At 36.7% G+C, this 72,089-nt stretch overlaps 1 protein-coding gene across 1 annotated transcript; it reads left to right on the forward strand.

Moving 5' to 3' along the window:
• The first annotated feature begins 34,012 nt into the window (after window positions 1-34,012).
• On the forward strand, window positions 34,013-38,292 carry LOC149255802 ((R)-linalool synthase 1, chloroplastic-like). Its single transcript, XM_089457310.1, has 10 exons — window positions 34,013-34,234; window positions 34,332-34,534; window positions 35,762-35,874; window positions 35,990-36,198; window positions 36,293-36,387; window positions 36,765-36,863; window positions 36,969-37,184; window positions 37,292-37,430; window positions 37,530-37,778; window positions 37,901-38,292. Exons 1-10 carry the CDS (start codon window positions 34,013-34,015, stop codon window positions 38,198-38,200), a joined length of 1,845 nt encoding a protein of 614 aa, XP_089313436.1. The 3' UTR covers window positions 38,201-38,292.
• Window positions 38,293-72,089: the final 33,797 nt, after the last annotated feature.

Here is a 72,089-nt window from a genome sequence, read left to right on the forward strand (position 1 = left end):
GCTCACATAGAATTCCCATTAAACACATGCAAATTTCATTGATTCACCCACTTCTTAGCATGATAGATGGCTACACAAATGTAAAACAACAAGGAAATTCTACAAAAAATCCATATGAAATTTACTCATTTAACAATGGATTTCATGCTAGATCATGCCTACATTCAAATCCATGAGGAATAATATTCAATTTTCTACACATAATTCAAAGAGTCGCTAATTTTTCTAATAGAATTTGTCCAAAAACTGACTGCATGGAATGGGAATGGTTCAAAGCCCACCCATAGATATCTAACATGGATATCAACCCAAGCCAAACTAATAAACCAAAAGGACTAAGATAGACCTACAAGGATGAGGTTGTTACAATATTATACAAATGAATTATTATATTTTATGTCTTAAAAGTTAATAGTTTCCATTATCATTGTTAAATATTTTTTGTGAAATTCCATTTTGCCTCAAAATTCAATTTTTGATATATGTTCTTTCAATGTTGACTCAACAATTATTTTGCAAAGTACAATTCTATTTTCTATTAATAAGTGAATTTATATGAATCATATCTCAATGCTTGGAAACTATTGATGCAGTTTTGCAGATCAATTTGAAGTTTACTTTTGGAATATTCAATGAGATGTCAAAAGATAATCATGGGAAGAAACCATCAAGGCAAATCGATGTATTATTATACTTTCAAAAGGTTCCATCCAAAAATACATATTCTCTTCATGATTCAATCTCCTTTGAACAATATGTTACTGAGAGAGAGGTTAACTCTTGTGGCAATGCATTTTATATCCATATGATGGATGAAATAATAGGTTCCTCAAGTGATCAGGGTGAGATAAATGCAGTTTCAATAGAAATTGATGATGAAAATGTTAAATATTTTTCCTTGGAAGGTGACACAATCCATTTGCGGAAAAGGAAAAGAGGCCAGTGGACCATAGGGAGACAATTCCAAGAAAATTGGGTCTGTAACCAGTGGTTGGGAATGGGCAAGATATCTAGCTCAAGTAGAAAAGGATGATTTGAAAGAGAAGATTGCAAATGCTAGGTTGTTGGCATTGTCTTTGGATGAGGTTACGACTATAAATAATACTTCATGGGTTTGCATGAGCATTTACATGGTTAATGACCATATTAGGCATTCATATCTACTTGGGATTAAAAATATGAGAGAGACTTCTACAACTGAAAATATTTATGAACTTGTTCTTAATGGTTTGAAGGAAAGTGGTATGGATCATTTAATGATTGCAAAAAAGTTGGTATGTGTTGGAGTAGATGGAGCATCGGTAATGCAAGGATAAAGGAATGGCCTTTGTGTTAGGCTACAACTATCAACTTCACCATATATGCTTAATATTCATTGTATGGCTCACAGGATGAATCTTGAATTTGAAATAGTAAGCAAGTTTCCACTAGTTTCAAAAGTTGAAGATCTTGTACGTGAGACTCATGCATACTTTTCTCATAATCCCAAATGATATTTAGAGTTTAAAAAATTTGCAGATGGTGTTACAGATGGAAAAAAAATACTGAAAGATGTTGATACAAGATGGATCTCATTAAATGGACCAGCTCAAAGACTATTTAGTGAGTTCAAATCTTTGGTAGGGTTGATGTATGAAAATCACTACAATGTAGACAAAGCTCAAGATCTTATTTTTCGACTAACTAATATAGAGACATTATTGACATTGGCTAGAATTCTTCATATGATACATGAAATGAATGTCCTCGTGAAAATGTCTCAAAATTTCACAATGTATATTGCGGAATACACAAATGCGAGAAAGTCAGCATGTCTTGCATTGGATAATTTGTATATGATGCCATACTCTTTTACTGGTTCAAAGTTTAAAAGTTGGACTAAGATCATCAATATAGAAAATACTGAAAAAATTTTGACGTTTGTTGAAAAAGGGATACTATGTATCGCAGTGCGTGGGTATATGGTTCTCTTTCATTATATTAGTAATATGGGACGAATCACCAAAGATTTCCCTGTTTCAAGAGGCCAATTTGATAATATTGTGATTTCAGTGAGACAAAATTTGATAGAAATTGCAAGATCACTATCATTAGAGATAAGAGAACGATTTTCTCGAGATGAATTCTTGGAAGCCATGTGTGTGGTATACCCTCAATATTGGAACAATTGTCAATGTCCAAGAACTTTAAAAGTTGATTTTCAAAAAATATTAAAATGTTTAGTAGACCATTTTTGCAAGAAAGTCTCGATACATGGAGAACAAATTGAAGGTATTTTAGATTCATCAAAATTGTATCAACAAGGTGGACGCTTTGCTGAAACAATGTGGAAGCAATATCCTTTTTTGGAGAATCCTAATAAAAATGGTGTTATAACAAGATTATGGACTACTTTAAGTGCTAGCCAATACCTGCAAGAAAACATATCATAATATTTCAAATTAGCGGATTTGTGTCAAACCATGATTTTGGGATCAGTGGAGGATGAGAGAATGTTTAGTGCATTATCATTCTTGAAATCGAAGTTGAGGAACAACCTTGATAAACATGTGGATACATGTTTAAGATTATATGTAACAAAGTATGACATTGACAATTTTCCATATGAAACAGCGCTAACTCTTTGGCGATCAGATTATGATAGAAGGGGAGAAAACAATATAACAAATCTCTCTAATGAACTTGATATAGAACATAATGTTTTGGAGGCTCATAATGACAATTCATTTAGAGAAGATCATGCTCACAATTTCGAAAATGAGGACCAAGATGAGAACTGGGAAATTGAAATATCCTAGGACTCTTATTTTGGTATACATGTTTCATTGATCATGCATGATTACTATATGTCAAATTCAGGTAAAAATAGGTTCTATATTTGTATTTTTCATTGTAACATTACAACGAGGTTATTTTGATGCGTGTTATTTTAAGATTGATGTTTCATATTTAATCAATACATTGTTTGTTTCTTACCTATGACAGAAAATAAAGCTGGATTTTATGAGGTTGGGACATATTTCTTTTCACATAGATAGTGTCCAATTATTATTAAATGATAAATAACTAATTTAACAAGACTTTCAAGTCATTTGTCAGCCATTTCTTGTTAGTCATTTGTCATCCATGCTTTCAAGTCTTTCAGGTACTAAGTTGTTCAGGTCCCCACATGTCCTTAGGACCATTAACAGATGAGATAACATGAATCAATCCAACTCATGCCCCGAATTTACTTTTTACCTATTGATGTAAGTGTTTTATTACCACTTATCACTAACAAAATTCTACCATAACATAATCCAACTTGAAGACAACACTTCTCATCTTCATTTTACATAAATTCTCTATGAATCTCCCTACTAGACTTTCCTGATACCAATGTCCCTTCTTGGTAGGTCTCTCCACCATACCACTAATCGCACAATAGACACACACTAGTAACTACCACATTCTATAAATCTCTCTAGTCTCAGTTATTGGTGTCCCTGTCACACTCAACCAATACAATCTTGCAGGTCTATTTTTATCATATCTTTATTTTTTGTTATTTTGTGTATTTAACTTTAGCACCATACTAGAGTAATGAGTTAGTGTCCTTTGGATTTGATCTTTGATTGGAAATGAAGTCGGATTTGATGAAGTTGGGACCTATTTTTTTTCACATAGATAGTGTCCTAGTATTAAATGATAAATAACTAATTTAAGAAGTCTAACGCTAAGAAAAAATGGCCTTATTCAAGTACATGAAATTGTGTTGATGTCTAGCTCTGATATATTAGAAAATTTTAGCAGTTTGTTTGCTACTTGTTTAGAGGATTTTGTCAAGTTTGAAATTTTTGGTTTGTTTTGGTCAGATTTTTTAGTCGCTTGACTCATTTCATGCATAGATCGATAGATCTAGTTTTATTTTTATAATTATTATTGTTTTCTTTATATATTTGGTGGTTTGAGGAAAGATATTTGATTGTGGCATGATTTCAGCATCTTCACCTTTTAGAATATAGTAAAAAATTATTCTTATTTTATATTTTCTTGGAAAAGAATTATTGATATTTGGAAAGGGAAATAAGCCTTGGGTAGCTAACCGAAGAGAAAAATGGTCTATGTACTAGGTTCCTGTGCATTCATCGTAGGATACCTATTGGCATGAGACGACATTCCTTTTATGCAATTACACTTTGTCAAGGCGGAGCTGAGTTCGCTGACCTGAGAAGAATAGTGACAACTGATCATAATGCTAAGGATATTATAATGTTGGTTTCAAAAGTAGGATTGTAAAAATTGTTTTCACTAGTTCTTATTTTGGTCATATTTACTACCAAATTTGTGTCTTGCTAATTTTTTACATTTGTAATGACCTTGTGCAGAGTAGGTTTGAAGAGCCTGATGTTAGAGCGAGAAGACTATGTACAAACCACAAGGACTACATTGTCTTGGATGACCAATGCTTGGAGGGAACTCGATGTTCTTGGTGTTGCCGAGTCTCTTCACTCGAAGCGTCAACGGATATAATGGTATGGTCATAACATCACTTAATTTGATCCTCTTTACTAATCTTCTAATATCATTTCAATACATCAAATTGTTATGTTTTCATGGAATTCAGAGATACATCAGTAATGTTATTTTGTCTTGGAAATACTTAATTATTTTGTTCTGAGATCATTGATTTTTGTTCATTGTAGCCACCACTTGATCCTTTAACAAGCATTTGAAATTCAAAGCGTAATAAATTTATTTTAGTTACTTTCCAGAAGAAGAAAGTGACAAGCCAATGAATATTACTGCGATTAAACTAGATGTTGCACTTGGTACCATAGGCCTTGTAATAGGGTTGTACTCCATTTCAGTCTATGGCAGTAGATTAATTTCTAACTGCTCCATGTACCCACATATGATATAATATATTACCCACATAACTGTAACACTTTTAAATTAGTTCTATATTCTTTATTTCGTTAGGTGAACGAAAATTACAATTAGTCTTTTTCATTTTTGGCTCGTTGAATATACAAAGAGAAAATTGCTTAACAACATTGCTTAATTTGACAACAGTTTTACTTTTATCTGATACAAGAGTGGAGGTAGTCTTAGATTTTACCTATTTCTCAGTAGTTTTTCTCCTTCGAAAACAACATCATCCTTCAACAAATACATTCCAGCTTGTAGAGAGCAAAGTTAATGTTTAGTAGAGGGCCCATAAGAGATCCTCTAATGGAGGTGCAGTAGTTTAGTAAGACCACTGGATGAGGCACATGTAGGAATGTATTGTCTTCAATTAGGAAGGCACAGTTACCCATCCAGGGGAGGGCATGCATGAATGTATATTCTGTGAATGGTGCAGTTTTCTAAGTATGTCGGGTAGATGAGTTCATGCATTCAATCTACCCTATTAGGTCTTGTATTTGAAGCAGTGTTATCCACACGTGATGGTGATATCCATTAGGTGCATTAGGGTTAGGGTTAGGGTTAAGGATATCTGATGAAGATAGATTCAATTGTTCAAGTCCTATAAAAGCTAGCTTGAATAATTACAAAGAAATGATTGGACACACATCTCACTCAAAAACGATGACTCAAAATCCCTATGGAACCTTGCGATATGTTGCTATGGATAGTGTTTACCTGTGACTTTATACCTTTACAACTTCAGCTGAGTTCTATAGGGGGGATTATAATTTTCCCTAGAGCTAATTCCCCCTACTACTTGACCTCATGGAAGATCTGCTCAGATAGTGGAGCACGAGCCTTGAGGTGAGGTGAGGTTCTTTTTATGCACACATGTGAACCCTTAAAAATTTCATTCCTAGGCTAGGGTGGAATATTGTATCTAGAATAGGTTTCTTGCTAGTTTTACACACTTACCTCATGTTTTTCTCAGCCCGAGATGCCATTCTAATTCAAACAAGAATCTCCCACATATATTTCATTGCATGTATATCCTAATATTGGAGGTTTCCGTTAAGTATATTGCATGTATCATAATATTGGAGTTTTCCCTCCTACTCAAGTAAAATCAACATGAGTGCAACCTGTCTTCCCATGATATTTTGTTGTTTATCTTATGCATCTATTCACTTTATTAAAAATGTAAATGATTGACATCCATGGAGGACTAGTGCTCTACCATCTAATAAAGATGTTTATCAACAGATTTCTCTGGCTATTAAAGGAAAACAACAATTATGAGGGAGGGATGTGCTTTAGAAGAGCCTACTTTCAGCCTATGGTTGTAATTATTATTGGAAATCAGTGTAGGTAATTGCCAACATGTTTGTGATCATAACTAGAAAGAAGCCGATACTTTAGAAAGGTTGCGCTCTAATAGAGGTTGTTTCAGTTTACTACCAATTGGTTTAGCTATTGCATAGAATTGTACTGTCATTGTAAAATCGACTTGGACCATGGTTAACACATGCAAGATAAAAACAACAATGTGAGAAGAGGTGCACTCCACATGAGGTATTTTGAGCAGATTTCATACTTCTAGCATGAAATTAAGTTTGTTTATCTTGGAGAAAGGAAGAGTATCAAGGGGGTGAGGGAGGTGACGGGTGAGTTACAATCATGCAGAAAGGTAGTTAGTTCTCCATGTAGAGAAGATTCTACTTCAGTTTGATCCCTTTCTCTCTCACACACAAACGCCCAGGACACATTGCTCTCTCTTGTATTCTACAAAGAAGTGGAGACAAAAGTGCATGAGGTGAGATTCATTCTTACATTTTAGTGACGCTTCACCTTCACCATAGTCTTACATCCTTCTAGACTTGATGGCACTTCCATTATTTCTTGTTGGATATTGACATGACATCTGGTTTATTGTATCTTTGATTAATTTCTTCCTCTATATTAATATATCAGATGGATTCAACATGATTTTTCATAGTTCTTTGAATTTCGTCTTGCTTCTCAAGGAACTCGTGCAGCAGGGCTTGTGTTGTCATTTTTATGCACTTTTTTTTAATCCCTCTTTCACTCAACCCACATATCATCTCTCGTCCTTTTCCATTTTGTTGTTGTAACTTAATTAGAGAAACTAGTCCCACTCTCTACAATTTTATTTACAAGTTTTTCCATGTCCTTAGGTTCTTTCTGGGTGCTTGAGGGAAGCTTAGTGTCCTGATTCATTTCGAGTTTAAAGGCAGATCCACACATAAGAAAAACTGCATACATACGTTTTAGGGACATCCCCCTATGGATGGAAAAGCACCAACCCGAACGAAGAGGCATCTATCAATGACATGGTTAGACAGTCTATGGTTATCTCGCTGATCTGTTCATTCTTTTTAATGCATATTTTGCGATGTTAAGTACTGATCTGCAGACAAAATACATAGCAGGTAGAAATTAATCAACAAAAAAGAAACACACATTTATATAAGAAAACATAGGTATCAAGAAATTCATTACAACAATCCTCCCTGCAGTCACAAAGAATAGAGCAGCTCTCAAGGAACAACCCATCTCATTCGATATCACATGGAATGGAACCCATCTTCCTTCCTTTGACACACTCTCTAACTGATTTAACAGGTCAAGCCCATGCAATAATAGCACTATTACAACACCAATTTTGGTCCATTACAAGAAAGTTTCGGTGTCATTATCAAACACTTTCCATATTCCAATAGGTTTAATGATATTTCTATTCATAACAACAGTTGCACAAAAGTTCATAAACACAAAAAACAAGAAGCACAATTTTTATCGATACGAGGGTGCTAGAAGCAAAGCATTACCAAAGATTTGATAGCAATGCACACACGATCTTCTAATCCCTATATTTCCCTGCCTAATTTTATATTCACTGACACATATGTAGACTCGGTATCCTAGAAAAAAAAGGTAAGACAGTATATTTATGCATATTTTCTTGCTTTCTAACCAAGCATTTCAAAAAACAATACCAAAATTAAAAAATATGTAGGAATTATTCTAGAGGTAAATTATAAAAATTGTTGCACATGATGTGCTTTTATTCTTAAGCTCAACATGTCAGAAAAATTTCTCTGGGTCTATCAGAATATCACACATAGTGAAATGGCTATTAAAAATGCACATTGACATTGACAATAGGAATATCTGCACAATAACTTGTTTTTGGTCTGTATAATATATCAAGTTGGGATGGGAAATTCACATATCATTACTACCCTGGCCTTCATGAAACTGAGTGATCTTGCAGATTTTTATTTTGTAGCCAGAAAGCATTATAATGTTTAATGAGCCTGTGCCTGAAGCAATCCATCTCTGATCTGCTCAGCAACATCACGGACTACACCAGGTCCATGAGGGATGAATATTGAAGATGATTTTGAAGATGCCCCTATCTCTTTCATTACGTCAAAATACTGTGTCACCAAGATCATGTCCATCACATATTTTGCAGTTGTCTCGGGCACATTGGCTGAGAAAGAAAGTACACTATCCCTAAGGCTATCCACAATTGCTTGCCGTTGACGAGCAATACCCAAACCAAACAAATATTTTTCTTCTGCTCCAGCTTCTGCTTTTTTAATTTGCAATATTTTCTCTGCCTCAGCTTTGTGTTGTGTTGCCACCCTCCACCTTGCAGCTGAAATTGAGATTCAATAGACAAGTTACAGGAATTAAATGGAAAACACTGTAAAAGAAATGTGAAGAAAATATAAGACAACTAAACCAAAAATATGAAAAACTTGAGCAATAATTGCGAGTTCATGCGCTGTTTTTGCAAGGTTAACTATGAGAAGATACTGGATTTTAAAAGCAAATCTACATTAGGGATGCTATCCACAAAATAGAATTTTATACGAAAGAATCTCTCAATATAAAACAGGGATGTTCTACAAAGGGTACCTACTCCTTTACTTAAAATATCGTAAAGAGCAAGAAATCAGTGTCAGGGTGTAGTTGTGTATACAAAATTCTATTCTAACTTCAATATGCCAGAGAATGCTTGCCTGCGTTTATTTCATTCATTGTCTTCTTCACAGTTTCATCGGGTACTACATCATTGGATTCATTAATTTACTGAAAGTGCATGCTTAATTGTATGAAATCCTTATTACCAACATCTTGTATTCAGAAAATGTCAACTTGAATGTGCAGGACTACAATGCATTATGACAGTTGCAAGAAGTGCACTTTTGGGGGACTTTTTTGTTTATTCTAATCACAATTATTTTCTATGGGTTATGATGGATGATTAAATATGCATTTTTATAGAGGCCTTCGTTTTATGTCTTTGTTATTCTTCAAGCTCTGGCGGATGACAGAGAGGATGGGCTCCTATGGGAGAGATGTCCCATTTGAGTTCACTGGACCATGCAACTTCTTCAACAATTTGTTTCGGTTGGGAATAGATAGTAAGTTTGAACTTCCTTAACATGCCTCAACCTAGCAGTGAGAGGTTCTGTAGGTGAAAATTTTCCAATTCCTGAAACATTGTTTTTTGAAGTTTTTTACAGGAGCAATTCCAAAGAAAATCATAAAGATTATGAAATTTGAGGGACTTTCACTGGAGAATGTTACAAGTCATTTGCAATTATCCATCAGAAAAGAGACTATATTTTCAAAGTTACAAAAATCATATGGTTATTTAAAATTTAAATTTATATTAGCAGGATATCCAAAAAGAATACAAATTTGAGTCAAGGTGATGTAGAATTAGTGTGTTAACCTTTTCAATCTCAAGAACATAAATGAGCATGCTTTCTATCAATCTAATTGTAGAGTCTATTAGATCATGTCTTTCTTGTATTTTACAAAGTTAAGCAAGAATATTTTCCATGTCTCTAAAAGAGAAAATTCCAAGGATGTACTAAATATTGTCTCTATGTTTTTGTGTGTGTAGAAATACATCTAAAGAGAATGTATGGGGCCATCTTGGAACATTATTAGTTTCTCATTCTCGGTTTCATATGGTAGCATCTCTAGAGGGATGATAAAATTACAACAAGGGGAAAATAGTTTTGCTTAGTCATATTGTTCCTTATACTAGGATGCAAATGATAACATACTTGGAGGGATGATGAAATTATAGCAAGGGGAGAAAAGTGTTGCTTCATTATATAGTGAAAAAGGCTTGAATGTGGGAATTGGAGTAAGTTAAATTTTATTCGTTAAGGGACTAGACCCAAGGACTCTCAAATCCCTTCAAAAATACAAGGCTTATCACTACGAAGTATTTTGATTGCATAATTCTATTTAAAATTATATCCCCCAATTAAACTATAAAGTTTTAGGAACTTATCCTAGCAAGTGTTGATGAATAATGAAATATTATTGATGATGATACTAGAGATCCTTATCGATGTAGCAGAAGAACATACATAGAGAATGAGGCAGATGACAAGCTAAGATTGTCTTGTCCATTAACCTCTAAGAAGGCCAATACAAACCACAAATCAGTGATCCACGCAAGGGGACTTGAATTGTTTATATATACACAAGTTGGGCTGGCCTAGAATATTAAAATCTGAACACAATTTTAATTATTCTGATTGGGGATGTCTATGAGTTTCCCTTTGATACCGAGGAAAGAAAAAATCTAACAATATTTATCCTTTAGTGGTCAAAACAAGATGTAGCGTACTAATACATCTAGCAGAACTATCCAGTCTAGTACAATCCCATTCATAATATTATGCCCTTGAAACTGCTTGCAGAGTAACAATGTGAATTGGTAACTAGAGCTCCCTTGTAGCACTCCATGGGGGAAGAAAAAGATGGAATAGGTTTTGATACAGCAATGACTTGCCTTTTTTGGGTTGGTGGATATCTCATGTGTTGCCACTTTAATGAATTCATATCAATTAGTTGTTATAAGCATTTGTTTAGTTGTTTTAAGGAGTATATTTACATTCTCCATTCACCAACTCGATAGCAAGGGACTATAAAAATTTGAAGACATTGAAGTTGAAAATTTGCATGGCTAAAAAGATTGCTTTCCTATCGGAATGTATTCAAAGATCTCTTATGTTCTTGCATAGGTTGCAATTTCAATGTCCTATGCATGGAAAATATATTGATAATAAGAATTCCCTTCCATCTAACAATAGGAATATTAAGGCAAAGTAGTTTCTAAGCAACTTACATATGCATGATTAAAATACAAAGAGAAAATTAGATAACCATTCAAATGAATATGGTGAGAATGTCATATGCACTAAACATGACTCTACTATCATGTTTGATGATTGGAAGCAAAATGATAAATCATCTTTGACATATGCTTACAGTGATGATGTGGACAATGACATAGATAGTTTTGTCAATGTGAATTTTATGGTAGAAAACAAAGGGGATCCTAAGGCTTCATTCTCTGACATAGATGATTCTTTGATAGAGTGTTTGAGAAATGTTCTTGAACCCAACTTGATTATACTCAAATTCATCACAGACGGTATATTTTGAACCTGGAAACCCATATGGGAAAACCAACAAGCTGCAATTTCAGTGTCCTATGCGTGGAAAATATATTGAGAATAAGAATACCCTTCCATCTAATAATAGGAAGATTAATGCAAAGTGACTTCTAAGAAACTCACATATGCATGCTACAAATACAAAGAGAAAATTAGAAAACCATTCAAATGAATTTGGTGAGAATATCATGTGCACTAAACATAACTCTACTGTCATGTTCAACGATTGGAAGCAAAACGATAAATCATCTTTGACATATGCTTACATTGATGATGTGTAAAAGGACACAAATAGTTCTATCAATGTGAATTTCATGATAGAAAACAAAGGGGATCCTAAGGCTTCATTCTGTGACATAGATGATCCTTTGATAGAGGATTTGAGAAATTCTCTTGAAACCAACCTGAATATACTCATGTCAACAATGAAGATGGACATGCAATTACATAAATATATTGAGACCATGAGCCTATACTTTTAATTTATGATTTCAAATGTCTCTAATTGATATCATGTTGCTTCATTTGTTCTTTCGTGTTAAAAACTTGTGTGTTGAATTTTTTTTTTTTACACTAAGAATTCTCCTAAGATTAGTGAAGAAATCAAGATGATGAGATCATATATGTCACATCAGTATCTGGTATGTTATATTTCAACTTGCTTTTGAATGAAGAAAGACTGTTAGTTTAAAATTTTGGATGGTTTATGTATATTTTTTAATTTTCTAAAAATTTGGGGAATGCATGTTTTCGTATCTATAAAGATGTCTTCTTCGACATTTTAACCACCTTGGATTTTTTGTTGTTTCATATTATCTCCAATGTGCCACGGGGACATGCCCCCCATGTATCTCATGATATGCGTGGGACCAAGGGAAACATTTCCCAATGTGGGGGACACATTTCCCCAAAAGGGGTGTATCTAGGCACCCCCTCCCCGTCTCCCCACCAACTCTAGGCGGGGATGCCTAGGTGGCATGTCCCCCATTTTTTTTGTTCAGCAACTCTTTAAGACAAAACAAAAGTATGGGATATAAATTTGAGGAGTTTTTGACCTTGGAAATTAAGGACAATATCAAATTCTTAAAATAAAAGTGACATTCTCCAAACAGTCATAAATGAGACATTCTCATTTATTTCTACTTTTCTATCCAAACAGTCTCATTTATGACTGTTTGGAGAATGTCCAAAGAATGTCACTTTTTTAACATTACCATTAATTTTTTCTGGGTGTTTGAGAGTGTTTCCAACCTCATTGGACTTATATGGAGAAAGTGGAATTTCATATCCCATCCAGGATAATTGATTATGAGATTGACTAGGTATCAAGGCTTTCGGAAGAACACCAACAATAATTCCTTATCAGATTTGCATAACAATGGGCACCAAAATTTCAAATTTTTATGTCCATGGCAGACATAATGATCAGGATTGACAGAGATGGAAGCTTTCTTGAGTTCAAATATTATATATTGATAGTTTAAAAAATGCATCAATGATTGTTGCAAGAAAGGACATTAATGAAAGGTCAGTTTAAATTTTCATAAAGTTTCAAGAAAAATTCTGAAATGGACATTAGAGCCATGAGCTTGGAGAACCTCAAAGAGAGCCTATTCCAGAGATAAGTATGTGGAAAGAAATGACTGAGCTCATGTAATAATGAAAGTTTGAAAGGAATCTCCAGTAGTGTAGGCTAGCATGAAGAAACCTGTCCAGCAGGCTTTGATCTTTCGAGTGACAGAAAGATAGAGGAAAAATAGGGTGCCAACAAGAGGTATGAATTTTCCTAAGAGAAGGCATTTAAATTCCACCAGAAGGGAAAACTTCTATCCAAAGTCAAAGAATAACCCATTCTACCCAGCAAAATGTCATTAATATTGTACAAAGTCTGACAAAATCACAAGTATTAGTGACAAAAGTAAGATTTTGCTGACCTTTTTGTTTCACAATAAATCTGCACACTAATGGAGTTTTCAAACTTTCCAACAACTTCTGCATTTAACTGGCTATTGAAATATTATTGTCAAAAGTCAGAAGAAGTATATGAGAAAACTAGGAAGGATTGATGATCACTATGCCATCTACAGTAGATGACCTCATACCGAGTGCCTCAAGTGTAGGACATGGAATATGCATGGTGAAGAAAAAAGTTCACGACTTTTATATGAATATGCAAATAAAACAAGAATACTCATCTCTATAATCAAGCTATATGTGTCACAAATACAAAATAGCAGATCAACGGTGGCCACCTAAAAGGTGTTAAGTATGCCAATGATTAATTGTCTGCAATCAATGAAACAATACAAGAAAAAACAATTACACATCAACTGACTTTAACAATTAGTTCCAGATCTGTATGATTTAGTCACTAGAGTGGCGCGCTTGATGGTAACTAGTCAAGCTCGTCTAATTCACCAACAATGTTGTCAAGTTATTTTACAGTTTCTTCTTGAATACCCTCTTGGTGCCAAGATACTGCAACAACCCTTGTATTTCTTAGCGATTCACCATTTTGTACTAGTGATTCACCGTGATTTTACAAGATAATATAATTTGGTGAGAGATTCACCAAAAAAATTATATTTACATATTATATTATTAATAAAATCGCCTTCCATTTTTCCTATGTATCATGGGGATTCGCCCATTTATTATACATATAAATTTAGCGGGGTTCTTAAAATTTTCCCTGGTAATGAATGTTTGAATAGTGTATTGGTTGTGATCTTCATGAATTTCATGATCACTTGTACGATTATGACTGGTTATCCAAAGTTCACTCAAGTAACTTGTCATCTCATAAGTTATGAGTTAACTTACCTATTTATGAGTTTGTGCAATTCCTTGATATGACCTCATTTGTAGGATATTTTACATAAGTTTAATTTATATACATTTAGGGAAAATTTTAAGGATGGAAATTTATCTTAAAGTTTAAAACCTTGGCGAATTTCACTAGTCTATAATATGAATACTATAAAATGGTTTTTGAAATATTTGTAAAAATATTCAAATTTCTAATGATTTTATATATAGTCTCTATATAATTTTGGCAATTTTCAAGTTAAAATAAATTTATATTGTGAAAATTGGGCGAATCATTTTAAAAAAAAATGGAAATTGGCGAATCTTTTTGTTGAGAAAACCATGGAAAATTAGCCCACCTGCGAATATTAGCCCCTAAAATTTTCTATGTATACATTAGATGGTAAATGAGCACAAATGTTTTTATGAGTTTATACTAGTGTGTCCCATTTCCATCATCGGAAATTTAGGGAAGCGCTTGAGATCGAAGAAAGACCAAACAATCTTAATAGAGAGGATGGTTGGAAGATCAGTGGTTGCTGGACCCCAGCCCTCTCCTCCTAGTTGTGGTCTTCCTGCCTTCCCTCCCCTTTGGTTTGTTTTTTTTCCTGTGGTCTTCTAGGATTTTTTTTTTTTTTTTTTGCCTTTGTTCCTTAAGCCCCTTTTAGCTTGTAATTATTCCTTGAACATTTTAACCTTTTATTTTGAGTTTAAAATTTTATTTATTTATTTATTTTAATTTATTAATTAATTTATTTATTTATTTTATTTGATTATTATTATTTTATTTTTTTGTTTTTAACCCTTAAACAATCCAATTTTTATTTAACTAAACCTTGGAATTAATTTTAATTTTTTTTAATTAATTTTTTTTTAAGATTATAAATGTAATTAATAGTATAACTTACTATTTATGTATTACCCTAATATGTATAGCTTTTATAATTAACTACTCTAAATATTTAGATTTAATAACTTGAATATCTTACTATTTATTTAAATTAATTTAGTTTATATTTTATATATATATTTATAATATCATAATTTGAAATTAACCTATTATTCTTTATTTGGTTAACTTCTTTATTTAACTATTATTAAAATTGATTTAGTTTATAATTATTTTAATATTTATTAATAGATGGAATAGTCCCTTTGACTTATATATCTAGATATTTATGGGTTTTCATATTTAATGATTTTTATAATTAACTATTAGTTACTCTATCTTTTTAGATATATCAACTTTGTTAACTAACTAGTTATGTAAATTATTTTAGGTTATGATTAATTTTGAGATATATTTATAAGTGGTTAAAAAGGGCCCATTTACTTTTAAGAATTCAACTACCCTAGTTAATTTTTATTTAAATATTGGTTATTCCCCTTATCCTGTCAAATCTAGTCATTGTCAATATGGTTGTTACCTGGTCATAGCCGTTGGGGTCTCTGCTCTATCTATTTAACATGCTAAGCCTGATCTGCTCATTCAACTTGTCCTGACGATGAACCATACTTGTTGGTTCGAAACGCGTCGACAAATGAAATATTTTGTGATTTACGCCGAAAAATCTCTCTTAAACTTATATGTTGTTGTGAGTATTGCAATCAATTGTAATATCTTGAAATTCATTGTTTCAATATGGCACATTACCCTTGAGAGCCTATGCTTAGATTGAGAAAATCATTCTAAGGAATTTGGTGATTCTAGAAAGATTCCTTGGTCTTAAGGAATCCTTATAAACTTCCTCAAATGCATCCTTGGTCCTTGGCATTATGGCTTAATTCCTAAGGAGCTAAGGTTTGGCACCCTATAACAATTTTATGTTTAATCAATATTCCCCCAAAGTCTAAATTGGGGTTTGATCCAAAGCTACCAAGCTTCTAGAGCTCGAATATGTTTACGGTCTAGACTATCCTTCCATTGTTAGTGCTCGTATCTGGGATGTAGATGCTTCGGGTATGTTAGCTTTCAATAAGAGCTGATGACGGGATATAATGTAAGATCATTGTAAAGCATGAAGTGAACCTGGTGGGGCCCATGCACCAATGTAACGTGGTAGTGCCACGTAGATACCACATGGTAGTGGTGAGTTAGTGCAGAACCATGTTAATGTTGAGGCAGAAACTTACCATCGCCTACCACTTGTCGTTGTACCATCTATGTGATATAACATGGAATATGCAACGGTAGTAGAGCAATGGTAGTAGCGGTTGTGAAAAGGTATGTCTATTAGACCCATTAATTAATGGGACTGCACACACTGCTGGTTGGTGGTATTTAACCCTTGAATATTTCTTGATGGTGGTAGCAATTTCCTTGAAACGTGGACCATCTCATGGGACGAATCAATGGGCCTTTTCTGGGTTGGTGGAAATATTGCGGAACCTCACACCGGGGAACTACGTAACGTATGGGCCCTGCGTAGGGTGTGTAGGGTGACGTAGAATGACATGAAACTTTTTGTGGGGAATTGGAAGAGTCACATGGATTCCATGTGGGCCCTGTGTAGGGTGTGTAGGGTGACGTAGAATGACATGAAACTTTTTGTGGGGAATTGGAAGAGTCACATGGATTCCATGTGGGCCCTATGTAGGGTGACGTAGAATGACATGAAACTTTTTGTGGGGAATTGGAAGAGTCACATGGATTCCATGTGGGTTATACAGGAATGTCACATGGCATTAGGTGATTGCACCAATTTAAGTTGGATATAAATTTCAATCTAGGAGTTAGATTGAGATGAAAATTATATCAGTGAAAAGATCTCGATGAGCTAGACACAATGGTGACATTGTAATTTATTTTTGCAACCTTTGGAAAAGAAGGATTTTTTGTAAAGCGATCTTCATAACAGACTTTCGAGGTTGGGTTAAGTCATAAGTAACACCTCCCATAGCATGAGACAAAACAAAGTGGTGGGAGGGAGTGTTACACAAACAATCAATTATAGCAGATTTGTCAAATGAGGCAAAATATGTGGCAGGTGCAGAAGCAGAAAAGGAGATTGTGTGGCTAAGGAAAATACTTAAATATTTCAAGGATAAATTGATGAATTGAATATTTAAAGGGGATATTGATGAGTTCGACTCCTCTTATGGTTGACATACTTATACAATTAAGCTGGGAAAGAATCCTAGATTCCATGATCGAACAAAGCACATCAACACAAAGTATTATCTCGTTAGATATCATGTATAGGCCAAGTCTAATTTGAAAGATTGTTTCACAAGTGAATAAATTGCAAACATATTCACCAAACTATTTGGAAGAGAAAATTTTGAAAACTTCAAAAAGATGCTTGGACTTACAAACACCCCTTTCTATCAAGGGTGGAATGATATATACCCAATCCTTGTGATTATGGTAAATTGTAAATATTAAATTACTAGGAATATGAAGTGTTCATAAATAGATTGGAAGAGAAGAGTCATTCACACTTCTTCAAAGATGAAACCTTCTCTTTGTATTAATGTATGGCTCACCTTAATGAAAAATAACACGTGGAGTTATTCCTACCTCAACCTTTTCATAAATAAAAGCTATATATTTGAGAAGTTAACTAGATTTACTACATGTCATCTTTATACACCATATTTATTATATTCTAATAAATTGTGTGTATAGCTTGAATAATTATGTGAATAGGTGTTCCTATTTTGAAATAGGACTTCAACAATTTTAATATAATTATCGATAATTATTAGGTGGATGGGAAGGATTTAACCTCCATAGAATATTCTAAAATATTTCTAGTAGTGGTCACAAATCAAAGGTTGTGATTTATCTAAGGAGTAGTTATGCTCTTTTTGTCTTTTTAATTAAAAAATGTCATATGAGCATGAGTTATGGTTTTTCTGGAATGTGGTATTAGTATGTCATGGTATTGTAACAAAGCCTATTTACAAGTTAAGGGTCTTCATAGTTATGAATCTTGTTAGATGTTTTTTAAATGTCTTGAGAAAGCTAGATGTATCATGAGGTACAAATGTTTTGATCCCTATGAGACTAGCCATTTAATTTATATAACTGTGCTAATTACTGTTAATCAGTAAATTGTTATTTTTTGTCATTTTCATTATTCTTTTTCTTCTTTTTCCACCTTCTATTATAACCAACATATTATAAGAGAAAATCATTAATTATTATTATTAGTAGCAATTTGATTGTTAAGTCTAAGAAGGCATACATACTCTACCCCCTCTGCTTTTGAACCTGTGACCTCTTAGGAGGAAACACATACTCTTAACCATTAGGCTCGCTAAAGTTGTATATATAACTACTACATTTTCATATTGAAATGTTTTTTAAAATAAAGTTGAGATACAATAGTTACTTGGAGTGAATATATTATTATTTTTTGTCATTTTCATTATTTTTTTCCACCTTCTATTACAAGAGAAATATAATAGAAAATCATTAATGTATATAACTACATTTTCTTATTAAAATATTTTTAAAAGTAAAATGAGATATCTTTCTTTCAACTTAGTCATCTCTATTTTCCTTAATTTTATAATTAATAATTTCAACAACTTCTTGATCTCATCTCTAACACTTATTATGCTTTTTCTAGAAGAGTTTTCGGCAGAAATCACATTATAATTCATTTTTCAACGTGTTTCGAACCAACAAGTGTGGTTCATCGTCAGGACAAGTTGAAGAACCAGATCATGGTTGCAGTATAAATAGAGAGAGCAGCTAAGGTTGCACATTTTCATCATCGAATATTTAGGGAAGCCATAGAAATTTAAAAAAGGCCGAGCAATCTCAATAGGGATGACGACTGGAAAATTAGAAGTTGTTGGACCCCTACTGTAAGGCCCACGAGTCATTGTTGCAATAGAGTGAGTCGGGCACTACAACCGATCGCGTTTAACCGACGAGTCAGCGGGAGTCGGCATGGGCGCACAAGGGCGTGATGAGCTGGGTGCGGTTTAGCCAGCGAGTCGAGGGTGTGCCTGGACGGTGCGACGAGCTAACCGAATGAGCCAAGGTGTGACCGCACAAGAGTCATTGCGAAAATGGCTAAGTGTTAGAGAGTTGGCGAGTTTATATGGAGGGCGGCCCGACACATGGGCACCCACACCATGGGCTGACGTTGGAGATGGGCGAGTTAGACCAAACAGTGGGTCGGCTTGGTAAGTCGAAGCCCCAACCGAAGGGTCGAATGCCATATAAACAAAAGGAGAAATGGTGGAGCAAATTGTAATGCAATCTTCAAGTGTTCATGTGATTAAGAGGTGCGAGCAAGCTTGAGGAATCTGAATGAAGGACGAAGTGCAGACAGCGTATTGGGTCGAAGCACGAAACCGAGGAAGGTCAAAGTGTTTTGGGTGAAGCCGCAGGGCGAGTCGACGAGTTAAGGCCATAGGTTGGGCAGCAGGCGAGACTGCAGGTCAGGCAGACGGGCGAGTCTGCAGGTCAGGTCGCGGGTCGGATCGCCGGCGGGCGCACACAAAGTGCAACGGGTTAAACCGCAGGCGGGTGCACTTGGTAACTCAATGAGGTGGGCGAGTTCGGGTGAGGGTGCCCAGGTTGGTTGAACGGGCAAGACCGCGAGCCAGGGTGGTTGGCGTGACGAGCTGGGCAACGACGAGTCAGAGTTGGCATGGTGTAACGACGAGCAGGTGGGCATGCCCAAGGGACGAGCTGGGCGACCCACGAGTTGGTCGACCTGCAAGTTGGGCGACCCGCGAGTCGGGTGACACGATGGTGGGCACGACGATCCAGTGAATGAGTTGTTATAGACATATTTGGGCACTGCAACCCCAATCACATATGTCCATAAACCAAGGGCTTCTAAACCCCTAAAAGTGTTGTTTCATACCTTAAAGAAACAAGGTCAGCTGATTACATCATCTCCCAGAAGTTCTCCATGAAAAAATACTCAGAACTAGTCAAAACAGGACCATACAAACTGCTCCATGCATAGGGTGCGATGCATCTCACCTATTACACACGGGGGGTGCGATGCATACTGGAAATCCCTTCTGTAGGGTGCGATTAGCGAGAGCAGACAAATGGCAGTAGCAGTTTGCTAGGTGGAAACCCAGAGAATCTTCTAGAAACTGCTCATATGACACTTGCCTCTCTGAATTTGCCCAGGGATGAGTAAGAGATATGAAATCTCCAAGTGGAACCAAGAACTATCAGTGAAATGACACTAATCAAAATCCCAAAAGTTGACTCACATTCCTGAAAACACCTATATATGGATCCCTCATCCAAGAGATCCAGAGGCTGGAATTTTGTAATTTGCAAGGAAGTGCTGTTGGTTTCTCTTTGAGGACATTGTTGGGTGATCTTGCTTTGTATGAGGTGAAGAGGGCTTTCATACTGGGAGGATGATGCTGGATCAAACAGCCTGGTTGTAATCCTCTCTTCTACTACTTCTATCAATAAAGCTATTCAAGTTTTCCTCCATATGCTTGTATATCTCTGAGTCTTGTTTGTATATGCATCTATATGGTTAATGTACATCTGATCCTACATTATTTATGGTTATAGTTCTCTATGCTTTGATGGTATTTTGCTGCCTTGACTCTACAGGTGTTCTTTGAAGCGGGACAAGTGAGAAAGGAGTGGCGAAAGCTCTATCAAAGGAGAGAGGAAACAAGCAAGGAGACTAGCGAAAGACTAAGGTTGGTGCTCTTTTCTTCTCTCTCATATATCTCTCATAAAGGAAAACATAAGTAACTTTAATCTGTTTGTTTCTAAGATAGCTACCCGTCTTAGTGGGACTAGCAGCTCTGAATGGACACTAGTTTTCCCGATAACAAAATGGCGACTCCACTGGGGAGCGAATAGTTTGTTTGTTTTGTTACTGTTGTTTGCTTTATAAACCATAGACGGAGCCTGAAGTCAAGCCAGCTAGCCTTCGAACTGCTTTTGCTATGCAACTGCAAAGTAGATCAACGCTGCTTCAGTCAATCTCCGGGTTGGTTTATGAACTGAACATCTAGCTTGAAAACATCCTAAGTGCCCTGGTGGTAGCTCAAATAACCTCATTAGATCAGCCCCTATACTTTGTGTTTACTGACAATCATTAGCTTAGTTTAAATCCATGAACTTAGCTGCAAACTGTGAGCAAAAAACCAAGCTCAGTCTCGTCCCTGGACCATCACACTGTTTCTTCTTGGTAGTCTGGATGCATCGCACCTCCCGTGTGCTGTAGGTGAGATGCATCCCTATTTCCCTATGTTACAGGTGCGATGATCAGATGAGACTGTTTCTGCCTCCAAATTTTGGTTTTTTCTTCATTGTCTTCAGCTTTATTTAATAGTTTTGTTGTCTGTGATCAGTATATCTCTTTTGAAACCATCTTCCTCTGCATTATTCAGCCTCCATCAGAAGGAATTGTGAATGTTTTTTATGTATTTTTCATCATTTACAGTTCTCCTTTGCAAATACTAGCTTAATTGAACTGTCGTATTTTGATTTGAAAGTGTCGCAAGTGTCATTTTCAGTCAAGGAAAAGAGTATTACAAAGCATTCCTCTTTTAGATAGTCGATTACACTCTTGCCATTGTATTTGATTTGAATCATTAGTATTTCAAATGTCGAAAACAGTTTAAATTCAAAATCACAAAGTGTCGTCTTGACCCTACCTTCGTTTTTTGAAAAGAAAATTGTTAGTACTGTCACTTTGAAAGAGAATAGTTCAGATCTATACTTTGTTTTATTTTTGTCATTCATACATTAAGAAAGCGGAAAACAATACATGCATGTGCATTTGCATTAAGACTGCATGCTGAAATTGATTTAGGAAAAGTGCATCTAATGTGTGCTCTCTGCTCTATGTTGAAAGAATTTCATCTCTCTTTCCTTAGTAGCTAGGATTTTCATTGCAAAAAGAAAGTAAACGACTATATATCATCTTAGATTGCATATTTAGGAATTTTATATCTACATCACGCGGTGAACCTTAAAGGCAAACTTCTTAAGAAAGATCAACTGTAAAATGAACTTCAATGAACATAAAAATGCTTTGGAACCTAACGCACAACATTTAGAAGTCTAGGCTAGAGACATAGTTCGGCGTCGTAAAGCCTAGTAACTATCGCTTTCATCGTAGGCTGGGTGATTCCTCCTCTTTGAGACAAAAAGTGCCAGTACAAACTTGTGCTCCCACGTACCATCGAGTATATATTGGGAGACCACAATAGGCTACATCCTTTATCCTTCGGAAGCCATGTCTACCGCCCTATCGATCGCAATGCACTGAACACAGCATTCGGGAAGATTGACTGCCGTACCGTAAAAAATATTCTGCAGTTTTACGATTGGTTTGGTAATCCCTCTATCTAAATTTCCAGAGCAGTGACTTTCGTTCCTTTTCAGACTCCTTAAAATAAAAGGTCCATCTGAGCACTTGTCACTTCAAGCTCATTAAAAATCGAAGGCGACTAGAGTCATCTTTAGCTTTTTCTCGACTCTTAAAAATTGAAAAAGCGAGTTGTGTCAAATCGTCATAAAATTTATTTTAATCGGAATAACATCACTGTTCCCCCCGTTGGTCTTTAGGTTGAGAAATGGAGTCTACCAATCAAGGATTTCCCCTTGAGGGAAATCCTAGTCCCTTCTCCTCTTGGGGGGATGTTGGTGCTCCACACATGGCCACATTATCCCTTCCAGGACTCACAATTGGCCTGCCAGTATGGCTTTTCTCGACCTCTGTCATTCAAAACACTGCAATTCCTCAACAATCCAATCAGCAACCAGATGAATTTGCTCCCCAACCTTCTACTTCGTTTGTTTATCCCTCTCCTTCTTCCTCTTCGCTTGGTGAAGCTAGCAACGCTAAAAACCAAGTAACTGAGAAGAAGAAGAAAGGGAAGGAGAAGAAGAAGAATAACCCAACAACAAAAGGGGGCAACCGTACATCATCTGGAAAAAATCCACACACTGCACCTTCCAAACCTAAATCTCCATGTGTCATTTGCAAGGGAGATCACTATCATCGAGATTGTCCCTGCATCCCACGGATCTTGAGGGACTAGTCTCCCCGCTTGCACAATCCGGTGTCTTCAACCACTGACGATCATGTTGAAAGCACACCGTCAACTAGTGAAAACGAAGTCAATGGACAAAAAGGAAGATCCAAATTTCCTTGTAGACTGTGTGAAGGTGATCATGCCCTCCACCATTGTCCCTTCTTAGATGAAGCTAAAAGAGTCTTGGATAACCGTCCTGCATCACTGCAACGACTTCCTCCTAGATACAAGAAACTCTTGCCGAGTCCATCGCTAGTTGAAAATCTGACTGACACACCATTGTTGTTGGTCGAAGCACCTATCATTGAAGATAGACCCTCTGAGTCCACACTAGACCAAAGTCAACAGGTCGAGATGGCAGTCGACCCAATCTTGTCTTCAGAGGGTCCACCTTCAGATGATACTGTCACCAAAGAGAATGAGAACAACACCGTTCAAATTCTTTTCGTAAACACAGACTCCGATGAACATGGGGGCAATCTACCCATTCCTTTACCGCAGGAAGGAAGTTCGTCAGAGTTTTATTCGGCCGTTTATTCGGTCCCACCTCCAAGCAATCTAGTCGTTTCCTTTGATTGGAATCTACTAGGCAGACCCCGCCTACCATCTAATGTACCATTCCGAATCATAGTACAAGCTTACAGAATGATCATGGTTGGTACTATCATAGATGAAGGGGCTTTTGTGAGTATCCTTTCCTCAACTTCTTGGAAAGCACTTGGTTCGCCATCGCTTCTGCCTGAGATTCGAAATCTGACAGGCTTCAACAAAGGAACCAGTCGACCGTTAGGGATCCTTCCAAATTTGCCTATAACTTTGAGAAGGAAAATCGTTCATCTAAACGTGATGGTAGTCCAAGGACCTCTAGATTACAATCTACTCCTTGGACGTGACTACATTTATAGCATGGGAGCTATCGTTTCCTCACTCTTTCGAGTGATGTGTTTTCCACATGAAGGCAGAGTGGTCCAGCTCGTTGACCAACTTTCATTCCCAGGTTCAAACACAACTATTAGTCAAATGCCATCCCTAACTGGTCTTTTCGCACAAGGAATGTCTAATCAATCTCCAGTCCATCCACCTGATGATCGCGAGTGATTCGGTGATTGTGACTGAAACCCAGGAGGCATGCGCCCTGGTCTGCTTCGGCAGAAAAACCCCAGATATAAGGTAGGTTTCCGCGTAGGAATATGACTAGTTCGAAAATCCTGTCCGTTTAGGATAATGGATCAGCCTGGAAAAGGATTCCTCCGTCAAAGGCTAGGTGATTGGAGCTAGAATCACCTTCGTCCATTTCGATGGACAGATCCAAGGAAGTGTTTTGTCTACAAATGTGGATGAAACAATCTTGCTAATGCAAGAACTTCCGAATGGTAACCTGGAAACTCTATTTCTTTATACCTGGGGGAATGCAAACCTTTTTGCGTGCAAGTGAAAAGCGACCTTTTATTTTCTTAGTTTGTAGGCTCTTAACCCTTTAAACTCGTAGGTTGGTCGTTCCTAGCTTGCATAACGAAAGGCTCCAGGAGCAAAGTTTCACATGGGGCAAGCTCCCTAAAAAATGAACCTACTGATGACACATCTTTTTTATATGAATGGCACGAGCAGTTTTAAGCAAAGTTCAAGCTCGTTAAAAAATAAACCTCGCCATGAGCATTTTTACGCGAAGTTTAAGCTCGTCAAAAAATAAACCTAGCAATGAGCAAATGTTTCCATAGAGTTCAAGCTCATTAAAAAATGAACCCCACCTCCGGTAAATAACCATTTTGATTGCATGACTATCAGCTTTTGAACCTTGGTCGTGTTCTTACCATCACCTCCACTCTTTTTTAGCCGATCATACACCTCCATTTGATTGTTTACCCTTTTGAGGAATAGCTGCGATGAGTGATTCTATTAGCCACCCTCTTTCCACTACCATGATTGGAATGTTCCAAACCTTACTTGGAACCAGTTGCTATCCAAAACATCACTCGTTCCTCAAAAAACGAGTCTCCTTTAAGCTCTTTTCATCTGACTCGTAAAATATGAAAAGATTGTCGAGCAATTGGCCTCTCTAGCTCGTTAAAGCGACCGGAAGTGCTATCCCTCCTCTAGATTTTAATCTTTTTGGACTTGAGGGATTATTACACAAAAAGATCGAGCGCTTGTCTTGTTCGGCTCGTTAAAACTATCAAAAAGTCATCCCTTTCGTATTATTTTACACTTTTTCGGACTTAAGGGATTACATTACGAAAAAGGACCACTGGAGTTTCCTTTACGTCCCTTTTTAGACTCTCTAAAATTGAAAAGGACCGAGTTATCTTTGTCGTTAAACTCGTTAAAACAATAACGAAAAACTTGTCCATGCAGACAAGAGCGAGTTTCACTGTCGCTAGGCTCGTTAAAATATAGCGACGGGTTTGCCCGAAGGGCAAATTATAGAACAAGCATATGTTATCCTCCTCAAGCTTGACAAAAATAAAGAGGTACTGGTCAGCAATGACTGGGGAAAAAGGGAAGAAAACTTGAATAGCTTCATTGGTAGCAGGTCGCTCTTGAACATGACACTTTCACTCCGTCACCATGATTGAGTCGGGTTGGGTTATTCCGTTCACCGGTCACATCACCATTGGTCCACCGTACCATCCACCTTGGGGTTAACGCTACCAATCCATCTCAGTGTCGCCGATATGTTCAAGAGAAGTCGCTCAAAGAATTCACCAACCTAGCTAATGTCTCATCCGCTGTAATACCTTCACTCTCCATATTTCATGGCCACCACCCTGAACCTTGTATCATCAGATCATTTTCACCTCCACAAAATCATTAGCTCCTTTCCGTGTCGTAGATGTGGGATTCATTAAGGCCCTCCTACGACGGGTCACTTCTTGTCGACACTAGTGCATTATCCAAGAAGTTGATTTAGGAACAACCCTTTCAGTACTTTGAAGCTTGCATGCCTCAATGGCAATTTTCTCACTTCCGGCGATAGGTTTACATCAATGGCCTTTGACCAAAAGATTTTGCATGGTGTTCGAAATCAACTCATGCTTTCACACCACGTAAATTGTATTGTCGTACCTTGAGGGTCATTATCATTATCGGTGATTCCTCTCACGCCTGTTAACAGCTTACATCATTGGCTGGTAATCAGGTGATGTCTTCCCATGTTCGACATCAGAACATATTTTCACATGGATCGACCTGTACTTCGGGCGAAGATTGAACGAGTTTGAAGACCCCGGATCTAGTTTCATCCATCCGGGCTGCGATATATTTAGGAAAATAAAGACATCAAATGTACATCACAACTGCACAGATAATCATCCAAGCTAAAGGATGATGGCTCTACCATAATCATCAGTCTGCCACACAAACGATTGTTTGTCTCATGTACATGAATATGAATTTATAAAGCTGAGCATGGGAATGCCCGCCTCAGCTAGATCATGAAAATATTATGAAGATAATGTATTGTGTTGCATCTTATTACAGGTCACCTTCCAGTTCGAAAAACCTCGGATCCTCGTTATAAAGCATTTCACCTAACATCAAAAGGATTTACGACCTCATGCTTTAGGGGGCAACTGTTATAGACATATTTGGGCACTGCAACCCCAATCACATATGTCCATAAACCAACGGCTTCTAAACCCCTAAAATTTTTGTTTCATACCCTAAAGGAACAAGGTCAGCTGATTACATCATCTCCTAGAAGTTCTCCATGAAAAACTACTCAGAACTGGTCAAAACAGGACCATACAGACTGCTCCATGCATAGGGTGTGATGCATCTCACCTATTACACACGGGGGGTGCGATGCATACTGGAAAGCCCTTCTGTAGGGTGCGATGAGCGAGAGCAGACAAATGGCAACAACAATTTGCTAGGTGGAAACCCAGAGAATCTTCTAGAAATTGCTCATATGACACTTTCCTCTCTGAATTCGCCCAGGGATGAGTAAGAGATCTGAAATCTCCAAGTGGAACCAAGAACTATCAGTGAAATGACACTAATCAAAATCCCAGAAGTTGACTCACTCTCCTGAAAACATCTATATATGGGTCCCTCATCCAAGAGATCTAGAGGCTGGAATTTTGTAATTTGCAAGGAAGTGTTGTTGGTTTCTCTTTGAAGACATTGTTGGGTGATCTTGCTTTGTATGAGGTGAAGAGGGCTTTCATGCTGGGAGGATGATGCTGGATCAGACTGCCTAGTTGTAATCCTCTCTTCTACTACTTCTATCAATAAAGCTATTTAAGTTTTCCTCAATATGATTGTATATCTCTGAGTCTTGTTTGTATATGCATCTATATGGTTAATGTACATCTGATCCTACATTATTTATGGTTACAGTTCTCTATGCTTTGATGGTATTTTGTTGCCTTGACTCTATAGGTGTTCTTTAAAGCGGGACAAGTGAGAAAGGAGTGGCGAAAGCTCTATCAAAGGAGAGAGGAAACAAGCAAGGAGACTAGCGAAAGACTGAGGTTGGTGCTCTTTGCTTCTCTCTCATCTATCTCTCATAAAGGAAAACACAAGTAACTTTAATCTGTTTGTTTCCAAGATAGCTACCTGTCTTAGTGGGACTAGCAGCTCTGAATGGACACTAGTTTTCCCGATAACATGAGTGGAAGCGCCCGGGGCGACGAGACGAGTTGGAGGTTGAGTGCGGTGAGTTGGTGGCACGGTGCGGGTGAACAGTGGAGTGTGTGTCGGGTGGGTGACATGACCGGGCAACGCTGCACGAAGGTAGTCGAACGACGGGCGTAGGCCGAAAGACGATGAAACGAAAGTTTGAACAATGAAATGGTGGAGGTGGCCCGTGGGCACCTCTGCTCGATGAAAGGCAAGGCTACACAGTGGTGCAGGCCGAGCTTGTAAATTTGCATATTTGAGAGTTGGAATCTGGGGGTTCCTCTCTGGTTGTAAGTTTATGTAAAAGTTTGATATTATCATTATTATTGGGCAGACTCATATCACGAGTTGACCCTCATGTTTATTATCCGTTGTGCACTTATGTTAAAATGATAATGATGATGAATGTTGTATGAATGTTTCCGCTATGTTTAAGTAATAAATTAATTAAAACAATAAAACTAATCTATAATTAATGGAATAAAATAGATTAAAACATTATATAAACTTATCTCATTCTTTAATTAGTTATAAGGGATTAATAATTAATTTATTTAACATTTAATTAAAACAAATAATTAAAATTAGAATAATTAATAACCAAAGTAATTAAACTTAAAATAAAATAAATAAAAATTCATATATGTAAGGGTCGGCTTCTATATAAAAATTTCTAGGTTTTTGTATATATACTCTGGTCAGAAGATTCTTCTCTCAAAATAACTATCATTCATATTCTATCAATTTTGGTCCTGATGATGGACCCCCTTTGGGGTTTGAAACGTCGACATAAGAAACATAATACTGTGGATAATCCAGATCATGCTACTCCAAATACTTGGAAAGTTGAAAAATAAACTAAGTATGAAAGTAGGCGTAGTCCACACTTGTGAGTATTGTTAAAAGGAAAATAGGTGGTGGTGCTGCATCGCCCTTTGTGCAGTTGGAAGAGTACCATCAGGGTAGGGGCATGATAGTTGGTATCAGAGGTACTGGTACGTGACGAAGAAGTCTGAATACTTGGCCTTCGTGACAGGTGGTTCAGGTTTGCAGGTGACATCGGTTTATGGTCTATACAAGATCACAAAGAAGGTAGATGGTAGAGATGGAAGAAGAACCTCATGTTGTGACAGGTGAATCTGGCAAAGATGCATGTGAAGCTTTCTTTGATAGGGTATTGGATCGTATGGAGGAATTTGCTTCTGATATGGCTTCGATGAAGGCCGAGAACATACAAGTTCAGGAAGGCTATGCGAAGGTGAAAGGGGAGATTGAGGACCTCAAGGTTCGATACGAGTATACTGAATGGCAGTATGCACAAACAGAAGAAGAAATCAAGAAGATTGGTGAAGCAAGAGATCAAGGTTTGGTAGAAATCTTGAAATTGCAGAAAGATCTTGAGGATGCTCAGAATGAGATCGCGGTTTTAAAGAGGGTTGTGGGGCACAACTTGGGTGGAGGTGTGGCTCATGTGAAAGTCAAAGAGTCAGATTCTTATGACGGGACGAGGAGTGTGAAAACTCTTGGTAACTTTCTATGGGATATGGAACAGTACTTGGAGTGTTTGGGGATGTCCGATGAGGAAACCAAAGTGAAGGTAGCTGCTCAATTCTTGACGAAAGATGCTAAGATGTGGTGGCAAAGAAGAATGGACCAGATTTCCAATGGCAATGCTGCAGACATTACTTCATGGGATGAAATGAAGAAGGATTTGCAAACTCATTTTAGTCCACAAGACGAAACATGGAATGCAAGGATGAAGATAAAATACATAAAGAAAACAGGGAGTCTACAAGCTTATCAGTGAGAGTTCTCAAGTGCAGTTTTGGAACTTCCAGACATGGCAGAAAGGGACAAGGTGTTCAACTTTATCATAGGGCTGAAACCTTGGGTGCGGAATGAAGTGAAGAGGCAAAAGATAAAGACACTTGAAGAAGCATTTGCTGTTGTGGATCGCTTGGTAGAACACTATGATGAAGGTTTTGATGAGAAGAAGAAAAAGAATGACAAACCGAAAGAAAAGTCTACAAAAGAGGAGTCTTCGAGATCGCATGATAAGACGAAGATGAAGAAACTGTTGAAGTGTTGGATTTGTGAGGAACCACATATAGTGAAGAATTGTCCTTCAAAACCAAAAGTGGCTGCCTTGGCACAAGCCAATATGAAGAAGAAAGAAGAAAATTTTGTAGGGGTTATGCAGATTTTGGGAGCTGCAGTGGCTACGGAAGTTGTCTCACGAAGAGACCTGGAAAGAAACAGGTTGGAGTATGTCGAGATGAAATTTGGGAGTGATGTTGTACTCACTATGGTGGATAGTGGGGCAACTCACAACTTTATGAGCGAGGATACTGCGAGAAGGATTGGACTGAAATTTGTACCAGTGCAGGCACAAATGAAGGTAGTGAATTCTCCTCTGGATTCTGTGATCGGTGTAGCTGAGAAGGTGGATGTGACACTTGGTGAGTGGAAAGGGAAATTCGATTTCACTATAGTGCAGATAGATGACTATGAGGTTGTACTGGGAATGGAGTTTATGAAGCAATTTGAAGTTATGGTTATTCCTCATTTGAAGAAACTGTACATTTACGACGAACGAGAGGATGTACCTATCGATGTTCTGATCGTAGGAGTAACTAAGGCCGAGTGTAAACTGACAGCGATGAATATGGATAATGGGAAACGAGATGAATAGGTATATAAGCGGTTGTCTATTGCAGAGACAAAGCTTATGGAGCAGTCATAGGTTATCAAGACATTGTCAGATAGCATCTTGGATCTATCTAGGAGGCTGGAGGCAATGGAGGATGATGATGACGATGAGTATGTGAGGTCGAATGTTTAGACGAAGGATCGGGAGGCATACTTGCAGAGATTAGAAGTGGAGGATCCAGATAGGTGGATTGAGTTGATCAATGAGGGAGAGCCTTCAGGCTCTGCTCCCTCCTTATCTTCCTAGACTATCATGGAGATGAGGCTCATTGTTAGCTACTCATGGCAGTGAGTCTCCAACATTTTGAGTAGGAATCTAGGGGTGAGATGACACAGATTGACATGTAGCATGCAGTGGACAGTCATGATGATGTAGGGGCATGAGTTCTTGTGGAGGCGATGCATGGTTGGATTAGCTACCCAACTAATCACCGACATGAGGGGTACCAGCACATGATTCCTTACAGAGCAGTGGCATATCTATGGCGTGAGGCAGGTCGAGAGGTGGACACATCTGGATTACCCATATACACAGTTTGTGTGGTTTGATGGTCTTGGCGACAGATGGTTGCTGGGATGGAGAATTTTCGAGGACGACAATGACTTGAGGTGAGGGAGGATGTAAGGCCCATGAGTCATTATTGTTATATGGTGAGTCGGGCGCTCCAACCAAGCACATTTAACCGACGAGTCAGTGGGAGTCAGCATGGGCGCACGAGGGCAAGACAAGTTGGGCGCGGTTCAGCTAGCGAGTTGAGGGTGCGCCCGCACGGTGCGACGAGCTGACCGAACAAACCAAGGTGCGACCGCACAAGAGTCATTGCAAAAATGGCTAAGTGTCAGAGAGTTGGCGATTTTATATGGAGGGCGGTCCCACACATGGGCACCCACACCATGGGCCAACGTTGGAGATGGGCGAGTTAGACCAAACAGTGGGTTGGCTTGGTAAGTCGGAGCCCCAACCGAAGGGTCGAACGCCATATAAACAAACGGAGGAATGGTGGAGCAAATCATAATGCAATCTTTAATTGCTCATGTGAGTAAGAGGTGTGAGCAAGCTTGAGGAGTCTGAACGACGGGAGAAGTGCATGTGGATATTGGGCCGAAGCACGGAGCCGAGGAAGGTCGAAGTGTTTCGAGTGAAGCCGCAGGAAACGAGGCCGCAGGGCGAGTCAATGGGTTAAGGCCGCAGGGCGAGTCAACGGGTTAAGGCCGCAGGGCGAGTCAACGGGTTAAGGCCGCAGGTCTGGCAGCGGTCGAGACCGCAGGTCAGGTAGACGGGCGAGACCGCAGGTTGGGTCGAAGGTTAGATCGTCGGCGGGCGCACACGAAGTGCGACGGGTTAAACCGTATGCGGGCGCACTTGGTAACTCGGCGAGCTGGGTGAGTTCAGATGAGGGCGCCCGGGTTGGTTGAACGGGCGAGACCATGAGCCGGGGTGGTTAGTGCAACGAGCTGGGAAACTATGATTCGGAGTTCGCATGGTGTAACGACGAGCGGGTGGGCACACCCGAGGGACGAGCTAGGCGACCCATGAGTTGGGCGACCCGCGAGTTGGTTAACCCGCTAGTCGGGTGACACGGCGGTGGGCACGACGAGCCGGTGAACGAGTGGAAGCGCCCAGGGCGACGAGATGAGTTAGAGGTTGAGTGCGGTGAGTTGGTGGCACGGGGTGGGCAAACGGTGGAGTGCGCGTTGGTTGGGTGACACGACTAGGCAGCGCTGCACGAAGGTAGTCGAACAACGGGCACGGTCCGAACGACGGTGAAATGAAAGTTTGAATGGTGAAACAGTGGAGGTGGCTCGTGGGCACCTCTGCTCGGTGAAAGGCCAGGTTGCACGGTGGTGCAGGCCGAGCTTGTAAATTTGCAGATTTGAGAGTTGGAATCTGGGGGTTCCTCTCTGGTTGTAAGTTTATGTAAAAATCTGATATTATCATTATTATTGGGCAGACTCATATTGCAGGGAGTTGCCCCTCCAGTTTATTATCCATTGTGCACTTATGTTAAAATGATAATGATGATGAATGTTGTATGAATGTTTCTGTTGTGCTAAAGAAAGATAATACTTGGAAATTTGAAAAATAAACTAAGTATGAAAGTAGGTGTAGTCCACACTTGTGAGTATTGTTAAAAAGAAAACGGGTGGTGGTGGCGCACCGCCCTTCGTGCAATTGGAAGAGTACCGCCAAGGTAGGGGCGTGACACCTGCCCTTTCTTCGAAGCCCCCCTTTCGCCCCCCCACGCCTTGTGATGTCCTTTCCCCTTCGTCCTCTGGTTGTTTTTCCTATTTTCCCTTTCTTCTCTTTGGTTTTTTCATTCAGTAATTTATGTATTAAATTTTACCCCTTAATTATTTAGCATATTATATAAATGAATACAAATCTGTTATACCTAAAACATAAATATTAGGATTATAATGATATAAACCAATTAATCCCCTTATACCTTGAGTAAAATAAATATGAATAAATAAAAATATAAATTGAATTAACTAACTAATTGAAAATAGATATATTTTCCCATTGACTTTTATTTATATTCTAATATAAATTGCTACTTTTCTAATATAGTTAAATTTGATTAAATTAAGAATTAAGTCAATGAACGAACTAACTAATTAGGTGTTTTTTAGTTATTACTCATTTATTACTTCTTCTTACTATTTCATATATTAATATTAATATAAGTCATTTTCTAGCCTTTGATGATTTAAATAATAAAAAAGTCTATTAGTTTACTCTGAATTTACTTAAATGCTAGCAATTTACATTTAATTGCAAATAGAAATAAAACCAATTATCTAATGATTTAATTAACTATATGTCCCTCTCCATTTGTCTTGGTCATGTCCAGTTACCAAGTCTAATGTAGTCGTTTCCTGGTCAAATGTAGTCCTTCCTTGTCAAATGGTTAAATGTAGCCGTTCCTTGTCAAATGTAGCCGTTAGATAACTTGCTCTCCCTATTTATACTGCAGCCATGATCTGGGCCTTCAACTCTCTATTTATATTGCAGGGATGATGGTTCTTCAACTTGTCGTGAGGAAGAACCACACTTGTCAGTTCAAATGCGTCGACAAATAAATTATAATATAATTTCCACCAAAAACTCTTCTCAAAAAACTTAATATAGATCACAAAAACCTCAATTCAACTTATTATACTATTTTTCCTTTTTTCATATATATAACTTAATAGGTTTGTTTTCAAAATATATATAACTTAATAACTGATTTACTCCATAGTGATTAATATTTACTCATATATATACCTGCCTAATATTTATCCATATATACCAATAATTGATTCACTTAAACCATGCTTAATATTTGATCATATATACCAATAATTTGCTCACTGTTGGATATTTGCCTATAAATAAGTAACCCAGGTAAGGTGGATCTCGCAGAATTTCAGTTCATTATTTTGAGCTGCCTCACTTTTTGGTATATCATTCATATCGAATAGGAATGGCTCTGCTTTCTGTCACACCACTGGCTCCCAGATGGTGTGTGCACAAATCGTTGGTCAGTTCTAGCGAGGTTAAGGTTGTCCGCAGAACGATCTCAACTTCCATCCCCATGTGTCGGATAACCACTGTATCCGATGAAGGCGTACAGAGACGCATAGCCAATCATCATTCCAACCTCTGGGACCATAATTTCATACAGTCCCTCTCAACGCCTAATGGGGTAATTTTCATCTTTGAAGTTTTTCTTTCGTGTTTTCCTTTTCACTGACCACTGAAATTCCTTTTATTTACATTTCTGGATGTATTATATGGGTCAGGCAACTTCGTACCATGAAAGTGCTCAGAAACTTATTGGAGAAGTAAAAGAGATGATCAATTCAATCTCGGTTAAAGATGGAGAATTAATCACCCCCTGCAATGATCTCCTTATGCGGCTCTCTATAGTCGATAGCATTGAACGTTTGGGAATCGATAGGCATTTCAAAAGTGAAATAAAATCAGCTCTGGATTATGTTTACAGGTAAGTCATCGCAGCGTTATCATCATTATTTATTTATCCTTCAGTCCATAGTGTCTATTAGTCCTTTCTTTGACAGCAAATCAGCATTCTGATTGTATTCCTTTCTGATGTGTTGAATCGAGTACTCACTATGAGAGCTCCATAAAGGCCCAATATTATTGAGTCATCCCTGAAAATGCATTTGAGTGATATTGCTATTCCCCAATATATGTTTAATGATAGTCTTTGAGTCACCAAATATGTGAATACTTGGAATGTCCAAAAAGTAATCCTAACACCTCCATTCTCCCTTCCGATGCCCGCCCACCGCAACTACGATTGTATCCGTTCCCACTCCCCAGCGAGAATGTTATCCAAACCCATCTCATCTTTCCTGCGCCATATGGGGAATATTCCATTCCATGTAGAGATTACTTGATTCCAATAGAATATAAACACTCTTTGTGCAAGATTTGTCGAAATTTTTTACCCAGATTCCAGTCAAAAAAATCATCCTGACAATTCCTCCCTTCAATAAACTTGTCCTATATTTTTTTCTCTCCATCTATTTTCTTTTATATATACCCTTTCCATATCCTCGTTTATTTTTCCAATATTTCCACTTCCCATCTTCATATATTTTCTACAATATTTGCTCTACTGCAATCCTCATACTTATTCTCTTTTTTGTTTTTCAAAATAAAAAACGAACTTCGTTTTCATTAAAAGGAAAGTTTTCATTTACATAGCTTTTCTTCTAATATGTCCATCCCACAAAAATATGTCTCAAAACAACTAGATACACTGCAGATCCTCGGCTAATCAGTAAGAAGACGAATCCTCATATTCATGCTTATTCATATATATAAGATAATAATATCCTCCATCTTAAATTGAACAATTATTTCTGTTAACCGTAAACAAAGATACCATGTCATGTTTTAGTTTCCTTACTTGAGTCCATACAAAAGGCTGCAAATATAAATTTATTTACTGGACCCTTATTTGTTTGTTGTGTTTTGATCACGACCCTTCTGGTTATCTTTTTAACTCCATTCAATACTTCTTGTAAATATATTCTCACATTGTGAAGATTCTTACAAGCACAAATAACTTTGACATGAAGTTGGAAATTCAGTCAGTGCCATGATCTGCATCTTTCCTCAACTGCAGCGAGTTGATTACTAATCTATATGGTAATCTGAAAAGAAATATTGAAATCCTCTTACTGTTGACCATTTTCTATAGTTATTGGAATGAAAAAGGCATTGGGTGTGGAAGAGACAGTGTTGTTGCCGATCTCAACTCAACTGCCTTGGGGCTTCGAACTCTTCGACTACACGGATATCCGGTGTCTTCAGGTATGCATAAAAATCTATTAAATAAGTCCCTCTTTGAAGTTCTTTTATGATAGCTCTGAGCTTCCATCTACTACTTGCAGATATTTATTACTAATACGTTATACGTTAACATCAGATGTCTTAGAACGCTTCAAAGAACAAAATGGGCAGTTTGCATGTTCGGCCATTCAAACAGACGGAGAGATAAGAAGTGTTCTCAACTTATTTCGGGCTTCCCTCATTGCCTTTCCGGGAGAGAAAGTTATGGAAGAGGCAGAAATCTTCTCTACAATATATTTAAAAGAAGCCATACTAAAGCTTCCGGTCTGCAGTCTTTCAGGAGAGGTGAGGAGGTCATACTATTATCATAACATGACATCCCTTCATTTACACATATGTTGCGATCTGTATTTTACAATTTAAATTTTGTTGTTGGCAGATATCGTACGTTCTGGAATATAGTTGGTATATAAATTTGCCAAGATTGGAAGCAAGGAACTACATCGACGTATTTGGACAGGACCCCATTTATTTGTAGGTCCATGATTTCATCGTGTAACAACCCGTTTCTATTTGCAAAGATTGGATCCACTTCTGTGGAGAAAATTCCAAAACCTTATTAGATTTCGATGAAGTTGAATATATAAACGGACACAGTTAGGCCATTTGATGTTGTTTTGCCCATTAAGCCAAGGGACATTGTTGCTTTTCACAAAAAATCTGTCTTAACAATTCATATTTCCTGTCAAATTTTCAATTAATGTTCGTTACATTTTGTCTTTGAGGTTTCTGCGAGTTACATTATTGTTTAGATTCTCTTCCGGATCCATCGCATAAAGATTCTTTTCTATCGATGTTTCGAACCATCAACGATAATTCATCTTCACTTCGTTACATTGATTTGTTTCCCGGATGCCAAATATGAAGACCCAAAAACTTCTAGAACTTGCAAAGTTGGAGTTCAATATGTTTCACTCTTTACAACAGCAAGAGCTAAAACTTCTCTCCAGGTGATGTGATGAATTATGTCATCGGATAATATATGTTTAGCAGACAAACTAGGATTTGAGTGGTCGACTGTAAAATAACGTGAAATCTATGAACTTTGTGTGTAGATGGTGGAAAGATTCTGGTTTCTCTCAAATGAACTTCCCTCGGCATCGTCACGTGGAATATTACACTTTGGCATCTTGCATTGATAGTGAACCTCAACATTCTTCGTTCAGACTTGGATTTGCCAAAATAAGTCATCTTGGCACGGTTCTTGACGATATTTACGACACCTTTGGAACGATGGATGAGCTAGAACTCTTCACAGCGGCAGTTAAGAGGTTGTACTGGCGATGACCAATTCAAAGAATTTTAGAAGAATGTTGTAGGCTTCATCACTCAAACAGTTTAGTAACTACTTGACCAAAATTTGTGGTTATATGATCAGATGGCATCCGTCTGCGACGGAGTGGCTTCCAGAATATATGAAAGGAGTGTATATGGTGCTTTACGAAACCGTTAACGAAATGGCAGGAGAGGCAGAAAAGTCTCAAGGCCGAGACACGCTCAACTATGCCCGAAAGGCTGTATGTACAGTAATAAAACATACATACACAACTATTTCTTTGTGAGAACGTAATGAGATTATTAGTTCATTTGCTTTGCTTGTGCTGTTGCCTGTGCAGTTGGAGGCTTATATTGATGCTTATATGAAAGAAGCGAAGTGGATTTTCAGTGGTTTTTTGCCAACATTTGAGGAGTACCTGGATAACGGGAAAGTTAGTTTCGGTTATCGCATTGGCACATTGCAACCCATTCTGACGTTGGGCATTCCCTTTCCTCATCACATCCTACAAGAAATAGACTTTCCTTCCAGGCTCAATGATGTGGCATGTTCCATTCTCCGACTAAAAGGCGACATTCACACTTACCAGGTATATCCTGTTAATGGAAGGAATTTTTCTTTGGATTGCATGATTGGTTAGTTTTTCTTTGCATTGCATGATTGGTTCTAATTTAGAGTTGGATAAACGATTTACTGGCATGGAAAGTGCAGGCTGAGAGGAGCCGTGGAGAAAAATCTTCGTGTATATCATGTTATATGAAAGAGAATCCCGAGTCAACAGAGGAAGATGCGATCAATCATATCAACTCCATGGTCAACAAATTACTCAAGGAACTAAATTGGGAGTATCTGAGACCTGATAGCAATGTTCCAATCACTTCCAAGAAACATGCATTTGACATTCTGAGAGCTTTCTACCATCTCTACAAATACCGAGATGGCTTCAGCGTTGCGAACTATGAAATAAAGAATTTGGTCATGACAACCGTCATTGAGCCTGTGCCTTTATAACTACAAATTTAATCTACATGTTATGCATGGCAATAAAGCCTCATCAGATGCTTGAAGCTCAAGAATGTAGGGTCGGGGTCCTCATCAGATGATTGAAGCTCAAGAATGTAGGGTAGGGGTAAACTTTTTAGTTATGTTGCTACTTTTGAAATATACATGTAATGATAACTTTTTAGTTATGTTGCTACTTTTGAAATATACATGTAATGATTTTAACATTATGGGATGGAGATAATATAAAATATTAGGTTTTAGAAGGGACTCATGTTATTGTGAATAAAATCATTTGAGCCTTATTTTTGTGAGTTATATAATGATGAGAATAAAAAATTTAGAAAAGTAATTCATATCTCAATTCTAAAAGGAGGATTGAGAAATTTTGAATATAAATGTATGAAGTTAAATGAAATTTGATTTCAGAGGGAATGATTTAACGAATTAATAATAATGGGTTCAATGAATCAGAAATTAAGTGGAGACGAAAGCCCTTCTGTCCTTCCATGGATGGGATTCAATTCTTGAAATTAGTTCTCTTCAAATTCTATTTACAATAAATTAGTAACCATTGAGCTAGGTTTTAGAAGGGACTCATCTTATTGTGAATAAAATTATTTGAGCCTTATTTTTGTGAGTTATATAATGATGAGAATAAAAAATTTAGAAAAGTAATTCATATCTCAATTCTAAAAGGAGGATTGAGAAATTTTGAATATAAATGTATGAAGTTAAATGAAATTTGATTTCAGAGGGAATGATTTAACGAATTAATAATAGTGGGTTCAATGAATCAGAAATTAAGTGGAGACTAAAGCCCTTGTGTCCTTCCATGGATGGGATTCAATTCTTGAAATTAGTTCTCTTCAAATTCTATTTACAATAAATAACCATTTCTATGCTCAAAACAATAACTATAAATTCATAAATAACCTCCTAAACATGTATTCTCTCAACTCTGCATATGGTTCAAAAATAAAATTGAAAACCTTACTAGCGACCGTGGAAAACAACAATGTGAGAGCAATTCGGACATAGTTATCAATCATCATGTGGGAAGCAATCAAGGATGTGGAGGCCTTTATAATTGCTTTGATCGCTTGTCACATACCTTGGGATGAACATGCTATCACTCGTTGAGCTTGCCATAGGGCATTAAATGCTTGTTTAGCTGCATACTCGATAACTCGATAACACACACGCACTAAGCATACTCGATAACTCGATAACACACACGCACACGCCCACGGAAAGAGCTAACCAGCCATCCCCAGGGTATTTAATGCCCAGGGATATGCACCCGGTTAACGCAATAACACGCGAAAACCAAGTTTCGGCATTAACTAAAAGTTTCAGCATTAACTAATATTTTGGCTTTCGCGTGTTAATAATGGCGGAGTGTTATGGGTTATGGAGTGTTATGGGTTATGGAGTATGCATCTAAGCAGGCATTTAATGCTCTATGGCAGGCTTGTTAGCTCTTGCTTCACTCGTTGCACGAGTTGACTTGACAACTTCACAACATGTGATAATTTCAATGGAATACCAAACATCGATGACATCAAATATTTTGTAAATAATAAATGTTACATTCATTAACAATGTATTAAAATTTTATAATTATTTAATTATTTTAATATTATAATTGGATAATTAATTAAATTATTTAATTATTTTAATATTATATACTTGATGATTAATTAATGATGTAATCTAAGTATTAATTGTTGTCGTGTGTTGGAAATGTGATCCGCGACAACAAAGTCAGCAGGTACAAAGCCAAAATTAGAGTACATGGATGAAAACATTGGTAAAAAGTAAGACGTGCATTATTTGAAAAAGAGATTTGTATAAACCAAAATGCACATTAAAGTGAAATGTACAATTTTTATTTTTACATTATTTATTATAATTTGTGCATTGTTTATTTGTTCACTATTTATTAAATTGAATGTACATTATTTATAAATATAAATGAAATGTAGATGATTTATATATATTAAATATTTAACTGAAATGAAATGTAAATTATAAACTAAATGTAGATTATTGTGTGCATTGTAAATGAAATATACATCTATAAATGAAATGTAAAATAATATTAAAGTGAAATGAAATAAAATGTAATGTAAATTATAAAAGAAATGTAGGTCATTGTGTACATTGTAAATGAAATGTATATCTACATTTATATATAAATGAAATCTACAATATACATCTCTACATTGTTTATATATATATATATATATATATAGATAAAAGTAAAATGTACAAAATTTATATGAAGAAATGAAATGAAATATATTTATATATTCCCCAGATTTGTGTGGCCAAAGGGCGATTGCAAAGACCAGTTCGATGCAGGCTCGTGGAATCTCTTAGGCACATGCTGGCTCCAACTCGACTTTTGTCTGGCATCATAACAGTTCACATCATCTGGTGACATCCTGAGCAACTCGAGGTCTGTTGTTTTCTCCTTTTGGTAAATGGCTTGCAAAATATCTTTTTTCTTTGGAAATTTCCAGTGTGATAACACCGTTGCAACTCAACCTAAGAGTGTCAATTCGGAGACAGAGGATCTTTTTGCTCTGCCTCAACCTGAAACGATCATCTTTCATCAGTCCACTGTCCAGACACCTCGAGGCCTTGCCCTCCTATGGAACTCATACGGTTCCATCTTTTTTAAAAACAATGTAAGCTCTGGTTGCCCCCTCGAGGGGCAGAGTACTCTTGTCTTATCTATCTGGTTTCCTTGCTTTGAGGCAGAGACGAAACTCATGGCTATAAATACTATAAATTTAGCTTAGATAATATAATTTAGCCATGCTTACTATATATATAGTCTCTGCATTCTCGGATCTCTGCGGCCCATAAGTTGCAAGCCATAGTGTACCCCGCCATCGTCTACAACAGAGAAGAGTCGAATCCTAACGATATATTCCGATGAAATGAAGCTTGTGAGGGCTCCTGCCATTGAGCTCCATTGACGCTCTCCATTTTCCCTACTGCCATAAACCCTAGAGAAGAGTTGAACTCGACGACAAAAACAGGATAAATGAAACCTGGGTTTACGTAAACCCTATTCATTCTCCTCCCAAATCTCATTACTTTAACGGACTTGCAATGGAATCCTGCGTAACCCCATCAAATTGACGGACTATGTTGAGGGCTCCATATACGATCTGGATCTGTGCGTTAACCCCTCTCGAGAAACAAGCAATCGCACGTACAGAGATGGATTTGAGGTGGTGGAATAGCTGGAAAAGGTGGTGGAGCCGAAGAATTCTAGAGTCCCATGTTAAGGCAACATAGGAATATAGTAGTTGGTGGAATTACTTCTCCAGCGTGGGCGTGGAGAAGCAAGCCCTAACTTCTACAACTCTGACGAATCTCTATTTGCCAAGGATACAACCCTTGAGGAGGAAGAACACTCATTCCTATTCTGAGTTCTTTGGCGGATGACCGGCAATCACACGGAACAATAAAAATACTTCCAGTCCGTCCCGTGAGTCATGGACTCGTGGCGGATGACCGAAAGGGTTAGTTACACATAGCCTTTAACTATTTTCTGACAGAGGCCCCTCTCTCTATTTCGTCGTATTCAATGGCCATTGAACTTTTAGCGCGCAGAGATCACCGATCTCTGATATTCGGTGCAGATCCCTTACGCGCGGCGAGAGGCCAAGGCCCGGGACTGAACGAAACCAGGTTGCTAACTCTGGTTAAGTTTGGGTTGTCGGTGTTTTAAACTTTTCTTCGGAAATCAGGGAATCTGGGGCGATAATATTTTTTATTTTGTTGATCCAATCCGGTCTGTGGGCTGTGGTTCATCCGGGGCATGTGCGGTCTGTGGTCCAGTTTGCTGATATCAGGTGCACACATTCCTTATCTTTTTGTAATACATATCTAGTCATATATTTTCAAGTATGAATAATTCACCACAGCTACCAAAGATTACCAAAGGTAGACCTAGCACAATTACTCTACAGAGCCTTTATGAGTATATAGAGTCTTTAGAGAAACGTAGAGAAGAAAGAGAAGTCAAGCTACAAACAGAGTTAGAAGCCATGCTGGATAATAAATTCACATCTCTTGAAGATAAGATCCAAAAACAAATAGAAAGTAAAATAGAACTATTGGAGAATAAAATGGAGGCTAGGTTGTAGGTTATAGAAAAACAAAACCAAGATATGAACCAAACATCCCAGCAAGGAGATGATGATACTTTAGAGAGTCTTAAAATAAAGGACATGATTAGGGAACTAGAAGAAAAATTTAATAGCCACCTCACCCTATATAGTGTGCCAGGTAAATTAGATATCAAACCAATTAAAGATGAAATGAAAAAATTGATAGAATTAGACCATGAACGTAACAAAAGGGCCTTGAACCTTATAATCTTCGGTTTGAAAAAGGAGGTAGACGAGGATACTTTAGCCATAGCCCAGACAGAATTACATAATAGATTACAAATTGAAACAATGTGTCTCACAGAAGCAACAAGGTTGGGGAAATTAACTGAGAATAAAGGAAGGTTGATCCGAATAAAGGTGAGCTCTATTGACCATAAGTATGGCATACTTAGTAAAACCTCAAGTCTAAAAGGAACGAGAATATTTATAAATGAAGATCTCATTCCAGAAGATCAAGCAGAATTAAGAAAGGAGGTTCAAAAGGTAAAAGAAGCTAGGAAGGAAGGAAAATGGGCAATAATCAGAAATAGAAAAGCCATTATTCGAGATAGAAACCAAAAAGATAGTAATAAATAGCAATTCAACATGCTCCGGATTCTTTCTTGGAATTGTCGGGCTTTCCATGGAGCAAAGACCCCAAGCTAAGTTGGATCTTGAATGATGTTGATATTATATTGCTTGTTGAAACTTGGGAGCACGAAGAATCTAAGGTCCCTAACATAGATGGCTTTGCACTATGGTCTACTTGGAACAAGCGATCCTCCCATAGAGGCATTGGGGGTATATCTTGTTACATTAAGAAGAATATCTCCCCCCATGCTAGGATTTATAAAAATGACCCTTACAACCAATATAGTTGGACAGTGATTACTGAAATTAATGATAAAAAGACCTACATAGCAATTTGTTATTTCCCCCCCATCAATTCTAACTTCTATAAGAAAAAGAATCTATATAAAAAATAGTCCTTACAATGGTTTACAGAATGATATTTCTAGCCTAAGGAATGAAGGTAATATCCTTTTAATGGGTGACTTTAATGCTCAAACTTCAAGAAACCAAGCTATTCTTCTAACCAATCATTCCAACCCTAATCCTCTCTGGTTAGACGAAGACCTTACTCTGGCTAGCCGGTACAAAAGGAGCTCTGAAGACCTCGGGGAGAATTTGTTTGGGTCGGAGCTAGTCAAGCTTTGTAGTTCTCAGGATCTCATAATTTGCAACGGTCTAAAGAAGTGGCCCAATTCTAGCCAGATGACCTGCATCCATGGGCTTGGTAGCAGCGTGGTAGACTATGTTATTTCTGATCTCCCTTTATACAACGAAATAATAAATTTTGACATCTTAAACGACCACGAGCCTGGCTCTGATCATAGGCCTTTACTTATAACTCTCAATTTTGTCATGCATAGAGATCCCATAGAAGATAATCCTTATAGCCAAAAGAACTTAATCTTTGATAGAAATAAAAACGATCTCTTTCTAAATGAATTAAAAATTACTTTGCTTCCTTTATCTAGTATAGACAACATAAAATACCTCTATCATAATTTTACTACAACCCTCTCATATTATATTAACAAGTTCTCAATTGAAGTTTCAAGTAATAAAAGAAATAGCAAAACCAACCCATGGTATGACAAAGATTGTAAAAGTGCGAGGAGAGAAATTAAGGAAGTTGTTGATGAATCTCTTAAAATTAGCAAGATAAAAATATATAATGCCCTAACTAAAAGGAAAAAAGGCAGTATATTCGTAAAAGACAAGAGAATCTCTTACACCTCTCTAAGGTAGCTCCTAAGAAATTCTGGAGGCAGATTCTAACTAGGAAAACTAAAGATAATAATAAAATTGCTTTACACGACTGGAATTCCTATCTTAAAAAGCTTTATGAATCTCCAAATGTCATGCATAAATTTGAAACCCTGCTCACAAAGAAAGACGATTTATCATTAGAAGACATTGATTTCAGGGTTAAACACCTGGAAAATGGGAAAGCTAAGGACATTGAAGGTTACCAGGTGGAAATCTTAAAAATTGGAGGTCTTTTCCTCATCCCCCACATCCACAAGCTTTTCAATCAAGCAGTCAAGTAAGGGTTCTCTAAAACATGCACTCAGAGCCTCATTATCCCTATTTTTAAAAGTGGGGATACAAATAACCCCTCTAACTATCGGGCAATTATGATCAACTCTCTCTTAGCCAAGTTATATGGTATTATTTTGGAAAAGAAGTAGAGCATATGTCTTGAAAGTGAAGGTAAGCGGGCTAAAGGCCAAGTGGGTTTTAGAAGGCAACACTCAACAACGGACCACCTCGTTACGCTTAGGATCATTGAGGAGGAATGCCGCAATGATAAATCCAATCTTTTTTGTTTCTTTGTGGACTTTAGAAAGGCTTTCGATACGGTTCCTAGAAACAACTTATGGAATAGATTAGAATAGCTAAAGGTTCCTTTCGAGTTGAGAGCTGTCACTATAAGGTTATACGAGAATGTAATTGCCAAGTTAAAGAGTAATGAGGGGTGGTCAAAATATATTAAGTGTAATATCAGAGTTAAACGAGGTTGCCCCCTCTCCCCTACCCTATTTGGCATTTACATCGACAAGCTAGAAGGTTGTTTAGAGGAAGCAGGTTGTGCTGGCACAATCTTAGTTGGGATAGTCATCATCTTTCTTCTATATGCTGACGATATTGTTCTTCTCGCAAGGTGCCCATCTCATCTTGATAAGCAACTTAGACTTCTTAAGGATTTTTGCTCTACCATGGGTATGATTGTTAACACTGACAAAACAAAAGTTATGATTATCAAATCCAAGAAGGACACTTACGCTAATTTTATGTATGTCAATAGTAACTTGGAGGAAGTGTCTTCATACAAGTACCTAGGAATTGATATTCATCACAAGCTCAACTAGAACTGTAGCATTGAGAAAAGGATTAATGGGGGGTGGAAATATTATTTTGGTCTTGAAAATAATTGTAAAACGATAAACCTTGTAATGTGGGATAGAAAGAAGTTCCTTTTTGAAACTTTAGTCATTCCTGTTATCTTATATGGATGTGAGGTTTGGGGTTGCAGCATCTCTAGAGAATCTTTGAGAAAGATTGAGCAAATCCAGAAGCGTTTTATAACATATAACCTCAAAATTAAAAGAAATACACCCTATCCTATTCTCCTTATAGAAGTGGGTCTTTCCCCTATCGAGAGCCTAGCTATGACTAGGCTTCTGTTGTACAAGGACAAACTCAATAACATAGGAGACCATAGACTTCCTAAGCTAGCTTTAAATTCCATCCAAAACCACCTAAGGCTTAAATGAGTTTGGTAAAAAGACACCAGGGCCTGGTTAAACCATTGGGAGATCGACGAGAATGTTTCATTGAAAAACATTAATAACATTAGAAATATTGTTACTTCTAAGTTCAAAGAAAAAATGTGGTGTGAGAAAGATTTAGCAGCTAAAAGAAAATTAAGATATTATAAGGAGGTCATCAACCCCACCCTAAAAGATCAATAGTATCTCTCTGTTTTAACTAGCTCAAAGAAGAAAATTAATATAGCCAAGATTAGAATGAAGTCTCATGAGCTTCATAGTGAAACGGGTCGTTGGGCAGTTCCTAAAACACCATGGATGGAAAGGATCTACCATCTCTGTGAGAATAACATCGAGGATGAAAATCACTTCCTCTTAGAGTGCCCTGCGTACAACCACATTAGATCTTGGTTTCATAATCTTTGTTGCAATAGTGACCTTCCTAGCCTTTTACGACGTCAAAATTATAGTGAGCTCTGGAGGCTTCTCTCCAAGATTTTTGAGCATAGGAATAAAATCTTAAATCAAACTAAATAACAATTCATTTCTTTAGGTTCGATAGACCAAAGTTTGGTTGAACCTTTGTTTTAGCAGTTGTCAATTATTAATTAAATTTAACTAAATTTGTTGGAGGAAGGGACAACTTATAGATCTGAGTTCTAAGGGGCATTGCTTATTTTCCTTGCATGACTTTAAAAGGTAAACCCTGTTGAATTAAATGTCAGAACCACTCGCAACTGAGAAAAGTCGTTTTACCTTATAGGTTTTAATGTGATGCGATTGGGGTTGAACTAGAGTTGGCATATTTGATGACAATTCATTTATGAAGAGTAAATATTGGAATGGGCAATTCCCATTCTCATCCTTTCCTCTTACGAATTGAAGAGACAACCTGGAAGGCGAAGGCATTGAAGAGCCAAGGTGATCCAGGTGGATCTTCAGACACAATGGCATGGGAAAAGCTCAAAATTCAAAGTGGCAGAAAGGAAATTATCTTGACATCAGATCGAAGTTCTTGTCGCCCTGATTCCAACGGTGCGAACGACACTCCAATCCGAGTCCGAATGAAGGAGATAGAAGCAGTCAAAGTTCTGGGTAGACTTGCAGGAAATAGAGGAAAATGAAAGTCCAAGGATGCTCTTGGAAATAGTCCCGTTGCGTATATATTTTCATTTTTAATCCATTGCAACTTGAATGAGCTAAAATGGACTTCGGATGATGAAGTTATCACGAAAATAGTTTGCCTTTGTTCCTTTGAAAAAGGAGGCATTTCCTCTAAAAATAGGCTTAAAGGCTTCTAAAGGAAAATCACAATTGGAGGAGTCCAAAGGGCAGACTTAAGGCCGGGCGGACGAAACCCTGATCAGCGATCTCCGACTAATCGCAATCGGGGGCAGTCTATGTGCGATATCAGGACTTAAGGCAAGTGACATGCGATATCGACGTCGGCATATGCCATATGGAAGAACCCTGGGCTGTAGCGATTGCGATATGCCAACAGTGATACGTCGATATCGGCGATCGACGATTGGGCAATCGACGGATCCCCGATATAAAGTGCCATTGACAGCGCGATATGCAATTTGTGATAAAGGGCCAGACCCGATGGGTTTATAGACCCGATTTGATAAAATTTGAAGTCTGGGTTTTCAGTTTTTCTAGTGTTTTCCGTGTATTGTTGTATTAATGAAAAAGGGCCTATTTTCAGGGTTTGTTGCATAGAAAGGTCGGACGGCCGGCCCACTGATCCTTTCGTTAGAATGGCTTCCATTTTAAACAAACCAACCTCTAATTGCAGCAGCCTGGTAATAAAGAAATATTATAAAACCCAATGAACGCAGAAAGTGCGAAAGGGGGGAGGAATTGGCACGTAGTGACGCTATCCATTTCTCCATCTGAGTTCTCCATTTCTCAGCCATTTTCTAGAATGGAGGTATAAGACTCCCTTGTTGTAACTGATGATTGTATTCATCTTTTCCATTCCATTTAATGAATGAAGGCCTCCCCACTGATCGAGCAGGGCTCGGAGACGTAGTCCAAGTTGGATGAACTCCATTATTAAGTCTTGTTGTCTTCTTCTCATGCTTTATGTGTTTCTTCTTCTTCTCTCATGTGCACATTAGATTCCTATGGTTAAGCTGCAATCTCTACATGTGATTATTTAATACATTTATAAGCAAAAGATTCTTGGATCAAGTGGTATAAGAGCAGGTATTTTTAGATGTGAATTTCATGTTTGTATGCTAACAAGAAATAGGCTCCGAAGAGGCGAAGGGAAATTAGAGTCTTTCGATCCCGAAGCGGGGCGTGCACATTGAAGGAAAAACATGGCAAATGAAGAGGCTCATCTTGAAGAGGAGCGCAATTTCCGCAAAACCTTCTATTTAATGGCAAAGAATGTCGGCTAGTTGCTTTCAAGGTTGGAGAAAGCAAAAGAGAGAAAATCATAAGAACAAGGTTCAGCGCATGGAAATGGTGGAGAAGAACCCCCTCCTTGTCCTTCCATGAGTGAAAGTTCTTCTTCCTCTCATCACCATAATCGTAGGAATTCCAAGGCACAAGAAACCTTTCTTTAAATTAAGTCAAATTTGATCTTACCATGTTTAATGGTGAAAGTAATGCAGAAAAGCTTAATAATTGGATTAGGCAGATTGAGATCTACTGCAGGATTCAGCAGATCGTGGAGGATGAGGCAAAGATTTAGCTGGCCTCTCTACGGCTGAGAAGCACCACTCTCGTCTGGTGGGAGAGTAGATTGCAAAGCAGTAAGAATGTGGGTAACCTTCTTTCCTCATGGCCTGATTTCATTTCTGCATTAAAGGAACAATTTTATCCCTTGGGTTACAAGTAGAAAGCATTAATGAATTGGCAGTATTTAAGGCAAGGCAAAGGTCAAGATGTTCAAAGTTTTATAGAGGAGTTTAGAAAGCAAGCACTTAATTTGGGTATTGCACTTGATACACTTGAAGTAGTAACTAAGTATATTGGATCATTACATAGTTACATTAGGCATTCATTATTATTGTTTGAACCTACTACCATTGACTCGGCCAGTGTAAAGGCCATCCATTTGGAAAACAGGGGAGCACATGGACAATATCACCACTCAAAGAGAACCGTTGCAGCCAAGAGAAGGGGAGCAAAGCCCTCTTGCACATATTGTGAGAAAGAGGGGCATGACAAAGAGAATTACTGGAAGCTGCACCCTGAGCTGAGACCTAAGAGGAATGACAGAAAGGGGAAGCAGAAGGTCGTCGCCACCGTGCAACAAAACCCATATTCTGAGTCAGAGGAAGACAAGAAGGTCACAGCTACAGGATTTGCACAAGGTAGGCCCATTGACTTGGGGTCTGACTCCGGCGACGAGACGAAGTTTGCAGCCTTTGGGATCGCGGCAGGAGGACCCATTGATTTGGGGTTTGATTCCGACAATGAATCAAGGATTTCAATCGACATAACGAAAAGGGTACTCCCCACAGCAAGACGCCAAGAACTCGAGGAGATCAACCACCACACCCAAGTAGAGAATGTTGAGCTAAGGAGGCTTCTACAGGAAGCAAGGGAAGAAAACCAAAGATTACTACGCTAGTTGCAAGCCAAGGACGTGGCCTTGGAAAAGCTGCAACATAGCCATCTGGAGGTAAAAAGCGATTCTCTAATTTCATATGATTTTCATGATGATGAATTTGCTGCCTTTGAAAAACATACTACAGGGATTGGATCCAAACTAATGAAGGAAATGGGATATCAAGGAAAGGGCCTCGGCATCAAAGGCCAAGGCATCATAAACCCCATCAAATTCAAGGAATTGTTGTGCCATGCAGGACTCGGATACACCAGAAAGGAGCTGGGGGAAGCTCCAATATAGCCAGTAACCAACCAACGACAGACGACGAAATTCCTTCCTCACAGTCCAGCGATAGTGAAGGCTCCATGAACACTTATCGAAGGAACACCAGGGGAAAGCGCCCCAAGGCAGCCCCAAAAGTCTGGAGGAGAAAGAATCATTGTAGTCATTGCAACCAAGAGGGGCACCAACAAACCTCGTGTCCAATACTCCATGCTCTGGAAACATCGCTAGAGGAGCCGAAAGGTGAACATGTTCAACAGATAAATCCACCCCATTCACGGTGGTCTGCTTTATTAAGTTGGGTTTTTTAGGGGTAGTAGCTTGTTATGGCCACCATTGTAAATCATACGTTGCAAGTAAATGTAAAAATGATGGTGTGTTTCCCATCACTTCAAAGATGCAACGATGATATTTTGGCCTTTCCTTATTAGTATTTGAGGCATTAATTACTTTTTATGTAATCCTTAGCCAATGAGTGTGCTATGAACTCTTGGCAAGGAGGGGTTGTTGAGTTATGTGTGGTGTGCATGATTGCAAGAATGTACCGATTTCGCATGTAGGTGATTGAAAGTGTGGATTAAGACAACATGTTAATGCTTTTGGGGTCCAAAAGCTCTTTAATGGGGAGGATTGATCCAGGTGGATCTTCAGACACAATGGCATGGGAAAAGCTCAAAATTCAAAGTGGCAGAAAGGAAATTATCTTGACATCAGATCGAATTGCTTTTCGCCCTAATTCCAATGGTGCGAACGGCACTCCAATCCGAGTCCGAATGAAGGAGATAGAAGCAGTCAAAGTTCTGGGTAGACTTGCAGGAAACAGAGGAAAATGAAAGTCCAAGGATGCTCCTGGAAATAGTCCCGTTGCGTAGATCTTTTCATTCTGAATCTACTACAACTTGAATGGGCTAAAATGGACTTCGGATGATGAAGTTATCGCGAAAAGAGTTTGCCTTTGTTCCTTTGAAAAAGGAGGCATTTCCTCTAAAATAGGCTTAAAGGCTTCTAAAGGAAAATCGCAATCAGAGGAGTCCAAAGGGCGGACTTAAGGCCGGGTGGATGGAACCCCGATCAACGATCTCCGACTAATCGCAATCGGGGGCAGGCTATGTGCGATATCGAGACTTAAGGCAGGTGACATGCGATATCGGCGTCGGCGATCGGCATCGGCAATCAGCGTCGGTGTATGCCATATGGAAGAACCCTGGGCCGTAGTGATTGCGATATGCCGACAACGATACGCCGATATCGGCGATCGGGCGATCGGCGGATCCCTGATATAAAGGGCCATTGACAACGCGATATGTGATTTGCGATAAAGGGCCGGACCCGATGGGTTTATAGACCCGATTTGATAAAATTTGAAGTCCGGGTTTTTGGTTTTTCTAGTGTTTTCCGTGTATTGTTGTATTAACGAAAAAGGGCCTATTTTCGGGGTTTGTTGCATAGAAAGGTCGGACGGTCGGCCCGCCGATCCTTTCGTTAGAACGGCTTCCATTTTAAACAAACCAACCTTCGATTGCAGTGGCCTGGTAACAAAGAAATATTATAAAACCCAATGAACGCAGAAAGTGCGAAAGGGGGGAGGAATTGGCACGCAATGACGCTATCCATTTCTCCATCTGAGTTCTCCATTTCTCAGTCATTTTCCAAAATGGAGGTATAAGACTCCCTTGTTGTAACTGATGATTATATTCTTCTTTTTCATGCCATTTAATGAATGAAGGCCTCCCCATTGATCGAGCAAGGCCCGAAGACGTAGTCCAAGTTGGATGAACTCCGTTATCAAGTCTTGTTGTCTTCTTCTCATGCTTTATGTGTTTCTTCTTCTTCTCTCATGTGCACATTAGATTACTATGGTTAAGTGCAATCTCTACATGTGATTCTTTAATACATCTATAAGAAAAAGATTCTTGGATCACAAGGCGATGCGAAAGGACACAAGAGAAATTCTACATATACACATAGTTGAAATGAATTTAGGGTTCGCTTCACTTGTTAGATGAGAAGTAAGTTGCTCAACAATTCATTGTTTAAAGCTTCCTATGAAACTAGATTTTTTTTCTCCCCTTCTAAATTCGAAGGTTGTATGACCTTGAGCCAGTGCCCTATGTATTTGGGTGTTAACTACCTTGATAGTGATTGAGGCCACTAAAATCCCCGTGTCAACGTATGTTTCTGGTTTGTAGTTTTGTGATTGAATTAAACCATTGTGTGCTTATGGTTAGGCTGATGAACCACTTAGTGCTTGCTAACTTGCTGATGAACCACCTTCATTTGGAATCAATCCCTAGCTAAACCATTGGGTGCTTGTAGTTAGGTTGATGACTCACTTAATTCTTGCCAAGTGCTTGCTAACTCACTGATGAACCACCTTCATATTGGAATCAATCCCTGGGTTAAACCAGTAAGAGCTTTTAGTTAGGTTGATGAACCAATTAGTGCTTGATAAGTGCTTATTAATTGCCTAATGAACTACCTTTATATTGGAATCAATCCTTGGGTTAAACCACTGGGTGCTTGCAGTTAGGCCGATGAACCACTTAGTGCTTTCTAAGTGCTTGCTAACTAGCTAATGAACCACCTTCATAGTGGAATCAATCCTTGGGTTAAACCATTAGGTGCTTGCAGTTAGGCTGATGAATAACTTAGTGCTTGCTAAGTGCTTTCTAATTGGGTGATTAACCACCTTCATAGTGGGTTCAATCCTTGGAAACTAAACAAAACACTCCCCTTTTTAATTTGGGTGAAGCCCTGTGATGTGAATCTCAAAGAGTAAGTGAGTCACTCTAGTTCTTACTATCGAAAGGTTAGTTGATGAACCACCTAGACAATGGGATTCATCTCTTGAGTGTTTGACCAAGTCGTTGATGTGAATTTTCCCTTTAGAAGCATCCCCTTGGACTCTGGATCCAACTTCGGGGTGGTTAATTGCAAGAGATATTACAGTGTAGCTGGGCTATGGTTGGGTGGAGAGTGGAAGTCCCTCCTTCAATTGCTAACAATTTTAACTCACTCAAATAAGTATAATAATTTATCCATATATGACTATGCTTGTTATGTTAATTGTTAATATATGGTTTTGTATGATTCATGAATGAATGCTTCAATCACTAAATATTCATGGTTTACTAACTATTTTACTTGTGTAGGATGGTAATGAATGTTTGAATGGTGTATTGGTCTCCATCTTCATGAATTTCATGATCACTTGCATGATTGTGACTATTATCTAAAGTTTACTCATATAACTTGTCATCTAATAAGTTATCAGTTAACTTATCTATTTCTGAGTTTGGGAAATTCCTTGTTATGACCTGGTTTGTAGGATGTTTTACATAAGTTTAATTTATAACAATGTAAACTTTGAAGCGGGAACTATAAACTCAAAACGGGAACTCTGGCCAAAAAACCCCGAAAAAACATGAAAAACAGTGCTAAAAACGAAAAGTGTGTATACTCGAACCATTGTTTTTTTTTTAGGGTCAATTTTGAACATGTTTTAAAAATGGCAGTGAAAACGAATTTTTTGTGCAAAAATTGTGCAAAAAACACCCTGAAAATGGAAAGTGTTGATACTGGAATGATGGTTTTTTTTTTGGGTCAATTTTCAACATTTTTAAAAAATGTCAGTAAAACTGAATTTTTATGTGCAAAAATTGTGCAAAAAACACCCTACAAAAAAAGTGTTGATGCTGTAATAACATTTTTTTTTTCTAAGTAAATTTTCAACATTTTGAAATAATGGTGTAAAAGATTTTATCATGACTCCGAAAAACATTAAAATTTCAAAAGAATAATCGAAACATAAAATTAAAAATAAAAACAAAAATTAAAACAATGAAAAAAACAAAAACAAAAAATTGCAAAACATAAATAAAAATATATATTAAAAACAAAACATAAAATTAAAGAAAAAAATCAAATATACAAAAAAGACCAAAAAAAAAAACATAAACAAAAAAATTAACAAAAAAAAAAATCAATCATAAAAATATAAAAAAAAAGACAAAATTATCCTATAAAGAATAAGAATTTAAAAACTAAAAAAAAATTAAAAAAATATAAAGAATTAAATAATAAGAAAAACATATTTTCAAAAAACACTACTTTTTTTTAATCTAGTAAACCATAAAAAAATTGGGAAAAAAAAAAACCAAAATTTAAAAAAGCTATAAAATAAAGTATGTAAAAATAGAATTTTTTTTTAAATCATATGCAAAAAAAAATTAAACAAACTAGATTAAAAAAATAGAAAATTAACAAACAAACAAAAAAGACGACAAAAATATTTAAAAAACTACTAAAATAAAAATTAAAAACATTTAAAAAAAAACCTAAAAAAACAAAAATATATTCAAATTAAAACAAAAAAACATTTAAAATTTAAAAAATATTAGTATTTTCAAATTAAAATAAAATAAAATTAAAAACATTTAAAAAAAAAACAAACATTTTAAATTTTATATTAAAAATTTTAAAATTTAATTTTCTTTTAACATTGTTAAAAAAAATAAATTTTATTTTAAAAACAAAAAAAAAACATTTAAAAAATTTAAAAAAATAAATATTATTTGTTTCAAAAAATTAAATGCATTATTTTTTATTTTTTATTTTTAAATATTCGTTTTTTTTTTTTTTTTTTTTTTTTTAATGGGTCAAGCTTGTTGCTGCGTCGCCCAGGGTCGCGCCCCCATGGGCGACCGAGCAACGACTGGGCGATTCCGGGAATCGCCCAACCACTGCCTAACTGCCCGTGGGGGCGTGGCCCTGGGCGGCACTGCTGAAGGTAGTCGCGCTGCCTAGGGCCACGCCCCCACGAGCGGCTGGGCAGCGATTGGTCGATTCCAAGAATCACCCAGCCATCGCCTGGCCGCCCGTGGTGGCGCGGCTAATCGATTCCCAAAATGGAACAGTCGCCGCCCTTTCCACCCGTGCGGGCAGTAGCGCCGCCTAGGGTCGCGCCCCCATGGGTGGCCGGGCGGCTGGGAATCGCCCAGCCGCCGCTCAGCCGCCCGTGGGGTCGCGACCCTGGGCGGTGCAGCTGTAAGCCTGGCCCATTTACTTAATTTTACAGTTTTTTTTTTTCAAATTCTTTTATGGTTTACGAGATATATATATATATATATATATATATATTTTTACATTTTTTTATGTTTTTTTTGTCTTTTTTATATATTTTTGATATATTTTTTTTATGTCAAAAGAAATTACATAAAAAAATTTAAAGTGTAAAAAAATGTAACATTTAAAAAAATATCCACACTTACTGCATAAAAAAATTTAAAGTGTCAAAAATCGTTAAATTTAGAAAATAATTATTTACATTTCATACATTAGAAAATTTAAATTCAAAAAATAGGTCTTTTAAAAAAAGGGCATGATGCAGAATCACCACTTTTTTAAATCAGCATGCAAATCACTAACATTCTAAAATGTAATGTACATAAAAAAATTTAAATTGCCAAAAACTATGCTCTAAAAAAAAATATGTGTGTTCTACATCACCCCTTTTCAAAATCGGGTCACTTTTTTGCTATCTCTACGAAACGGGTAACAGTATCAGTTCCCGTTTCAAAGTTTACATTGTTTTATATATATTGGATGTTAAATGAGCAAAAAAAAATTATGGGTTTATACGCACTTATATGTTGTTGTGAGTATCATAATAAATTGTGATATCTTGAGATTCATTGTTTCAATATGGCACATTACCCTTGAGAGCCTATGCTTATGTTGAGACAACCATTCTCAGGAATTTGGTGATTTTGGGAAGATGCCTTGGTCTTAAGGAATACTTCTAAACTTCCTCAAATGCATCCTTGGTCCTTGGCATTAGGGCTTAATTCCTAAGGAGCTAAGGTTTGGCACCCTTTAACAATTTTATGTTTAATTAATTTTTTTCCAAAGTCTAATTTGGGGGTTGATCCAAAGCTATCAAGCTTCCCTAGCTCGAATATGTTTCTTGGCTAGACTATCCATCTATTGTTGGCACTCGTATCTGGGATCTAGATGCTTCGGGTATGTTAGCCTTCAATAAGAGTTGATGACTGGATATAATGTATGATCATTGTGAAACACGAAGTAGGCCTGGTGGGACCCATGCACCAATGTAACATGGTAGTGCCACGTAGATGCCACATGGCAGTGGTGAGTTAGTGCAGAACCATATTAATGTTGAGGCAGAACCTTACCACCACCCACCACTTGTCGTTGTAGCACCTATGTGATATAACATGGAACATGGAATGGTAGTGGAGCAATGGTAGTAGCTGTTGTGAAAAGGTTCGTCTATTAGACCCATTAATTAATGGAACTATGCACTACTTCTTGGTGGTATTTAACCCTTGAATATTACCTGATGGTGGTAGCGCTATATGGAGTAGAAATTTCCCTGAAACATTCTCGTATGTTGGGGCCATTAACTGGTGAGACCACCCACTACTCATTGAATCAATATTCTGGCCTTCATAATAAGTAGGCTACTCTGTACGACGTGATTACGAGGTAGCTAGATCGACAACCTCTATTCATTTTGGGTCCCCTTGGTCCATTGTGGGTTAACTACGGGGGATGACGTGATTGTGAGGTAGTTAGATTGACGACCTCTATTCATTTCAGGCCCCTTGGTCCATTGTGGGTTTACTACCCGGCGGGGGGTCATATATGAGGTTTCTTTCCATGGGTCCCTTGTTACATGGTGCATTATTTCCGAGGGGTATGACAAGGGAATGGGACGAATCAATGGTCCTTTTTCACCCAAGGGACCCCCTTAGTCAACTGAGAGTGAATGCAGGGCTGGGGGGCGGGAGGGTTGAGGGGTTAGAAACATGGTATCACTAACGTTATAAACCTCTTGGTTTTCTGGGTTGGTGGAAATATTATGGAACCTCACGGCGGGGAACTACCTAACATATGGGCCCTATGTAGGTTGACGTAGAATGACATGAAACTTTTTGTGGGGACTTGGAAGAGTCACGTGGATTCCATGTGGGTTACACATGGATGTCACGTGGCATTAGGTGATTGCACAAACTTAAGTTGGACATAAATTTCAATCCAGGAGTCAAATTGAGATGAAAATTATATCACTAGAAATATCTCGATGAGCTAGACACAATGGTGACATCATAATTTATTCCTGCAAACTTTGAGAAAGAATGATTTTTTGTAATCCCATATTCATAACAGACTTTAGAGGTTGGGTTAAGTCATAAGTAACACCTCCCATAGTCTAAGACAGAACAAAGGGGTGGGAGCGAGTGTTACACAAACAATCAATTATAGCAGATTTGTCAAATGAGGCAAAATATGTGGTAGGTGCAGAAGCAAAAAAGGAGATTGTGTGGCCCAGAAAAATACTTGAATATTTGAAGGAGAAAATGATGAAATGAATATTTAAAGGGGAAATTGATGAATTCTACTCCTCTTATGGTTTACATACGTTTATAGTTAAGTTGGCAAAGAATCCTAGATCCCATGATCAAACAAAGCACATCAACACAAAGTACTATCTCGTTAGGTATCATGTATATTCCAAGACTCATTTGAGAGATTGTTTCACAAGTGAGCAAATTGCAAACATATTCACCAAACTATTTGGAAGAGAGAAGTTTGAAAACTTCAAAAATATGCTTGGACTTACAAACACCCTTTTGAATCAAGGGTGGAATGATAGATACCTAATCCTTGTGATTATGGTAAATTGTAAATATTAGCTTACTAGGAATATGAAGCATTCATAAATAGATTGGAAGAGAAGAGTTGTTCACACTTCTTGAAAGATGAAACCTTCTCTTTGTATTAATGTATGACTCACCTTATGTTATGAAACCAGCTCACAAAAAGATAGAAAAGAAATATCAACGCCTTAGAATTCAGCCTCTTTGATGGGGCAACCTCCTTTACATTACACAATTGAACAATTCTTGGATGATACAAATGACAATACCCCCTTTCTATATATAGGAGTCTAAGGGGTCATAATATAATTAGAGCCGACATACCAATAATAATGTAAGGGCACAATAATAACAATAGTGGGCTTCTACGGGGCACAATAATAACAATATGGGAACTACATGGGCACAACAATATAATAAGGGGGTTGCACTAATAAGAATAAGAGGTTACACTAGTAGTATAGGGACCTAACATGCCCCTCTCCTTCAAAAAGTGTTGTCCTCAACGCTTGAGTAGTTCTTGATGCTTTTGTATAGAATTCTTGTCCTCCCATGTGGAATATTCAGTGGGTACATTCTTCCACTTGATGAGATACTCTGAAATTGATCGATTTCATAGCTTTCGCATTCTTGTTTTTGTGACTGCTCTAGGTTCCAATATGATTTTTCCTTCGTCATCAAGTTCTAGAAATATTGTTTGAACTGGGATCTTCTCATTATGTAAGGTCGACATTTCTTAAGTGCATGTAGTCTTGCCAACATTTCCTTCTCATAAATAGCTTTGTGTAAATACTTTCCTTTGATTGGACGACTTTCGAAAGAAATGGGTGTTTCTTCTTGCATTAAAACATCACCAATTCCATTTCCTGATGCATCATATTCCACAATAAAGTTTTTTGTGAAGTCTGGAGTAGCTAAGACTGGTGCTTGGCACATTTCCTCTTTGATATGTTCAAAGGCCTTCGTTGCTTCTAGAGTCCATGAAAATGCATCTTTCTTCAATAACGTTGTTTTCGGAATGGCTTCAATCTTCATTCTTATTTGATGATATCCTAAACGAAGATCCAACTTGGTGAAGTAAATTAATCCATGCAATTCATCCAATAATTCATCAATGAAAGGAATGAGAAATTTATCTTTGATAGTGAGTTTGTTGAGCTCTCTATAATTTGGACACATGCGCCATGACCCATCCTTCTTGTGCAAAAATACTACTGGAGTAGAGAAAGAACTTTGACTAGGTTGAATTATACCATCCTCTAGCATTTTTGCAACCATACGTTCAATTTCACTCTTTTGGGCATAGGGATATCTATGAGGCTTGATGTTTGGACGAATACTTCCTGAAATCCAATGAATAGAATGATAATGATCATGAATAGGTGGGAGGCCTTTGGGAGTCTCAAATACCTTGGAATGATTGTCCAAGGCTTTTTGGACATCTGGAGAAATAGATGATTTTGATGTGGGAACCTCTAGCGAACATAATTGTGCAATTAGGCCTCGTTTTTCTTTCTTTAGAAGCTTTGTTAGTCCATTAGAGCAGATTATCTTTCCAGGTTTCCCTGTGATACCCCTTAATTCAACTTCCTTTCCTTCCAAAGAAAATTTCATGAAACGTTCTTGAAAATTAAAAGCTATTGTACCCAAGGATTGTAGCCATTGGACTCCTAGTACAACATAATCACCAACCATTGGAATGGAAAGCATTAGGCTATTCAATACATATTCTCCCATGTATAGATTGATATTATGGCACTTTCCAGAGCAATTTATGGTTCCTACACTTGCAACCATCATTTGACACTCTGGTGATGGATATAAGAAGAAATTAAATTCCTTGGCTATCCTACAATGAGTAAAATTATGGGTACTGCTCGAATCAATTAACACTATTACATTTTTCTTCTTAATATGTCCTTCTATCTTGATAGTTTGAGGAGTGGTAATTATGTCCAATGCATTACAAGATATGGTCGGATTCATTTCTTCTTTCTCGATGTGATCTTTCACTTCTTGAACATTTTTCTTCTTGATATGTCCTTCTATCTTGAGAGTTTGAGGAGTGGTATTTCTTGCCAATGCTTTACAAGATATGGTCAGATTCATTTCTTCTTTCTTTGGGGTTGGTTCCTGGTGTATATCCTCTTCTTTTGAAGTTTCTTGATCCTTTTCATCCTCCTCTTCATAATCAATGTAAAATAATTTCTTCTCAGCACACTTATGACGTTTAATGTATTTGTTATCACAATTGTAACAAAGCCCTTTTGCTCTTTTTTCTTCTAATCGTTGTAGTGTCAACCTTGTAGGTTGTGGAAGGCTAGGAGAAACAACACTTCCATATTTATAGTTATGAGGGGTAGACTTCCTTGTTGCCATAATTTTGCTTTCCACTTTTCTTGCCAACTTGAATGCCCTCTCCAATGAATCAGGTTCCCAAAGACAAACCTCATGTTGAATGCTATCATTTAAAGTCCCTATGGAGACATCAATCCTCTGCTTCTCTGGAATATCATTTTCCCTTATATTCAATTTTTGAAATTTCTCAATGTGCTCTGCCATTGAACACTTTTTTTGAGATTTATCAATTGGCTAAATAAGGTGTTGCTCTTTGTATCCTCATAATGTGCTATCATTTCCTCCATGAAAATTGACCACGTAACAAGTGGTTTATGAGAACAAAGCCCTTTATACCATAAAAATTGATCCGGTTCTAAATATGAAGATGCAATATGTAGCTTTTGTAATAGTTGCACCTCATGTAAATCAAAATATTGTTCCATCTGTAGTATCCAATTTATCGGATCCTTGCCATCAAACTTCCTCATATCGCATTTTTCTTTATTTTAGGAGCTCGATATTGAAACGACTTTAACTCTGTAATTTCAGATCTCCAAGTTCTGAAATTGCGTCCTGTAGTAGCCCTCTGAGTCCTCTTTCTAACCCCGCAACTCTGATCAAGATTGGATTCTGCAAGGAAGAGTTATGTCAAATCTCCCACGATGACCTGATTATAGACTAGTTCAATAGAGTGAATTTGTACGAAGTTCCACGTGTCACTATTTCAACCTTACGACCTGAAACCGATACAAAGAAAACTACAGTCTGTCCTCTTTTTGTAACTTCTTACGAAATTTCAATTTGATGCTCAAAGAGAAAGTTATGATGATTTTCCCAAGGTCACCTATTTGGGATGTAATTCAGGAGCCTGCAGAAACCCTAATTGTCTGGGACCGTATCTCCGCAAATATAGCGAAGAAAAATATGAAATTCGGGCCTGAGATTCACCAAACCTTTTTCTCAAATGGGTTTTAATTTCAGAGTCTGAACCTTCGTAGAAAAAACTTTATAGCGACAATTCCACGATGACCTGTTTGAGAGGAAATTCTGGAGCTTGCAAAAAACCCTAACTTCCTCACATCATATCTCTGAAAATATAGCGAGACAAGACCTGAAATTCTGACCCGAGGTTCAGACCGATTTCTTCTCAAATGGGTTTTCTTTTTAGCTTTTGAAACTTCGTAGCGAAACCGTTATAGCGAAAATTCCACGATGACTTGTTTGGAGCAGCGAAACCCTAGAATCCAAAGCTCTGATACCAAAATGTTATGAAACCAACTCACAAAAAGATAGAAAAGAAAAATCAACGCCTTAGAATTCAGCCTCTTCAAGAGGGAAACCTCCTTTACATTATACAAATGAACAATTCTTGGATGATACAAATGACAATACCTCCTTTATATATATAGGACTCTAAAGGGTCATAATATAATCAGAGCCGACATAACAACAATAATGTAAGGGCACAATAATAACAATAGTGGGCTTCTATGGGGCACAATAATAACAATATGGGGACTACATGGGCACAACAATATAATAAGGGGGTTGCACTAATAACAATAAGGGGTTACACTAGTAGTATAGGGACCTAACACCTTAATGAAAAATAACACATGTGGAGTTATTCCTATGCCCATCTATAAAAGAGCCTCAACCTTTTCATAAATAAAAGCTACATATTTGAGAAGTTAACTAGATTTACTACACATCATCTTTATACACCATATTTATTATATTATAATAAATTGTGTGATTAGCTTGAATAATTATGTGAATAGGTGTACCTATTTTGAAATAGGACTTCAACAATTTTAATTTAAATATCAATAATTATTAGATGGATGGTAAGGATTTAACTTCCATAGAATATTCTAAAATATTTCTAGTAGTGGTCACAAATCAAAGGTTGTGATTGATCTCAGGAGTAGTTATGCTCTTTTTGTCTTTTAAATTAAATAGTTTAATTAAAAAAATGTCATATGAGCAAAGTTATGGTTTTTTTGGAATGTGGTATTAGTATGCCATGGTATTGTAACAAAACCTATTTACAGGTTAAGGGTCTTCATAGTTAAGAATCTTGTTAGATGTTCTATTAAATGTCTTGAAAAAGATAGATGTAGCATGAGGTACAAATGTTTTCATCCCTATAAGACCAGTGATTTAATTTATATAACTATACTAATTACTTATAATTAATAAATTGTTATTTTTTGTCATTTTCATTATTCTTTTTCCACTTTCTACTATAAACAACATATTACAAGAGAAAATCATTAATATATAACTACTACATTTTCATATTAAAATGTTTTTTAAAATAAAGTTAAAATACAATAGTTGCTTGTAGTCAAGCCTGGAATTTCAAATCTTTTTTGCCCATCAAACAAAAATTTCATGACGTTTTTACATTTTCGATGCCCTTCATTTTACGTTCTAAGTAAATTTAGAAATGTCAACCTCCCTAATTAGACAACCACTTTCCAAATTGTTTCATAGAGTGTAGGATGCCAACTAAAAGCTGCAACCTCTACCAACAAAAAACTACAACCTCTGCTCAGTTAAGAGAAATACCTCGTTTTCACAAATGTTGAGTGCATTGAATATTCCCCCTGCACACACATTGGAGAAATTAAATAAATAGATACAAAGGAGTTATCAATTTCTATTGCTTTGAAACTCCAATATAAGTCTATTTGAGTTTTAGGGTAAGGAAAGCCTTCTTCGAAAACCGTTGGAACTTAACCCAATGACTACATAATTATCAATTGCCAAATGTTTATTTCAGTTTTGAAGTATCATCAATCTAAAGCTTTACAAGTCCCTAAAACGCTTTCATTACTTTATGTAAATAGAGAATGAGAAATAATAATGAGAGAAATCAAACATTCAGTCTAGGGAAATACACATTAATAGTCTAGCGAATAAGAGGGAAGTCAAACATTCCAAAGAATTATGGAGAATAAAAATCTAATAGTTAGGGAAAATACTCATCGAACACACATGGGATTGGTGAATTCTTATAACTTCCCTGTTGAGGAAAAAATTAGAAGCCCCACTTTAGCATCGCAAGCACCGAGAGCTCATAAGCTTTCTTCAGCAGCCCATCCCTGTGCAAGGATGCATAGAAGGATGGAACTGTGAACTTACTATTTCCGTGCACATTCCAGATCTAATGGAAACCCAATATTTGTTGATGATAACTAAACAAGCTCGTGAACCCCAAAAGTTCAGAATGAGAATCCGATAACAAAAAGGGAAAAATAATACTAATTACAGAGGTATACCAACCATCTTCTGTTCATAGGGGTTTGGTATCATAATAAATAGGAGCATAAATACACTGTTAAAATTCTCACCAATGTAATGACATAAAGTTAATGTAATGTACTATCATAACGTTAATGTAATGTACTACGTATAGTTGAATGAGGTTTATAATATTCATAATATTCTATTGTAGTCTATCTTTACTAGCGGTTAAGGTATTAGAGATTTTGACGATTTAACTTTAAAATTAGAAGTCATTTTGACAGTTTGCTTATTATAACACACGTCAAATTTGACGGTGAAAATTTTTCAACCACTGTCAAATACGTTCCAAAATAAACGTCGAATTCCAAGCCTGCTTGTAGTGAGCAAATAGTTATTTTAAATCATTAATGTATATAACTACTCCATTTTCTTATAAAAATAATTTTAAAAATAAAATTGAGATATCTTTCTTTCAACATCTCTGTTTTCAGTATCATTAGTTTCATAATAAATAATTTTTGACATATTAATTTTTCAACAACTTCCTGATGTGAGACTTATTATGCCTTTTTTTTGTTTTTTTCAATGTAATTTAATATGTTTGTGTTCAAAATATATACGAAACCCATCAGGGGCCTGCTGAGCGTTGTCATGCAGGACGTGTAGTTGAAGCTTTTTTTCTCCTCGGCTCCCGACATGGTACTGCAAAATATACACGTTGGAGGCTGCAAAACCAAGGTTTTGGATGAATTCTGCACCGCCAAATTGGGGGATCTTTACGCCTAAGAAGACAAAGACATCATCGTTGAGATTTTAAAATCTCAACCATCAAATATCATTGAGCAAAAATGCTCCTTCAAGGATCCAAAATCGCAGCAAAAAATGTATGCCAAAGAACAGATTCTGATCATCCCTTGGGCTAACAGCATCTGCGGATATCCCACGTCCGTCAGCCTCAAGGTCGAGAAGCGCAAGAATAGACTGTGCACCGAGCAAGCCATCACTGAAACTCATCAAACAACCAACTGCTAGTTTTTCCTTAACTCGACGAATTATTTTTATGGGATTTGTGATTTTTCTTATTTTTATGGGATTTGTGATTTTTATATGTTTAGAAAATATTTACAAGAATGTAAGCATTTCAAAGGTAGGTCGCTGCTCCTCCTCCGTTGTAGTAATGTATTGGAGGAGTGACTTGAAGACCTGTAGCCTATCATCGATGCAGGCAAGTAGTGATCAATATGTGATGATATTTACAGTCAAGCCTCACAAAAGCTTGATGGCTGGTTTTTGGATATTTTCTATTTCTCCCCAATGAAAACTATACGAATCTTAAATTTCTACCACGATAAATATCTCTCTTATAAAAACACTTATTTTAAAAAAAAATCATAAACAATCAGAAAAACTTTGATGTCCATCTTCATTTTGGTGGTCACGTTAACCTGGATTTATATATATATTTTTTATATTTATTTCTTTCATTCAGATTGAATGTTGTGGTGAATATATATATATATATATATGATGTTTGCTAGAACTAGAACTGTCAAGCGGAGACATAATTCTATACAATCTGACTTTCAATCAACGTAAGGTGTTACGTTAGAATTAAAGTTTTGATATGAGGAAAATTTATTTTAATATTTATAATCATTAAAAAACAAGTAAAAAGAAGTTAGGATAATCTCTGATGGCAAGTTTTAATTATTAAAAAGGTACTCACTTGAAAGTGTTACTGTTTCAGATGGAAAATTTGATATTTTAAAAATTATTCTAATATAATTAGGTAAAGAACATTAAGAAAATGTTAATTAAAAATGTTTTTTTTTTTTAACTGATTTATTTTGTTAATATGAAATATCAATATGTATTAATATATCACTGTATATTAAAATGAAAAATTATTTTCTTTAGATGTTTAGATAAAAATGTTACAAAACTTATTTTAATATTTATAATTATTAAAACAAGATATGAAATAATTAAAACAAATTTTTGTCGGTTCAGAGAGTGTTGTCTTTTTCAATTATTTGGTTATTTAGTTAATAGTTAGTCATTAGTCATTTAGTTAATTAGAATCATTATTTTATATTGTGAAGACAAATTTCTCTTATCAATATCAATTTAAAATGTTAGATAAAATTGTTTTTATATTACAAAATATTTTTTTCATAATAAATATATTTATCTTATTTAATAAGTATATAGATAAATTTATGAGAAAAGTATTATAAAGTTTTACAATACAATATTATAAAGCAATGTTAAGTAAATTAATACTAGTGGGAAAATAGTATTATACATACTTTTAGTTAAGTCACTCTTGTTCTCAATTTTTTTATTTTATTTTTCAAACAAAAAAGAGATTATAATAGCTTCCTTTTTTTCAAACAAAAAAAAGATTATAATAGCTTCTCCATTGTAAATGAAAAATCACATTTTATGAAGGAGTCAATGTAATGAATCAATTCCTTATTGGAATAAGATATATACATGTTTCATGAAGTCTCTTTATTCCACTTAGAGGGGCTTTAAGTACAACTACCTCCCTCAACGAATGAAGTTCAAGATTCAAATCTTCTACTTTATCCCGTTAGGAAGGATTGGGATTCCCAATTAGTGCTTATTGTTGCTAATTTGCCTCATTTTAATCATACTCATAATCCAACACCAATTATTCCAAAATATTTCAAATTTGTTTATTTTCATTTGGTGTCATTCTTTTGGATCCCCACTTAGTGCTTCTTGTTACTAAATGGCCTCATTCTAATCATAGTCATTATCCAACACCAATTATTCTAGAAAATTTCAAATTTTTTATGTTCAGTTGGTCTCTTTTTTCTTGAAGGATGATCTTATACATGGAGACAAGTATCTTTTAGATATCATGTACGTAAATAGATCTAACACCAAATTGTTATGTTCTCCTAATTGAATACTTGACTTTATTTATTTATTATTATTGTTTTTTAATTCGAGAATAATTTTATAAAGACATTTAGTAAGGTTTGTCTCAACATAAACACTAGCTTTATGTGCACAATCTCACCACCGCTCTCTCAATCTCACCATAGCTCTCTCAAGACATGATTTTATGTAGGTATCCAAAGTATTCCCACTGTTAAATATAAAATTGATAAATACTAGAAATGTAATGGCCAAATGGGGAGGAAAAATCAAATTGACATTCTAATAATTGACATAGAGTTAGAATTAAATTATGTAAACCAAGGGTTTATTAAAATTTTTACTCCTACCAAAAAACATGGACCCTCCTCAAACACTTTCTTATGATTATCATGATTATAGAACTAACCAATACAAAAACCTTTGGAATAATGGAGGACCTCCCAATTGTTTGTCCAAGTTGAGTGGGTCCATTGGTACAAAGCCAATGAAGTAGGTGATACCCATTAAATATGCAAAAACCCATCGATTTTAAACATTGAATGTAGATGGGGGGATCTTTCATGCTCAGATCTCCCCTTTTCTCCTCTTCATCTTTGTCCACTATGTGTGCACCAACAAAAGAGGGTATTAATGAGTTAAAGTGGACTATTTTTTTCCTAACCACATCTTTATAAGACATAGGTTTGGAGGTTGGAGGACCCCTAAAAATAGGCATACCTCCACACAACCATAGCACGAAAAAGAGAGTTGAATATTTACCATGTAATAGATATAGAATGGATTTTGATCCTCAAGTTGTTTTCCTTCATAGAGAAAACGTTGAGCCACATGAATTCCTTGTGGTAGCTCCAATTTGGGCTTGATATCCACCACAAAATCAATAGAAGTTACCCATAGATAAAGGATTTTCCTAGAAAGTGTTTATCATTGGCTAAAATATTATTGTGGCATTAGAAACTAGTGCCTTGTTAGTATCCTTGAGAGCAAGCTAAATTGGCATATATTTTTCATATAGGCATTGCATCAAACACTTTGAATATAAATGTTTGATGAATCCCTTTGCATGGATCTTGAATACCAAATTGTATTACCACCACCAACACGAAAAAAGTGTTGAGAAACCATGGCCTCCTTCTATCCATGAGCACCTTCACAAACATTGGTAGAAAAAACCCTCCACTGAACAAGAAGAGTATCTATTACCAACCTCCTTGCAACTAAAAATTCATAAATGGTAACAACCTATGGAAAATAGATTATGTCTCAACCTTTGACAAGACTTGTCCCACTCTAACCTTTATGAGATAAATAATGATTGATACTATCCCCCTTTGTTGAAAAAACTTGACCCTGTGCAAACCAATATGTAAGATCTCATTCATTTTAAAAACATCAGACACAATCTTAATTCATTGTAATAACCACCCCGCTATCACCACTAAGGCTCTCATCCTTTGTAAAAAGAATGGACTCATTATCAATCAATGGAAATACTCGTCCTAGTATCACAAACCCTCCAACAAGTTCCTTTTAATGGTTTTGTTTACCTATTTTAAACAGTTCTCATTCTAAAATGGGTATATGAGGCAATAAAATTTGCATCTAGTGGAATACATCCAAGGTATTAATTTTGAAAGGTTATTCCCCCACGACGGGTGCCCATTGTTGACAGATGTCAACATGCATTCATGGCCGGAAGTGATCAGCATCCATATGGACACAATGATATCCCTCTAACATGCTTGGAAGAATGTTGAAATGATACCCACAATGTTGAAATCTCGGCCATCGTACATTACTTTCCATTCGCCATGTGGGATCATAATGGTTGATCATGATAGTTAGCAGTGGTTTCGTGTGATGGAGGATGAGGGTGGTGTCATGGCATGCTGACGCCCTCCCTCAAGTTTATTTCTATCCAACTCCACCTCAATTGGAAGCAAGTGATCTGAGCAAATGTTGGGTGTAAGTTTAATGTAGAACAAATATTCCTCTGATGTTGCTCCTTTCATCACACTCGGTCATTGGCCCGTTCTTGAGTATTTTATGGTTGTCTTGGAGGTGGAACTTTGGTATTGCAATTGGGTGGACTCTCATCCCTCCCCAACCTCCAGTTTTTGCAGGATGATTTTGGCACCTGCAATGGCCTCCTAGGCTCACAATATTTTTCCGACCCTCCAAAAACCTTATATGTTTCCTTATCCTACGCGAGATGTAGTTCCAGAGAGCCATGGATCGATTTGGTTCATCAATTTCCCTACTTTTAAGTCTATGGAGAAATTTGATAAGAGACGGTGAAATGGGAGCAGGGTGATAGAGCTCCATGGGAGAAATTGGGATGAGCTCAATAACTCGAAAAGATCACGTAAATTCGTGGCTTTCGAATTCCACTCTCTGGCTCATAAACACACATGGTATGCACCACGACACAATCCATTTCAATTTACCATGTCTAGTTTGCTCATGGGACCATGATGGTGTTGGTTGGAACCACACGAAACACCCTCTCTACACATAATCTGGAAGAACTACTTGCACTACAAACAACTGCAATGAAGTCCCAATGGTTGCTTAATGGTGTCTGGTCGTGACTGCAAGGAAATTCATGGAAACCAATCTCAAGGTATCAGTTGGAAGCACTGATAGAATCTCTCTCTTTAGACACATTGGCCTCAAAGGACATGGATATCACTTGGGTCTTAGAGCTCCACGCGATGGTCCATGGCAGTGCCTCAAGGGTCCAACTCGACAACGATAGAAGGTGGATGGTCAAAGACCCGGGTCAACAACAACCTTGGATGAGTGATCGTTGGTCAATACCTATTTAGTTTTTTAATACTGTTAGTCTCTAAAATGTTTCAAACTAGTTATGGAATGGTTAATTTTTTTTTGTCCTAATTCATGTGACTCTCACGAGAAGAGCCATCCTTTTTGTACTGAAATGCATAGTAAATCATGTAAAGGTCCTCCTTTTTTGTTTGATACATTAGTTAAGATTCTTGAAAATTAGTAATCTCAAGAAACTCACTTTGTATTACTGGGTTGGTTTCCTAGCATGGCGACCAATAGTACAAAAGAAAACCATATGTATCTTTTGGATCCAGTAATATAAAGACGAGCATTACACACAAAAAGAAAGGCTACGATAATGTGGGATATTGATATAGTGGGAGGATCCAAATCATGAACTTGATCTATTTTGTTGAATGATCATCTAAGTTTCATGTGAAATCCTAACTACTACTTTACCTTAATCTCATCTCTCTACACGATGACTCTTAAGTTTAAGATACAAAATGCAAATTCTTCCCATAAAGAAGATTTTTTTTTATATTATCTTAATATACCTAACCAATACTTATTTTAAATACGATGACACATATAATTTAAAATATTTAACATTTATCACATCATAAACTAATCTAATAAAATATATTCATTCTAATAACTTAAAGATAACACATAAATCATTTTAACAAGTGATGCTAGACAACTTGGTCCCTGCCACTCAAGATAGAAACCAATCGAGTTAGAAATTATGCTCTTACAAAAATTGCATATAAAATAGTTTGTCCAAATTAACTTAGAATCATTTGATGGGTATGCCAAATTCGAGCTTGAGCTATAATTAATAGGAATTTTGAAGAGTTAGGGGAATTAGAGAATGCAGGAAGATTGAAAATATTAAATGGTTATGTGTTAATCACAACACAAAAAGTTTCTAACAGACTATATTCCCAAAACAATTGTCACACTTAACTTTCATCCTATGGGCTATATGGTCCTAAGCATGGTCATCTCACTTAGCTTCCATCCTATGGGCTATATGGTCCTAGGCATGGCTAGAACACTGCAGTGCCCTCAATGACAATTGAAGTTGCACAAAAATGTGTGGGGAGTTAATAATTCTAGTTTTCACTATCCTTAATTCCAGGGTATAATCGTTATTCATACGAACCTTAGCAATCATTGTGCTAGAATGGATTGATATGCATATTCTTATAAGAAAATTGTAAGAAAACAAATTGGAAACCAAACTCAAATGTATATTAAGAATTGATCTCAAATAATGATGTACAATGTATACATATATATACATAAAGAAACCGTTGATTCAGTTTCAAGGTCTTCTTGGACTCTAATAACCACTCACCATAACACAAACCTAATCCAACCTTTATCCCAAGGATTAGATATCTAACATTCCCTCCTTAATCTGAAGGGATGTATCAAAGTCCAAGAATGAGAGATCTTCCTAATTACACTATATTTCAATCGTTCCTTGCATAAAAAAGAAATGATGTGCGGATAATGGGTCGCTTACTCTTTCTCCTACTACATTATGTGTGACTAAAGGGAGGTGGAAAACACAAGTGTGTAAGAAGATTTTCATATGCTAGCCCAGGTTCGCCTACAAGACATAAGGAAAGCAGAGATTACTTCCGTATATGCACATCTCTTCCATATATGCGCAACTTTCGTATATGCACATCTCTTCCGTATATGCACATCTATTGTATATGCGCATGTATTATAAATGTGAAACTTCCAAATATGAACATATACGGAAGAAATGAACATATACTAAATAAGTGCATATATGGAAGATATACACATATACAAAAGTTACGCATATACTAAAGATGTGCACATCTTCTGTATCACATATCTTTCGTATATGTGCAACTTCTATATGTGTGCATCTCTTTTGTATATGCACAACTTTCATATATGTGCAAATACAAAAGTTTATCCATATATAGAAGATATGTGCATATACGGAAGTTGCGTATATATAGAAGATGCGTATATACAGAGGTTGCGCCTATATAGAGGCTGCATTTTTGTGCATATATGGAAATTTTGCATATGCAGAAGATATGTTCATATCTTCTATATATCTATCACTTTCTTATATGTGCATATCTTCTGTATATACACGTCTTTTATGTATCTGCATCGTATATGCGCAAATTCCATATACAGAAATTGCGCATATACGAAAATTGTGCATATATGGAAGATATGCGCATATCTTCGGTATATCCGTAACTTTCTTATATGTGCATATCTTCTATATATGCACGTCGTTTATGTATCTACATCATATATGCGCAAATTTCATATACAAAAATTGTGCATATATGGAAATTGCACATATACGAAATATATGCACATCTCTTCCATATATACATAAATTTTGTATATGCGCAAATTCCATATACAAAAATTGTGCATATACGGAAATTGTGCATATACGCAATATATGCGCATATCTTTCGTATATGTGCATCTTTGTATATGTGCATCTACCATATATGCGCAACTTCAGTATATGTGTAAATTTCTTATATGTGCATATCTTCCGTGTATGCACGTCTTTTATATATGTGCATCTACCGTATATGCGCAACTTCCATATACAAAAATTGTGCATATACGGAAGATATGTGCATATCTTTCGTATATGCATAACTTCCATATACAAAAATTGTGCATATATGGAAGATATGTGCATATCTTTCGTATATGCGTAACTTTCTTATATATGCATATCTTCCATATATGTACATCTTTTATGTGTGTGCATCTACCGTACATGTGCAACTTCCATATATGGAAATTTTTCATATACGGAAATTGTGCATATATAGAAGATATGCGCATATCTTTTGTATATGAGAAATTTTTCTATATGCACATATCTTCCAGGTATATGTGCAACTTCCGTATATACACATAACCTCTATGTATGTGAAACTTTAGTATATATAACTTCTGTATATGTGCATCTTTTGTATATGTGCAACTTCCGTATATGCACATATCTCCCGTATATGCGTAACTTTCTTATATGTGTATATCTTCCGTATATGCACGTCTTTTATATATGTGAATCTACAGTATATGCGCAACTTCCATATACAGAGATTGCACGTATACGAAAGTTATGTATATACGGAAGATATCCACATATCTTCTGTATATGCACAATTTCCGTATATGCGCAATTTCCATATACAGAAATTGCGCATATATGGAAATTGTGCATATACGGAAGATATGTGCATATCTTCGGTATATCCCTAACTTTCTTATATGTGCATATCTTCCGTATATGCACGTCGTTTATGTATCTGCATCATATATGTGCAAATTCCATATACAGAAATTGCACATATACGGAAGATATGTGCATATCTTCCGTATATACATAAATTTTGTATATGCGCAAATTCCATATACAGAAATTGCGCATATACAGAAATTGTGCATATACGGAAGATATGTGCATATCTTCCGTATATACATAACTTTCTTATATGTGCATATCTTCTGTATATG

The sequence above is a fragment of the Pinus tabuliformis genome, chromosome 7 (genome assembly GCF_031772625.1).
Source record: "Pinus tabuliformis cultivar Carrire ecotype Pingquan chromosome 7, CPIR1, whole genome shotgun sequence".
Lineage (NCBI taxonomy): Eukaryota > Viridiplantae > Streptophyta > Pinopsida > Pinales > Pinaceae > Pinus > Pinus tabuliformis.

What these genes read in the sequence shown, in the direction of transcription:
- LOC149255802 (XM_089457310.1), top strand. Translation starts at nt 34,013, where the DNA reads ATGGCTCTGCTTTCTGTCACACCACTGGCTCCCAGATGGTGTGTGCAC. An exon ending in GAGCTAAAACTTCTCTCCAG is followed by an intron (nt 36,864 to 36,968) that starts GTGATGTGATGA and finishes CTTTGTGTGTAG; the next exon opens with ATGGTGGAAAGATTCTGGTT. An exon ending in TCAACTATGCCCGAAAGGCT is followed by an intron (nt 37,431 to 37,529) that starts GTATGTACAGTA and finishes TTGCCTGTGCAG; the next exon opens with TTGGAGGCTTATATTGATGC.